Source organism: Sus scrofa, chromosome 10 (genome assembly GCF_000003025.6).
Source record: "Sus scrofa isolate TJ Tabasco breed Duroc chromosome 10, Sscrofa11.1, whole genome shotgun sequence".
In the NCBI taxonomy this organism is placed as follows: domain Eukaryota; kingdom Metazoa; phylum Chordata; class Mammalia; order Artiodactyla; family Suidae; genus Sus; species Sus scrofa.
In genome coordinates this window covers 40,543,579-40,615,667 of record NC_010452.4, presented here as the reverse complement: position 1 = coordinate 40,615,667, position 72,089 = coordinate 40,543,579, and the positions used below count along the sequence as shown (strand labels likewise).

The 72,089-nt window shown below is 44.6% G+C and overlaps 1 protein-coding gene across 1 annotated transcript; it reads right to left on the bottom strand.

Moving 5' to 3' along the window:
- LOC100517051 (lysozyme-like protein 1) lies at positions 36,147–50,004 on the bottom strand. The gene is made up of 4 exons (XM_021064287.1): positions 49,866–50,004; positions 49,291–49,449; positions 37,001–37,079; positions 36,147–36,216 (listed from the first exon to the last, which is right to left on the bottom strand). The coding sequence occupies exons 1-4, from the start codon at positions 50,002–50,004 to the stop codon at positions 36,147–36,149; spliced, it is 447 nt and encodes a 148-aa protein (XP_020919946.1).

Sequence of the window (72,089 nt, the reverse complement as noted above, 5' to 3'; positions counted from 1 at the left end):
CCCACTGAGCCAGGCCAGGGATCCAGCCTGCATCCTCCTGGATGCTAGTCAGACTGGTTAACCACTGAGCCATGACTGAAACTTCCATGATGTTTTTTCTTTCTATTTTAGAATTTTCTTTGCTCTGAGAGTGTTCTAAGGTGTCCAGCTGTCCCACTGGGCTACGAGTTGCTGGAGGAGAAAGTACGTCTTACTCTTTAGATGACTCCCTCCAAAGCTAGTGTAAACTCGGAATAATTGCCTGAGCTGGATGAACAAAAACCACGCTCCCATAGAAAAGGCATAACAGCTCTGGTCCCAAACATCTTCATAGGAAACGAGTCAGCCTGTTTGTCCTTCTCGCATCGTCTTGTCTTGTTCTTCTCTTTACACGCTCATGAGTGCCTTGCGTGTGTCAGGCACTGGTCCGATATGGAAAGCAGGTAGCCAAGGACATTGCATCTGCCTTTCTGAAGCTCACAGTCTGGCGGGAAAGGCAGATGAGACAACAGACCATTAAATAGCTGTGGGTGGGGGCAGGCAGGGGGCTGCGGATGCTGGTGGGAAAGACGCAGAGCATCCAGGCTGACGGAGCAGTGGTCTCCGAGCAAGAAGGGGCCCCAGGGGTGGGGAGTGAAGAACAGGCAGCTTCCTGGGGAAGTGGGGTCTGTGATTGCAGCCAAAGGGGCCAGCCTGCGCAAAGGCACGGGTGAAAGCAAAGAGTGCTTGCAAGACTGCACAGGTTGGGAAATATATAATTGTTACTGATATAAGAGACAGGCAGGGCACGAAGCCAGCGTTCACTCATCAGGGGCTTCCACTGTCAGGGAAAGGGGTTTGGATGTGAAACTGCACCCCCCCCCAACAAGATTCTCAGGAGGTCCAGGGCCCTGTGCCACCTGCCTGTGAGATCTCTTTGTCAATAGCATGGAGGAGACTGGTATCGCAAGGGTGCAAGGGGAGAACCAGGTTCAGGGGTGTATGAAGGTGGAGAGAAGCATTGACTTGGGGGAGAGCAAGGGGCTGGGATTCACAGATGGTGTGCTGGACTCTTAGATGATTTGCAGGACTCTCCCTTCTACAGTTGGGCAGTTACCACGCCACGACTGATGCAGGAAATAGAGCAGCCTGCTGGAAGCAGGGTGTGGTGTGTGTGTGTGTGTGTGTGTGTGTGTGTGTGTGTGTGTGTGTGTGTGAAAGAGAGACATGGGGGTGACAGACACATCATTTTTCTACCTTAGGGCAATGCACACCTACTAAGATAAGAAACGGGAAAAAGCGAGGGTTGCCTTAGTGAAATGAGACAAGGGTGATTGTGAAAGGGGAGACGGGAAAGAAGAATCAGAAAAATGCAGATGTGCTCGTGGGCAGTTTTAGGGACGAATGTCCGTGGAAGTCGAGAATCTGTAAATGGATCCCCTTTAACTGCCCTCCTGTGCCCCAGGGCTGCAGGCATCTGATTCCACTGTGACGGCCCTAGAGTCCTGTCATACCACGGCCAGTAGGTGGTGCCTCTTTTGCCTTTATTCTTTCAAGGAGAGCTCTTGAAAGATGTGGGTCCAAACCTTCTGGATGTATTGAACTTCCAGCTTTGGTGGGCAGGGGGAACTCTTTCCCAGAAATTTATTACAAATGCATTTCCTATTGAACGATCATATTTACACCATGGCTCTCTACGACTGTTCTATGAATATGTATTTTGTATCCATGGCCTCCCCGGAGCTCTGATTCAGCATCGGGGCAGGTGCTGCTTTGGTCCGTGGCCCAGGAGCCAAGGCAGGTCCCTGAGGATTTCATCCCTTCACTCTGGTCTCGGTGCCAGAAAAATATTTCCCAGATGAATTGACCCAGACATTTATACACGTTTAACCTGGCATATTTCAAATATATGTTCATCTGTTGCAATTTACAACCATTTCATTTCAAAGGAAAAGAAAGGCAAAATAATAAGTGTAAAATTATTAATAAAATACGGATACAAGCTTTTGTCGAAGGTTACTGGCTCATAGAAAATCCTCATTTTGTATATGATTTATGATAAATCATAAAAATATGATGTAGATGCTGTATAGACTGGATATGTTAACAGCATTTAAAAGCCATCCTGTAAGTTATTTTCCAATCTTTTATGCTTATAAAATTTTTTAATTAAAATTTTTTTTTTCTTTTTACAGCTGCACCTGTGGCATATGAAGGTTCCCAGGCTAGGGACTGAATCAGAGTTGAAGCTGAGGCCTACACCACAGCCACAGCAACATGGGATCTGAGCTGCAGTGTAACCTATGCCACAGCTGGATCCTTAACCCACTGAGCGAGGCCTGGGATCAAAACTGTCATCTCAGAGTGGAGTAGACTGAAAAAACAAGACTTACTCTCATTCTTGCTTTTCTCCCCTTCCAGTGAAAAGCTCTTCTCAGCAGCTGTCTCTACTATTCAAGTTCACCCCCTGACAGTCAAGAATGAGCTGAACTTGGTTTCAAGGTCAATTGATCCATCATTTCATTTTTGGCATGAAAGGCTCTTTTCTTTCTGGAAGAATCAAAGAGCTGGAAAGGATTCAGAGAGAGAGGGGAAGGGGTGGGAGTGAGCCACAGAGATGACAGTGGCCTAAGACCTAGGCGAGGAATGTGGGTGTTTTCATCAAACCCACACACTTTGGCTCCTAGGGTATTGCATTTTCTCCCAGCGGGGGAAATTTCTTGAGATGGAGCTATGTGGTTTGGCACATCTAACTTGTTACAAGTCTGAAATTAAGTGTACCCAGGATGTTTCCATTCCGTATTGGAATCCCAAGAAAATGTTGAACTAGGAAGGCCCAGTAACCTGTAGGCTTAAGCAAAGATTCAGACATAATTAGATTTTTGGCCTCATCTATTTTCCTTTGGACTATGTTGGGTTGGGAATATAGAAGCATCTTGCCACTTTTGTTTTTGAATCTTGACAATGTGAAGTCATAGTTTCTCCAGGGCCTTGGGTGGGATTTCTGCCACTTTGCTCATAGCTCCATCTCCCAGGGGGAGTGTACATTTCCTTTGTCTTTCTGCAGAAACTTTCCATGGGTTGGCGTGCAATCTAGTGGAAACAAAATCTCACACTTGGGAGTCAGAAGACAGGACTCTCAGGTGTGTCTCCAGCAAGCCAGCTGGCCTTGGCCAGGTCACTTCCCATCTCTGGTCCTCAACATCATCTGTAAAATGAGAGTTTGGACCTTCCGTGATCACTAAGGTCCCATTACTGTGGAAGGCTCTTGCGGAGGTCCTGTTGTGGCTCAGCAGTAACGAACTTGACTAGTGTCCATGAGGATTTGGGTTCAATCCCTAGCCTCACTCAGTGGGTTAAGGATCCAGTGCTACCATGAGCTGTGGCATAGGCCTGCAGCTGCAGCTCCGATTTGACCCCTAGCCTAGGAACTTCCATAGGCCACAGGTGCAGCCCTAAAAAAAAAAAAACAAAAAAAAAAAAAAAAAAAAAACAAAACTCTTGGAGGGAAGGAACTGGTGGAATATTCATGTTCAAAGATGAAGTCACGCTTTTTGCAATTTCGATATTCAGACACGCACGCCCTTGATATTGTAAATGCTGCTACCGTGCTTTTGTGCATGGCTCGGGCAGAGTAAGTCTGTGACTTGGGTGATTGAACTCTTAACCCTGGGTCTATTCATTTGCTGGGGCTGCCATCAAAAGTACCACCAGCTGAGTGACTTCAACAACAGAAACGTATTGTCACACAGCTCTGGAGACTGGAATTGTGAAGGTTACTGCCTTCTGAGGCTATGAGGGAGCGTTTCTTCCATGCCTCTCTCCCGGTGCCTAGCTGTTGGCTGGCCCTCTTTGTTGTTCGTTAGCTTGTAGAAGCATCCACCCCAGTGGTGTTCTCCCTGTGTTCGTGGGTGTGTCTTCCAATGCTCCCCCCACCTTTTCCATTTTAGGGCCGCACCCGTGGCATATGGAAGTTTCTAGGCTAGGGGTTGATTCGGAGCTGCAGCCACCAGCCTACACCACAGTGAGAGCAACGCAAGATCTGAGCCATGTCTTTGACCTACACCACAGCTCATGGACACGCTGGATTCCTCAACCCACTGAGCAAGGCCAGGAATTGAACCCACATCCTCATGGATACTAGTCGGGCTCTTAACTCACTGAGCCACAACGGGAACTCTGTCAATTTTCCCTTTTAATGAGGATGCTAGTCATATTGGATTGGGAACCCCTCCTACTCCAGTATGACTGCATCTTAATTAATATAGCTGCAGCAACCCTACTTCCAAATGTAGGATGTTAATATGAATTTAAGAGTTCCACTGTGGCGCAGTGGTTAACGAATCCGACTAGGAACCACCACGAGGTTGTGGGTTCGATCCCTGGCCTTGCTCAGTGGGTTAAGGATCCGGCATTGCCGTGAGCTGTGGTGTAGATCGCAGATGTGGCTTGGATCTGGTGTTGCTGTGGCTATGGTGTAGGCCGAAAATAAAAATATGAATTTTAGGAGGACACAATTGAACCCATGATACTTGGAAATGGTTGCTAAAAACCTGGAATTGGAGATGAGACAGAAGATTTAAGTTACTTGGACTGAGCTTTGGGAACGATTTTGCAATGGGCTCCAAAGTTGGCTCAGGGGTGTTGCTTTCATCCTTCAATCCCCCCATGTTCACACCTGCAAACACGAGTCAGAGTTTGCAGTCGCCTCTTTCCCCTCTCCAGCCAGCCATGCTCTCTGAAGAGGACAAAAGAAACTTAAGGAGTCAGCTCATCGGCTGACCCACCTACACACCATCCAATCCACCACAAACCAACAACCTCCATCTCAGCCTCAAGTGCATTGTCTCCAACGTGAAAATTGAAGATGCCTCTATAATTGCGTTTAACTATCAAGAAATAAAAGTGGGAGTTCTCATCGCGGCTCAGCGGAAATGAATCCAACTAGGAACCACGAGGTTTCCGGTTCGAACCCTGGCCTCGCTCAGTGGGTTAAGGATCCGGCATTGCCATGAGCTGTGGTGTAGGTCACAGACATGGCTCAGATCTGATGTTGCTGTGGCTGTGGCATAGGCTGGCATCTGTAGCTCTGATTCAACCCCTAGCCTGGGAACCTCCATATGTCACAGGTGCAGCCCTAAAAACCAAAAAAGAAAAAAGAAGATAAAAAAGAAAAAAAGAAGAAAGAAATAAAAATGACATCCCTTGCCTAGAATTCAAGGATGTAGAGCAAACCCCTGTTTTTGATGAGTTTAAAATCTAGTTGGGGTGACTGGAGTTGCACATTAAAAAAAAAAATGAACACACACACAAATTAACAATGCAGGAGTTCTCATTATGGCTCAGTGGGTTAAGAACCTGACTAGTATCCATGAGCATGTGGGTCCAATCCCTGGCCTCGATCAGTGGGTTAAGGATACATTGTTGCCGCAAAGTGGGGCGTAGTTTTCAGATCTGGTGTTGCTGTGGCAGGCAGGTGCAGCTCTCATTTGATCCTTAGCCTGGGAACTTCCACATGCCTCAGTGTGGCACTAAAAAGAAAAAAAGAAAAAGAACTAAAAAACATTAACGATGCAAATGCAGTGCAGTAGATCTTTAACTAAACACCTTTGCCGATTCCCCAACTCAAGGCTAAAACCATAGCGCGTGCTCTCTGCTCTGAAGTTTCTGTTTTTAGGTCCCAGTTCTGAGCTTTTCTCTACTTTGATCCAGTTCCACAGCAGCAGCTGCAACTGGCTTTGTTTAGGGGCATCATATTTTTCCAGTTATACTTTATTGATGTATTTGTAGGGAAAACCCACACCACTCTCCTAGGTGTGCACACATGCCCAATCCCTCCAGAGCTGGTATTTGATTCGTTTCTCCAATTTTTACAATATTATAAAAAATACATTAATGGCAGGTTTAAGGCACACTTTATGTCTTGTGTTGGATGTCAGGACTGCAGAGTTGACATATATGATTTTACTGACATATATGATTTTCCAAGAATATCTTCAAACTGCTGTTTGTTACTTCTTTTTTGCCTTTTTTTTTTTTTTGAGGGCTGCACCTGCAGCATATGGAAGTTCCCAGCCTGCAGCTGCTGGCCCACATCACAGCCACAGCAACACCAGATCCCTAACCCACTGAGCAAGGCCAGGAATTGAACCTGCATCCTCATGGATTCTAGTCAGATCCTTAACCCACTGAGCTATAACAGGAACTCCCAGGAAAGTACTTTCTGAAGTCAATTTAATCCCAGTGCCACCGTGAAACCCCATCTAGGCCAGAGCACGAGCTCCTGGGAGGAGGCTGTAGGAAATCCAGCCGAGGAGGAAGGCATGTGGCTCTGGGCATGTGTGGCCTGGTGAGGCCAAGGGCCTTGGGAGATACTCTCCCAGATTCATTTCCTTCTTTTGCTTTGGAAAGTCTTTCTCAGTGTAAGAGATGCTCCACAGCAGCCCGGGGTGAAAACTCTGGCCCCTATGCGCCCAGCTACTCTCTGTAACATCCATACGGGTCACTGCTAAACCCCTCTCGTTCAGCTCTGTGACCCACCCTGTAATTCTTTTTCTTTTTAATTTTTATGGCCATACCAGTGGCATATGGAAGTTCCCAGGCTAGGGGTCAAATTGGAGCTTCAGCTGCAACCTATGCTGCAGCTTGCGGCCACACCAGATCCTTAACCCACCAGCAAGGCTGGGAATTGAACCCATGTCCTCACAGAGACAATGTTGGGTCCTTAACCTGATGAGCCGCAATGGGATCTTCCACTGTGTGATTCTCACTGCCAAATTCCCTTTTTTTTTTGTTTTTTGTTTTTTTGGTCTTTTTGCCATTTCTAGGGCCACTCCCGCAGCATAGGGAGGTTCCCAGGCTAGGGGTCCAATTGGAGCTGTAGCCACTGGCCTATGCCAGAGCCACAGCAACATGGGATCTGAGCTACCTCTGTAACCTACACCACAGCTCACGGCAATGCCGGATCCTTAACCCACTGAGCAAGGCCAGGGATCGAACCCACAACCTCATGGTTAACCACTGAGCCATGACAGGAACTCCGCGCCAAATTCCTGATCTATGACACTCCACTGTCACACTCAGTGTAGCCTCTAAGATACAAGCTGGCACTGTGTGACGAGAGCCTCTGAGTTGGCCCAGACAGGCCAAATGGAATTCCCAAGGGGTGACCTGATGGCTCATAGTAATTCACATCTTCACCCAGTTGGATTTTTGCCTGAATTGGTTTCCTCCAAAAATGATTATGAAATGTAACAGCTCCTCTACCACCTGCCCAAGGCTTAGAGCTAATCCCCTTTGGATCCGAGGCTAAGCATTTTAAATATTCATATAGTTTTCACATAAACCAGTCTCAAAGGTGTTAAAACTTCCCGGGCGTTTCATTTTGCCCCAAGTGGCATCTTCCCCCACTGGGGCTGGTTGCCATGGCTCCAGACCCTTTGGATCCCTCACACGGTGGGAGTGTAGGGTTTAGCATTTATCTTTCTCAGAAGGAGTTCAAACTCTGATGCTCGGATCCGGGGACCTTTTGAAAATGGAAGTTAATCCACAGCTTGACACCACAGGAGGTAATTTCAGTTGTTTACAGCCACACTCAGAAAGTGCTGTGCTGTTTGCATTATTAATCCCTGGGAACAGTGTTTTTTTTTTTTTTTTTTTTGGGTACCTGATAGATTAAAGTTTATTTCCCAGTGTTGCAAGCCAATCTTGTTCTCCAATGATTCATAACCTCTGCTTGGTGGGCATGTAAGTCTCTTTATAATCAAATAAGCTTATTTTACTATTCTTTCTGGGGGAAGGAACAAGGAATAAATCATTTGTACCTGTAGCTTGAGGTCTGGCTTTCTGGAACTTTTGAAAATATCCTTTTTTTTTTTTTTAACCTATTAAGCTATATATTTCTGCTTGGCACCCCAGATTGAGGGGGCAGGGCCAGGGGGGCTGTTAGGACCCTGGTACTATTCAGCTATAAAAGCTGCTTAAGAGAAAAATGGATTTTTGCTTTCTCATGTGACTTTGGACCAGAGATGCCAACGTTTCCCAGCATATGGACCCTTTTAAAAGTAAAAATAAAAATGTGCACACAAGCTGTATTATATAGTTGTATTCTTAATAGACTTTGATAGGAAAATTCATGCGGATTGTGGGACCCTGGCCATGATTCTCTTGCTCTCTGGGGGCCTGGGTCTTTGGATAGGATATCTGAGGTGGGAGAGACGGAAATCCAGTTCCTGCTGGTTTACCTCCATCCATGTGGGTCCCTAGGAAAGCTTTCCAAGGAGGTCTGATCTGCCTCCGCCAAGGCCTGAAGGATACACACCCTCCAAAGAGCGGGTGAACTTGGCCCTGACTTGGCCTCCTTTCCCTGCCTGAGACTTCCCTTGAAAGCCCCTGGGTCCTGCAGCCTGTGGGTGGCATTGTCAGGGGTGGGGTGAATGCGATGCGCATGCCAGTGATTCATGTCCATGTGGGTGGCCCCTGAAGGCCTGGGCAGAGGATGCGCCATGGTTTTAAAGCTTCATAAATGAGCAGCAAGGGGCTCCCTGGAGGCCTCGCCGGAGTTTACTGTTTCACAGCCCTGCAAGCCAAGTCCAGCGATCCAAGGTGAAGCCGGGGTTAGGTTGCTCCAGCGATGGGGAAGTGATGGCTTTCTCAAATGTAGACCTCCCGGTGGTCTTCTGGAAGGTTCTTTGTACTCATTGGCACCGCCATGACAAAGGGAGGCCCTGGCCTCAGGCAGGTGAGGGAAGATGGAGGGTACCATCCTTCCGCTTTCTCATTCTGATTGCTTCCAGCCGCACCCTTTGGATGCTCCCTTCTTCCTGCAGCGGTTTCAGAGGTCATGGCAGCTTCCCTCTGCGGTTGGGCCCACCTACCCGGGGCCCGGAGGCCACCTCGCCCTAGAGGCCCAGCAGAGAGTGGATAAGTGGGAAGCGTGTTTGGCAATTTCCCCACAGCTCTGTCAATTCTCAGAGTTAGAAGTGGACCCTGTGCGGGGAGGGTGTGGGATGGAGGGGTGAGGGGGGCTGCTGCTCCGGGGCTAGGAGCCTGGCCATCCAGCTCTGGGGGTGGGGTGGGAGGCAGTCCAAGCTGAACAAAGACCCCAGGTGGGAAGTGTCATGGTCCGTGCACACAGGTTGGAAGAATTTCCAGATTCATCTTGGTGTGAAAATAAAAAAGAAGGGTCTGTTGAGAATAGAAACGCTGCTGGCCCAGTGGGATGACTTCCTGATCATCAGGAAGCGTTGACCCCGGAAGAAAGAAGAGTTTGAGATGAGAGATGCTGCAAGTGCAGTGGGATGACTTCCCGATGAGCAGGGAGAGCCGACCCCCAACGCGTGGTCGTGTCTGTATCTACAACGCAGGGAGAGGAGAGGTCTCGCGATAAAACTACTGCCCCGCTGATTGGTTGGGGAAAGAGGGGTCTTAGGATACACTTGCTGGTTTGGGGACCTGGACATCCCCTTTAGAGGCGGGTCGGCCCCATCCCTTTCCTAGTAGGGGTCAAGGAGGAGTAGGTCAGGTTGCTTAAGGTGGGGAGGGGGGGCGGATTACAATGAGATGATAAGGGTTTGTTGACTCTTGGCTTTGAGTCGATCTCCATGAAGGGGCCTTGAAGCCCAGCAGGAAGGAACAGATCCCGATGGGCCCTGCTTTCCAAAGTCCAGCCCGGAACGCACAGGGTGGTGATGGCAGCTCCCCAGCATCTCTCATTATGGAAAGCCAGCCCTCACTAACCCCAGCTTCCTGTTTTGAAGCAGCAACATAATGGACCCTCTGTAGTTGGTTTGTTTGACTAAGGAATATAATTCTGCTGTGTGGCTGGCTCCCAGAGAGGAAAGATAAAATTCAAACTGGAGGGAACTGTCAGGTTTTCTTTTTTCTTTCTTTTTTTTTTCCAGGCCACAGGAAGTGAGAATGAAAAACACACACCATGTTCAAGTTAGGTTTCAGCATAGTCGTTAGTTGATGATCAGAAAGGCTTTATGAGGGAGCTCCTGTTGTGGCTCAGTGGTAAGAATCCGACTAGGATCCGTGAGGAGGCGGGTTCGATCCCTGGCCTGGCTCAGTGGGTTAAGGATCTGGCGTTGCTGTGAGCGGTGGTGTTGCAGATGTGGCTCTGAACCCACATTGCTATGGCTGTGGTGTAGGCTGGCAACTGCAGCTCCTATTCGACTCCTCGCCTGGGAACTTCCAGATGCTGTGGATGTGCCCTAGAAAGCAAAAAAAAAAAAAAAAAAAAAAAAAAAAAAAGCCTTATGAGCACATGTGGACCCAAGATGGTGGGCACCCCTCTGAGCTCTGCCAGGTAAAGGGTGGCCGCCCATGAAAGGTGTTTTGGCTGACTCTGTACTTAAGAGCCGATTTTTCTGAGGCATCAGCTTCTGCAAGTCGGCTAGGAGCCAACTCTGGCTAAGTGGGAAATGGAACATTTGCAGAGAAAAAAAAAATAAATTAGCCTTGGCACCACACCTTGACTTTTTCTACCCAGGCTGCCGAAAAAGTTCCTGCCAATGGGCCAAAGATTACAGGGTGGAATGGAATCGGGGAAAAGAAAAGCCCTGGCAATGCAAAGATGACAGTTTGGCCCAAGACGCTCGGCTACATAATCACAACATCCCTATCAATATAGTAACAAAACCATTATCCCATTTATTTTTCGTGCTTGCTCTTAATATTATTTGGGATGTGAATTGGCTGGAAAGGGGGCTGGAGAACATTCAGTGACATGGGCCCTTGGTCTTAGACACTGAGAGCCATTCTTGCCTGGAGACAGAGGGAGGCAACAGGTGACTGGCCGAATCTTTATCAACTGCAATTCTTGTGTATTCAGGGACATGGAGCGTTGTGTTAGAGCAGCAATGTCCACACCAGCTCAGAAACTCTTGAGGGCAAAGGGCTCTCAGCTCCGAGTCCTGCAGGTGAATTCCCCTCAAGTCCTCGCACTCTAAAATTTTCAGGCTGTTTGAGAGTCAGGCATTAAGCAGAGATAGATAAAGGGCAACAATATATGAATAAGCTCTGCTGGCCTCCAGCATGAGTGCTGTCCAGCCTTGACCTTGGTCTCTGAAAGCAGGGATACAAACCCAGGACCACCTAGACCCATGTGTGTAACAAACTCCATTGTGCCGTGTGGATTTCTCATCCTTAGCGTGCAGACACATCAAGGTAAGCTTCTAGAAGCCAGTGCTAGCATCCTGCTCAGCCTTTCACTTGTTCATGACTCAGTGGCTGTTACATACCAGGCTCTAGAGAGTGAAACAAACCTGGTCCCTACCTTCAAGGAGCTTCTGGTCTCCAAATAAAGTTGGGGATGACATCACCAAGGCAACCGGTGATTGTGGTTGAGGAGGACAGTGAAGCTGACTCTTCAGAAGAGACAGGCCTGGGTTGAAGGGGTACTTCATGCCTCTGCCTTGATCATCCAAACCCTCAAGGAACCACCACGAGACAAAAAGAGGCAGAATAACACGAAGCAACACAGTGGAAGTCTTGACTAGTTTCTTACAGGGTTGTCAACACTGCCTGAGAGATGCGGGACTGATCTTTGGCCAGAGAACACTCTGGACCCATTAGGGTGGTGCTGGGGATGGCCCAACCTGTGGGCTGCAGAATTTGTAGCCACCCTCCTCATGGCATAGATGACATTGCAGTGTGTGGTGGGAGGAACAGCTAAGAAAAACAGGAAATACCTCCAAAAAGACCATTTGACAACCTTTAAAAATATTTTTTTTATAGTCACCCCTGTAGCATATGGAAGCTGCGGCATTCAGTCCTAGGCCAGGGATTGAATCTGAGCCACAGCTTCGACCTATGCCACAGCTACAGCAATGCTGGATCCTTTAACCCACTTTGTGGGGCTGGGGATCGAACCCTTGACTCTACAGTGATCAAAGTTGCTACAGATTCTTAACCCACTGTGCTACAGTGGGAACTCCAAAAATTTTTTTTCATGAAAAAATCTCAGAGGATAGCAAAGGAAAATTTAAATAAATAAATAATTTTTCCTTAAATAAGTAAATAATTTTTGCTTTTTAATTTTGTCTTAAGGACCTCAGAGTCATCTTAATTGAGAGGATGTGGTACAAATACTTTTAAATAAATAAATAATGTTTCTCCTTAAATAAATAAATAAATAAATAATTTTTGCTTTTCAATTTTCTCTTAAGGACCTCAGAGTCATCTTAATTGACAGGATGTGGTACAAATACTTTTTTTTAATCCCCAAATTGTAAAACCATAGAGAAGATTCAGTTAAATTCTGTTGTTTTATAGAAATTCGGGTCCCAAGAAATGTCTGCCTTGTCTCCAGTCACATGACTAGTTAGTGCACTAATTAAGGGTCACACCAGCACTAGAACTCATGCCTCTGAATGCAGTCCAGGGACCATACTTCTTCTTGGAAGATATGATTACTTGGTAGGTTTAATTTGTGATATAAAGAAAGAAAATGTTCTAATAACAGTAATACTTTAATTTCAGTTTTACATGTCCACATATGATTGTGTTTTTGGTGTCTACTCCTTTTTAAATTCCTTTGTTTTTTTAGGGAAGGGAGGGAGGGAGAGAGAGGAAGGGGGGGAAAGACACTTCTATTAAAAGCACTTGGAGTTCCCATTGTGGCTCAGCGTGCTAAGAACCCAGCAGAGTGAGGATTTGGGTTCCTTGACCTCTTGCGCAGTGGGTTAAGGATCCAGCGTTGCTGTGAGCTGTGCTGCAGGTCACAGATGTGTCTCAGATCTGGCGTGGCTGGTGCTGTGGCTGTGGTGTAGGCTGGCAGCTACAGCTCTGATTCGACTCCTAGTCTGGGAACTTCCATATGCTGCAGGTGTGGCTGTATAAAGAAAAAAAAAATAAAAATAAAGACACACTAGGAGGTCAAGAATCACCCTGGATTTTTTTCTTCATCACCCTCAACCTTCACCTATCAATCTGTGTGCAGTTACCAATAAACATGTTTAAATACTTGCTCTGTGCTGAGCGTTGTGGGAGCCACAGTGAAACCAGGCTGCTTTCAAGGAATGCACAACCTGTTGGAAATCAGACTCATTTGAAAAGAACGTCTCCAAAGCAGACTGTGATTTATGTCATCGGTGAGGTGGAAACTAAATGCGATGAGAGGTTCAAAGTGAGAAAAGGATCTTATTTGTGAAGATGAGGCTGGAGATGGAAGCACAAGAGGCTTCACAAAGGAGCCTGCCTTTGACCTGACCTTGAAGGATGGGTAGGATTTCAACAGTGGGTGATGAGGGAAGGGCATTGCCGTGGGGAGCCAGGGCTGGATGACACCACCTGTCGTTACAGACTTCCGAGGCCTAGGTCTGTCTCAAACTCCTCTTGTCATTGGCAGTCAATGCCGTGTGTTGATGGATTGCCTCTCTGCACAGGCTCCCTGTCATTCACCCCTGCCTGTGGCAGGTGCGGCTCATGGTGTGGTGAAGTCACTATAGACCAGGGCATGGGGCTCGAATTTATGTTCAGGAAGATTTTGCGGTGTGCGTTGCCTCTGCAATGTACCTAAATGTCTGACTCAGACATATTTACCTTTTTTCCTGCTCTCAAAACGCACAATTTCCAGTCTGCATCAGTTGTGGGTTTAGGTGATGAGGGTGTCTTATTTGTCTGATCAAAATCTACGTCCTGGAGGTTGTAGCTCCATCCTCTCCATGACTGGAGCTTCTTACTGCCCAACCTCTGTGTGTGGCTGCAGCCCCTTGGGTCTGCTTTCATTGGGGTGGGGCTGAGGTTTTTTACCCTGGCCCTTTTTTTTTTTTTTATGGCCGCACCTGTGCCATATGGAAGTTCTCAGGCTAGGGGGTTGAGTTCGTTACCCCTGAGCCACAATGGGAACTGTCCATTTTAATCATTTTTTATTAAAGTGTAGGTGATGTACAATATTATAGGTTTTAGGTATATAATGGTTAACAACTTTTAAAGTGTGTTGTTTTTTTTTTTTTTTTTTTTTTTTTTTTTTTTTTTTTTTGCAAATGGCAAGATTTTATTCTTTCTTATGTTTGAGTAGTATTCCATTGTATACATGGACCGCAACTTATTATAACTAGAGCTTCCAGTGCAATCAACCAGTATTTGTTAAACCCTGTGCTACGTGCCAAAGATATGGCAGGAAAAGAGACTCCCTTCTGCCATGAGGGGGACACAAGATGTGGAGGGGTGGCATTTCGATTCATAGGTGATTTAATCAAACCCCCTTGGAGGAGTTCCCATTGTGGCTCAGTGGGTTAAGGACCTGACATTGTCTCTGTGAGGATGCACATTCCATCCTTGGCCTCACTCAGTGGGTTAACGATTGACGTTGCTGCAAGCGGCAGCATAGGTTGCAGAGGTGGCTTGGATCTGGCGTAGCTGTGGCTGTGGTTGGGCCAGCAGTTCCAGCTCCACTTTGACCCCTAGCCTGGGAACTTCCATATGCCACAGGTGCAGCTGTAAAAAGAAACAAACAAACAAAAAAAAAACAACCCTTGGAGACAAGTAAGGAGATCCTTGACCTTCTGCTCACTGGGGTTTTACAATGGATTTTGTCTTTACCTGAGTAACTCCATGGCCTTACATGTGTTCAGGTTCTGCTCTGTCTTCGTGGGCTGCTGGCCGTCTGCTGTGAAGAAGCTTGGGGCGGGATCAGGAGAACTGCTCTGGTCCCTGAGTTAGCAACCACGCAGAGATCCCAGCTACTGTCTCCCTTTCTGTATCTGCAAGGATGGATCATAGCATTTTGTCTCTTTCCGCAGCACTGAGGCTCTATACCAACTGGTTCAATATATGGCTTCTTGGGTATTAGTTTCCTGGAGCTGCTCTAACGAATGACCACAAACTTGGCAGCTGCAAACAATAGGAGGTCATTCTTCCCCAGTCCTGAAAGGCAAAAGTCTAAAATCAAAATGTTGGCAAAGTTGGATCCCCCTGGAGCTTCTAAGAAATGATCCCTTCCAAGCCTCTGTAGTTTCTGGTGGCTGCTGGATGCCTTTAGTGACCTTGGCTTGAGACTGGAACTCTGCTCTCTGCCTCCATTTTCACATGGCTTTCTTCTCTGTGTCTCCATGGCTGCTCCTTTTTTTGTCTCTAATAAGGATGGTTGTCATTGCATTTCGGGTTCACCCTAATCCAGCTTAATCTCATCTCCAGATCCTAACCTTAATTACATTTGCAAAGATCCGTATTGACAATAAGATGAAATGCTGAGATTCTGAGGTTCTCTGAGGGCCAGATTTCGACTCACTACAATAATTTATAGTTCTTGGGTGAGCTTTAAGTTTACGTGGCAGTAGTCCCATCTGAAACGTGAACGGTTAGTATTTTGAAAATGCAAACAAATAGTTGCTATGATCTGAGGTCAGATCTTAGGTTTAAAGGAGTCAGGACCACCGCCCCACCCCCTCCCTTCTCTCTTTTGTTAACACCTTGAGGAGTTGGCTAAAGGTAGTGCTCTTTTTTCCGTTTCTCCCTCTGAAGGTCTCCTGCCCAATGATCTAAAAGAGGAATAAATGTGGTTCATACCCTTGGCAGTAGCCTTTCTCCCCCTGCAGAAGAGATTGCGGGTTCTTAGCCAGCAACTTCAGATTCCTTCTTGCCTCTCCCTGAATATTTAGGTAATGACGACATGTCGAAGGTGTACTGGAGTGAAGGAAGGAGGCTGCCCACGGTCAGAGCTGCTGAAACAAGGAGCAGCATCTCATGCAAGTGGGGTTAATTTGCTGTGGCCCCTGGTCGATGATGCCCTGTCATGGACAGCCACGCAGGATGGGCCAGAACCATTGTGGGTTTGTCATCAACGTACCTGGACCAGATGTGCAGTGTTTTACCTCGTGGTGTGACCTCAGGAATCAGAAATTGCCCCACTGTTGACAAATAAAATTGCATCCCCGTTATGTAGGTCCTTTCAAGGCTTTTCTAGTTCCTAATCTTCTTGTATAAAAGGTCAGAAGTCAGTCGAGTAGGTTGGACTAGTTCAGATGCACACAGATCATTCTGTTGGGAGGGGTTCAAAGGAGAGGAGACCAGACCAGCCGAGGAGTAAGGAGAGTTCGATTTTAAGTTCAGGTCAGCCGTGAAGTTTGTTCAAATAACCTACACTTTCTGAGACTCAGTTTCTCTGTTATTAGATCAGAACCTTAATATCTGCCCTGATTGTCCAACATGGCTTCTTTCTTGAGATTTATAAAACAACGTATTCACTGGAGTTCCCATCGTGGCTCAGTGGGAACAAATCTGGCTAGCATCCATGAGGATGCAGGTTTGATCCCTGGCCTTGCTCAGTGGGTTAAGGATGTGGTGTTGCTGTGGCTGTGGTGTAAGCCAGCGGCTACAACTCTGATTGACCCCTAGCCTGGGGACCTCCATATGCCGTGAGAGTGGCCATAAAAAGACAAAAAAACAAAAACAAAAACAAAAAGAATGTGGTCACTTTGCTGTACAACAGAAATTGACAGAACATTGTAAAGCAACTATAATAGAAAAAATAAAATCTTACAAAAACAAAATAAAGCACAATTATACAGCAAAAAAAAATAAGAATGTAAAAGTGATTGCATAAAACCTAGCATTATATTATTAAAAGCACACGGAGTTTAAGATGTTCTCAGGGTGAGGCATGTTGAGTCCCAGGTGCCCCTCCTGCCTGACCTGAGATATTAGCAATTGTTTCCTGCAATATTATTATTAATAATGAATTATTATTAATGATTAACAATTATTATTAACAACAAATGATGACGGCTCTTGAAGCTCCATTAATCTTCTGGACATCGTAGGGGGTTGTCAGTTCTGCTTAGTGTGGAGATGAGCAGATGGAAGATCAAACACATGATTCTAGAACCACGATTTTTTTCTTTCCGTGACAGTGCCTGGCTTTGTGTCCGTAAACACTCAATATTTAGCACTCTGGGACTGACAAAGTGTCCAGGATGACTTGGCCCCCTGATAGTTCGGGGGAGTCAGAATAAGCAGGTTTTGTTTCTCCTCCTTTAATCTGTGGAGTTCTGCTCCTGTTTGTTTGGGGTTGAATGTTTTAAGAACAAAAAAAGGAGGAGGAGGAGCAGGTGTTCTTTCCAGTGTCTATGGTCCTTTCATGCCCCACCTTCCTCCCCAGGGTGACCTTCCATTCATCCTGGACCAGCCACTGACCACCATAGATAGGGTCTGAACCTGGTCACTGAGTCTGAAGCTGTGTGCTGGGATCAAGGTCAGGGGGTGGTCTGTCTGGGTGACCACAGAGGAGAAGCCTTTTGTCCTCATCCTCAAAAGGCTTATTTTGGAGTTCCCGTCGTGGCGCAGTAGTTAACGAATCCGACTAGGAACCATGAGGTTGCAGGTTCAGTCCCTGCCCTTGCTCAGTGGGTTAACGATCTGGCGTTGCCGTGAGCTGTGGTGTAGGTTGCAGACGCGGCTCGGATCCAGCGTTGCTGTGGCTCTGGTGTAGGCTGGTGGCTGCAGCTCCGATTCGACCCCTAGCCTGGGAACCTCCATATGCCGCAGGAGCGGCCCAAGAAATAGCAAAAAAATAAAATAAAATAAAATAAAATAAAACTAAATTAAAAAAAGGCTTATTTTTATTAGAGGGCAGGAAGGCATTCTTAAGGGCCAAAGGGACAGCTCTATGTAACTGGAATGAAAATAAAGTATGGCGATGACTGCACCTCAACCGATTGTGCAAGATACACCACATTTCTTTACTGCCTTAAATTAAATCATTTTCCATCTCCAGTCACCTGACTGGCAAGATTGCCAGTCGTAATCATTTTTGTGATTTCCCCTTCCACTGTTTCCAAGCAGATAAGGACTCAGGGTCTTACATGCACCGGGCAAACCAGCTAAGATCATTTAGCTTTCTGACCAATAGATGCGCCCGAGACACTCAGCTTTCTGACCAATAGATGCACCTGAGACACTCAATTCTCTTTCCAAGGGGACCTCTCCGCTCTGGTGCCACTTCCTCCGGGCTAAGCCACACCCCTGCTTGGTCATCTCCCTCTCCCGCCCTCCCGACCAGGGTAATGATGGGTTGGGTGGTAAAGACAACTGCTTTGGTTCTCTCAATGTGGCCCCAGAGTGGACCATAAAACTTCTCCTCTGGGATAATCCAGCCTCTCCTACCTCAGAGGGGCTGGAGTGGGCCAGTTGAGCCCAGAATGCTAAACCCAAAGGCTTAGCCATAATTGATGCAAGAGGGAAGGCAAATTCTCTCTTCATTCTCTTTGGTGATGCGTTTACAGCAGCAAGAAGGATTGGATACCAAATAAATTCTCCACAATTCATCCATGAATGGCAATATTCATTGCTATATATTTAAAAATGTGTTTAAAACCAGGAACAGGGGGTTCCTGTTGTGGCACAGTGGTAACAAATCTGACTAGTATCCATGAGGATGTGGGTTCGATCCCTGGCCTCGCTCAGTGGGTTGAGGATTCGGTATTGCTGTGAGCTATGGTGTAGGTCGCAGACAAGCCTCAGATCCAGCATGGCTCTGACTGTGGTGTAGGCTGGCAGATACAGCTCTGATTTGACCCCGAGCCTGGGAATTTCCATATGCCTTGAGTGCAGCCCTAAAAAGCTAACAAACCACCCCCCTCCCCGGAAACAGATAATGTTGGTGAAGGAAATGTGGCTTTATTGAGAGATCAGCCTTGAAAGCCCTGGGCGTGACCTCATCTCTCAGAAAAATCTAAATTCTTCCTAATATTAAGATCATTTGGGATTTCCTATTGTGGCTCAGTGGAAATGAATCTAACTAATGTCCATGAGGATGCAGATTCAATCCCTCAGTGGGTTAAGGATCCAGCGTTGCCGTGAGCTGTGGTGTAGGTTGAAGACGTGGCTTGGATCTGGCGTGGCTATGGCTGTGGCTGTGGTGTAGGCCAGCAGCTACAGCTCCGATTAGACCCCTAGCCTGGGAACCTCCATGTACCTCAGGTGTGGCCTTAAAAAGACAAAACAGGAGTTCCCGTGGTGGTGCAGTGATTAATGAATCTGACTAGGAACCATGAGGTTGCGGGTTCGATCCCTGCCCTTGCTCAGCAGGTTAAGGATCTGGCATTGCCATGAGCTGTGGTGTAGGTTGCAGATGCGGCTCGGATCCCGCGTTTCTGTGGCTCTGGCGTAGGCCGGCGGCTACAGCTCGGATTAGACCCCTAGCCTGGGAACCTCCATATGCCGCAGGAGCGGCCCAAGAAATAGCAAAAAAAAAGACAAAAAAAAAAAAAAAAAAAAGAAAAGAAAAAAAAAGAAGGAAAGAAAAATAGGCAGACAGATAGATTAGGAGATTATTACCAAAAAAAAAAAAAAAAGACAAAACAAACAAAAAATCCCCCATCCATTAAGATATCGCTGGGAAATATAGTAACTGAAAGAAAACTCAGAACCCATGTTGCGTACAAGTTTTGCCTTTCTTTCTTTATCTGAATGCAAGGCTTTATTGATGCAGGCTGAGATTTGGGCATGTTATCTTTTCTGCCAAAGAGAACATCAGAAAGGCAGGAAATAAATGTTGAGTACTTAATGAGTGTTAGATACTATGTACCAGATACTGGCCCTACATTTGTTCATTTAAGCCTAAGATTATCACCATGAGGCAGTATTTCTTCCTTTACAGTTGAGTGAACTGTAGCTTAAATACATTTCCAGCATGCAACCAGTAAATGAATGACTCGAGGACCTGAATCAAAATCTAAGATTCTAAATTTAGTGTTCATTCTTCTTTTCTTTCTTTTTTTTTTTTTTTTTTTTTTGTATTTTTGCTATTTCTTGGGCCGCTCCTGTGGCATATGGAGGTTCCCAGGCTAGGGGTCTAATTCGAGCTGTAGCCGCTGGCCTACACCAGAGCCACAGCAACGTGGGATCCGAGCCTCATCTGCAACCTACACCACAGCTCACGGCAACGCCGGATTGTTAACCCACTGAGCTAGGGCAGGGACCAAACCCGCAACCTCATGGTTCCTAGTCGGATTCCTTAACCACTGCGCCACGACGGGAACTCCTCATTCCATTATCTCTTGTAGGAAGTTGAGGAAGAAGTTGGAGGGCTTTCTCCAATGTAGAGCTGGATGATTTTATACAAATTTGTAGGTGCCTAACATTGAAGTGACTATCAACTGCTAAAAACTGGATGGTATATTAATAGGTTGGAAAGGAAAAAGGAGAAAGAGAAAGAGGAATAAGGCAAAAATATAGAGAAACACAGACCCACGTGAAGGGTCCATGTTCCTTTCACCTCAGCTGGTCCCTGAAAACATTGGATAGAAATTGGTCTCTTGGGGAGTTCCTGCCATGGCACAGTGGGTTAAGAATCCGACTGCAGCAGCTCAGGTAGCTGCAGCAGTGCGGGTTCGATCCCCAGCCTGAATTGGTGGGTTAAAGGATCTGGCGTTGCTGCAGCATAGGTCGCGCAGCTGTGGCTTAGATTTAGTCTCTGGCCCAAGAACGTCCACATGCTGCTGGTGCAGCCATAACAAAAAACAAGGGGGGTCTCGTGAACGATACTGACTTTGGAAAGGTTGTCAGCAAATTCTTCCAACAGCCGCTTGCAGATGATGGCGTCTAGAGGCAGAAAAAATTCGAGTGCAAATTGTGTCTGAATGTTATGATGGGAAAGGAAGTGAGGGAGGGAAAGAGAGAGGGAGGAAGGAAGAAAGAAAAGAAAGAAACAGAATCTGGAACATATAGTCCTGTTTTCCTCTAACCGAGAAGGGTTCTCCATTGCAACCGTATTTTCCTTTGGTGAAGAAGAGGAAACAACGCTGATTGTGGAAATGACGGAATTCTTTGGGCTCCTCCTCTTGCTGCCTGCCATCACTGCCGAATCCTTTTTCTTTTACGCACACACACACACACACACACACCCCCAACTCACTAATCACCCCACCACATTGAGCGCTTACTCAAGGCCAAGTTCTGTGAAAGGCACAGCGTGAAGGGTTCAGTCCATGCCACTGAGAGCCAAATATGTGCTTATCGACTTGAACGAAGAGGAGACCCACGCCTTATAGGGCGGGAATCTGTAAATGCTTCGTTCTTAGCAGACCCTTCAAATGTTCTCCTTGACTCTGGGAGGATTTACAAAGCAGAGCGCCTTTAATATCTCTTTCAATCAGAAGTGAGGTCATTTGAGTATAAAATGACATTTCTCTCCAGTGGTGCTTAGGTAGCAAGATTGGTTCAGACTAAGTGCAAGCCAAGGGGCTCGGCAAACACCAGAAGAGACGGGGAGACCAAAATGTGGCTCGTGTTTGTTCCAGTAGAAGGTGCTGGAGAGCTTCTGCAGAGGCCGTCAAAGCAGCAGGTCCCCCACATGGCAGTGAACACGGGAATGTTGGAAGCCCTTCCCAAGCATTTTCCTGGCTCCCAGCATCACCGTTCATATTTGGTTAAGTGTACCAAGTAGAATGGTAGTTTCCAAAGTTTTAGGTCCTGACTGCTTTTTTGAGAAACATTATAATAATCCATGTCCCAAACCACCTTCCCTCCTGGTGCTAAAAACCCAACAACCAAACTGTCTCATCAAGGATGTTGTGTCAGTTCCACATCTGCTAAGCAATGTTTGGCGAGATTTCCGGGATGGTTCCTTTTGACATTATAGCAGACCTTTGATATAAAAGGATACGAAAAGATTGTGCTAAGGTGTGGCAGAAATGAACCTATCTACAGAAAAGAAACAAACTCATGAACTTGGAGAACAGACTTGTGGTTGCCGAGGGGGAGGGGGAGGGGGAGGGGGAGGGAATGGGATGGACTGGGAGTTTGGGGTTCGCAGATGCAAACTATTGCATTTGGAGTGGATAAGCAATGAGAGCCTGCTGTACAGCACAGGGAACTCTATCCAATCACTTGCAATGGAACATGATGGAGGATAATGTGAGAAAAAGAATGTATGTATATAAATAACTGGGTCACTTTGCTGTGCAGCAGAAATTGATGGAACATTATAAATCAACTATAATTTGAAAATCGAGGAGTTCCTGTTGTGGTGCAGTGGAAACGAATCTGACTAGCATCCATGAGACGCAGGTTTGATCCCTGGCCTTGCTCAGTGGGTTAAGAATCCAGCATTGCTGTGACCTGTAGTGTAGGTCGCAGATGCAGCTCCGATCTGGTGTCGCTGTCGCTGTGGCTGTGGTGTAGGCTGGCGGCTACAGCTCTAATTCGACCCCTAGCCTAGGAACCTTCATATGTTGCAGGTGTGGCCCTAAAAAGCAAAAACAAACAAACAAACAAAAAAACCACACAAAACAAAAAAACCCCTAAAAGCCTGAAAAAAACAAAATTGAAACAAAAACAGAAAAGGAAGGAAGGTAAAGAGAGTGGATGGGCGTCTTCTCCCAAACCTGCCAGATGTAGAATAGCCTTGTCTGCAGAGGCAGATACAAGGGTGGATGCAGGCTTCAGAGTCAAATGGATACACTCGCTCAAGTTCTGGTCCTGGCCCCAGTGTCTGTGAGACCTTCCCAGGCTCCCCAGAGTCTGCAGTCTCGGGGTTTCTCATTTCATAAAAGATAATAATAATTATTATTATTTTATAAAATTTCCAAATAGTGACCCTCAGTGTCTGCGATCTTTGGGGTTTCTCATTTAATAAAAGATAGTTATTATTATTTTCTCTTTACCAAATAGTGATTTGTTGGTGGCTGCAGAAATCTCTCCCTGCCCCAGGACTTTCTTGTGACTTCCACGGTCCAACCTCCAGTTATAGAAATGGCGCCATGGGACTTGCCACTGGCTTGATACCTTGATTTCTCCAGTTGCATTTCTGTCAGGGGAGGTCTGAGTAGGCTGATGGCCAATAAATTACATAATCTATTACCCACCCAAAGAAGAAAACAATTTACATGGCTGTGTTGGGCTTGAGGTTAGAAAACTGAAATTGGAGCAAGCCAAAGGAAATGTCCAGTACCCTCAGATTTCGCATGGAGTGTTTCAGCCACTGCTCGGTGGATGATCGGGACAGCATTGCAGGGGAGAAAACAAAGACGCCTTCATCGGCAAGGTGCTCTCAGGGATGACTAGCCTAGATCAACAGTCCGAGAAATAGGGATGCGTTAAATCAGAGAGAAAGCATTTATCTGTGAGCCCCGTGTTTGGTTTGGGATGCTTTTGAGCTTGAAAGCTGACACTGTCTGCGGCACTCCCTGCAAGCGTGGGAAACCACAGGCGGCCGAGCACCCAGGACCTGCAACTCTTTAGGTTTATTTTTTTCCACACACTGATAAGTTCTAGCTTTAATTCCTTTGCATTCTTACTCCACTGCCTTTTCCTTTTCTTTCTTTCTTTTTTTTTTAAATTACTGCCTCTGCTCTGGGTACCCATTAAACATAATACACAGGCTCACACAACATCGGCAATAACAACACAAACCATTGCTTGTACAGTTAATGGAAACCAAATGTCCCAGTAGCGTACGACTCGGCAGATCCTATGTTTTTCTTTTTCCTACTGATCAAGGACTCGCTCTCCTTGAGCTAATTTTCTTCCCTGTTCACTTCGCCCCGGGGCCTCATATGTCTGGAGTCTAAAGTGCTTTTGTCGACCGCACTTCGAGCCGTCCATCTCCTCCGGGGTGAACTTGTCAGCCCTGTTTCATTACTCACATAGCATTCCTCACAGATGGGGATCTTGACCTTCTGGAATTCCTGCTGGAGATGAAATACCGAACCCAGTGGTCCACAGGAGAAGTAGCAGAGAGCTTTGGTACAAGAAGCCAGGGGTCGAATGATTAACTCACGGGAAAAAGTGAGCCGATGGCCAAATGCAGGATGTCACTCATATTCTGATAGGTTTTTGGCAACTGGGGGTCACAAGCCCTAGGTGGGGAGTAGCTTTGCTCTTGGCAAGCGGAAATTTACAAATTTGGGCCTTTTCTGAAAAGCACACAAATGCTATTGATTCCTTTTTTTTTTTTTTTTTTTTTTTTTTTTAATAGCTGCACCCATGGCATATGGAAGTTCCCAGGTCAGGGATTGAATTCAAGCCGCAATCCTTTAACGAACTGTGCTGGGTGGGGGATTGAACCCGTGCCTCTGCAGTGACATAAGCCTCTGCAGCAGGATTCTCTCCTTTCTTTCTCTCTCTCTCTTCCTTCCTCCCTCTCTCCGGCCCTCTTTCTTTCCTTCCTTCCTTCTTTCTTTCATTCCTTTTTTGGCTTTTAGGGCTGCACTGGTAGCATATGGAAGTTCCCAAGTTAGGGGTCAAACTGGAGCTACAGGTGCTGGCCTACACCACAACTCACTAAGCAAGGTGAGGGATTGAACCTGCATCCTCACGGACACTAGTCAAGCTTGTTACCACTGAGTCACAACGGAAACTCCTGCAGCTGGATACTTAGCCCACTGCACCATGGTGGAAACTCCTATCGATTCCTTCTTAATGGAACTTTTTAGATGCTTTGTTCACACTTTAACCAGGCTTGCACTTGGCTCTCACCTGTAAAATCTCTTTTTGGCGGTCTTGACAGAGACTGGGTCAGAACCACCATCTCTTCTTTCTTCCTCTTCTCTTTTGGCCCAGTTTCAGGCCTTTCTAGTAGTTTAGACGATTGTGTGGCTGATCCTTAGTAAGAAGCCTCCTGGGACATGAGATATGTCCAACCATAAGGGACCTTGAAGTCACCAAGTAAAGTGACTGGTGGGAAACCAGGAATACAGTTGAGAAATTTCTGTCTTCACTCAGGGAGAAAATTTGTTCACATACTGATTGTTTTGTAGTTGTTTCTTTTCTTTTGAATTTTTTTTTTTTAAGTTAGGGTCAAACCTGCAGCATATGGATGTTCCTGAGCTAGGGGTCGAATCAGAGCTACAGTTGCCGGTCTACACCACAGCCACAGCAATGCCAGCTCTGAGCCATGTCTGCAACCTACACCACAGCTCATGGCAATGCTGGATCCTTTAACCCACTGAGCGAGGCCAGGGATTGAAACCATGTTCTCATGGATCCTAGTCAGGTTTGTTACCGCTAAGCCATGACAGGAACTCCTAAATTATTTTTTTACCATAATTTTTTATTAGAGTATAGTTGACTTACAGTGTGGTGTCAATTTCTGCTGTGCAGCACAGTGACCCAGTCATACAAATACACACACACACACACACATATATATATATATTCCTTTTCTCATACCATCTTCTACCATGTTCTACCCCAAGAGACTGGACATAGTTCCCTGTGCTGTGCAGTAGGATCCCCTTGCTTATCCATTACAACCCAAATGATTGTTGTAAAGCTTGTAGCATTATATAACTTGCACGTAGACAACATTATAATTCTACTTCTGCATACACTATGGTGTACTCACTACCAAAAATTTAGTTTCCATTGCTCCTGTCTGCTTAGATGATTGGGTTCAGCTCAGATCCAGGGACTGGCTCTAGGAATTTCAAGGGGAAAGCCTTCCTGAGGACCCAGGATGCATCTGGGAAGATGAGGAGTGTGTGTGTGTGTGTGTGTGTGTGTGTGTGTGTGTTTGATGTTCTTCTCCCAGTAAGGAGACCAGGGCACAAGACCCTAAGGAAGGAAGCCCCCGGCAGGGTCCCTTCAAGTCTCTTGCTTGGGGTTCATGGCCCTACCACACATCAAAATTAACCAGGGAGCAGAGAGGGGGGGATGGACTGGGAGTTTGGGGATAGGAGACACAAACTATTGCACTTGGAGTGGAGAAGCAATGAGATATCCTGCTGTAGAGCACAGGGATCTGTATCTAGTCACTTGTGATGGAACATGATGGAGGATAATGTGGGAAAAAGAATATATATATATATATATATATATATATATACACACACACACACACACACATATATATGAATGGGTCACTTTGTTGTATAGCAGAAATTGACAGAACATTGTAAATCAACTATAATAGAAAAACTAAAAATCATAAAAAATATAAAAAATAGAATTATCAGGGAGTTAAAAATACACCCATGTCAGGGCCACAACTTCAGAGAGCCTGATTTAGCATAAGGGAGCCAGGCCTTGGAATCAGTGTTTTAGGAACCCTCCTAGCAATGCTGTTGAGCGAGAGTCGAGGACCACAGCTCTGGTGCAGTCCCTAGGCCAGCCCAGGGGACTCTGGCTGTCCTTCCTCCTCTGGGGGCTCCTCTCCATCACACAAAGGCCATTTGAACTGGGTTCAAAGGGCCTCGTGGGGGTGGTTTTTTCTGCAGAGCATCCTCTATAGGGCCACAAGGACTTCCAAAGTCCACAGAAAGATCCTAGCTACTGACAGAGTCATCTTATCAGCAATCTCTCTACCGCCTGCACAGAACGTTATGGTGCCAGGTTTTTCTTCTTTTTTTCGGTTCCAAGTTCCTGGCAGCCACTAAAATATCTCAGAGGCAGAAGCCAGCTTTGATAGGTTGTCAGTGGAGTGGAAAACTGAAATGAAGAAAAAGGTATTGAAGTATAGTTGATTTACAAGGTTGTGTTCATTTCAGCTGTACGGCAAAGAGACTCAGTTTTGCATACACGTACATTCTTTTTTATGTTCTTTTCTATGGCGGTTTATCTTGGGCTATTGGATGGAGTTCCCTGTGCTATACAAGCAGGACTTTGTTGTTTATCCCTCCTATATAGAATACTTTGCATCTTCTAATCCCAAACCCCCCAATCCTTCCCTCCTCCACCCTCCTCCCCCTTGGCACCCACAAGTCTGTTCTTTATGTTTGTGAGTGACTTTCTGTTTCTAGATAGGTTCATTTAGATCATATTTTAGAGTCCGCCCATAAGTGATACCCTATGGTATTTGCATTTCTGTTTTCTGACTTACTTCACTCAGTATGAGAATCTCTAGTTGCATCCTTGTTGCTGTATATAGCATTATTTCACTCTTTTTATGGCTGAGTAGTACTTCATTGCATATATGTACCACATTTTCTTTATCCATTCCTCTGTTGATGGATATTTAGGTTGTTTCCATACCTTGGCTATTGTAAACAGTGCTGCTAGGAACATAGGGGTGCAAGTGTCTTTCGGAATTACAGGAAAACTGCAATTTTTAACAATTTTCAAAAGTCTCCCTTTCCCAGTCTGTCCTTTGGATGGCCTGCTGATTTGCACAGTGCACTCCACTGGCCTCCATCCCAGCTGCCCTCCCCTCCTCTGGCCCCTACAAGTTAATGAAGCACTGGAGTTCCCATTGTGGCTCAGTGGCAACAAACCCAACTAGTATCCATGAGGATGCAGGTTCGATCCCTGGTCTTACTAAGGGGGTTAAGGATCCAGCGTTGCTGTGATCAAAGATGTGGCTCAAATCCTGCATTGCTCTGCCTGTGGTATAGGCCAGCAGCTGGAGCTCTGATTTGACCCCTAGCCTGGGAACTTCATACGCCGTGCGAACAGCCCTAAGAAGACAAAAAAAAAAAAAAAAAAAAAGTTAACATAGCACTGCTGAGACTGTGGGTTTCTGCAAGTGCCTCTCTCTGGCCGCTTCAAAGCTCTCACCATCCTGTTTCAGTGTCCCCTGAGCCCCCAGACCTGACTTCACTGTGCAGCTCACAAGAGCAGCCTCGCCCACAGTGACCAGTGGCTGCAGACGCAGAGCCTGATTCACCCCGCCCCCCATCTCCTCTTCCAAAACCAGTCCTTCCTCTGGAAAGATAAGGCTCTCTTCTCAGTTCTTGCACCCCCTTCCTGATTCCCATTCCCTTTTATTCTTGACTAAGGCGGCCCTTTGTGAAGGGGGCTGTGGAGTTTTGCACAAATATTTAATCTTATCCAATCTGCCCTCTGCACTGCCTGTCAGTTCCCGGGGCTGAAACCGCTCTGTTTGCTTTAGCTCGTAACAGGATACTGTTTTGAAAACTGATGCAGAAGACCGATTACTTATGAATCCTGGCTCTATTTTGCATGACTGCTTTTCAAGGCAACTATAGATTTATTTTTTCTTCCTCACCAAGAATTAGGTTGCAGGGAGGGGAGGAGGTGTGGTGGCGGGTGGGTGGAAGCATAGAGATGACTTAACTTTTTAGCCTGTAGCTTGGAAATCTCAGCTGCATGGACCTCGTAAAACAAACTCAGCCTCAGTTTCATGGGTGATTTCTTTCAGGCAGGATCTCCCCCTTTCCCTCCAGGAAACGTCATTATTTCACACAAAATGTGGTTCACCCTAGTGAAATGTCTGCAGTCCCTGTTAGAAATCACCGGTTCAACTGTACTGGAGAAAAACAATGTAGAAATAGAATAATAGGAACCAATTTTTATTAACAGGCTGGCTCGTGTCCAGTGCTTCTGACTTTGTTGCTAATCTTTACCACGACTGTGTGTGACAGATATTCTTTTATTATTTTTTTTTCTTTCTTTTTTGGCTGCCCTGCAGCATATGGAGTTCCCAGGCCAGGGATCCAATTCAAGCTGCAGTTGCAACCTACGACACAGCTGTGGCAACACTGGATCCTTAACCCACTGTGCAGGGCTGGAGATAGAACCTGTGTCCAGCAGTCCAGAGACTCTGCTGCTGCCCATCCTGTTGCACCAAATCAGGAATTCCTATGACAGATATTCTTATTTCTATTTTACAGGAGGTGAAATGGCACAGCAACCATGTGGTTTGGGTTTTTCAGAACAGTACCGACTCTAAGTCTTTTCTCTCAATATCAGACCAAATGACAGATCCTAATTGTTTGGAACATGTGACATGGAGTTCCTGTCATGGCTCAGTGGAAACGAACCTGACTAGTATCCGTGAAGACACAGGTTTGATTCCCTGGCAGTGGGTTAAGGATCCGACATTGCCGTGAGCTGTGGTGTAGGTTGCAGACGCAGCTTGAATCCTGCATCGCTGTGGCTATGGTGTAGGCTGTCAGCTACAGCTCCAATTAGACCCCTAGCCTGGGACCCTCCATGTTCCGTGTGTGTGGCCCTAAGAAGACCAAAAAAAAAAAAAAAAAAAAAAAGAGAGGCCTGATATTTTATTTCTAATCTGCATTTAAGTCATCCCCAAAGTGATTAAGGGGTCCATGTTTCCATAAAATTATGGATTGAGAACTTTGGGTAAAGTGAGAAAAGAAAGAGCCCTTTGCAAAAATTGGCCTAGATTCCAGGCCAAAAATCACTCCTGGTTAACCCAAATATGTAATAATAGGGGAAAGAGGAAATGAGCTATGGGACAGCACAGCAGCTATATATTTTAGAAACTACATATTTTAGAAAATATTAATGGGGAAATCTTGTAGTATATTAAGTGAAAAGTGCAGGCTATAAAATTAAACCTTCCTAATTCCAACTTTAGAAAAAAAATAGGAAAAAAAATAGAAGAAAAAACAGAAGCATCAGTTATCATTGAGCAGGGAGGATATTTTTATGGTTTTGCAGAATGGTTTCTGTATTTTCCATAATGAATATGTATTCTTGTTAAAATCAGAGCCCATCTGATAAAGGTACCAAGACCTGGGAAGGGGAAGACTTTAACTTTAACCCTCAGTGTCTTATTTGGGCTGTTAGGTAAGCACAACCCATCAGTAAGGAGGCCCTATGGTAAAAAAATTGTTCAAGCTGCAGCCTCGTATAAGAAAACATATTCTTTGTCTTTCTTCACCCCTCCCATCTCTGGTGACCTAGTGCCTGACCTTCTGTCTCTCCCTTTTTCTTCTGTTATAGAAGGATCTGCTTCAACAGGTGTGCTTGTGTCTCTGCAATTTAGACAGTCTGCATGTGCCTCCTTTTCCTCATTCTCCTGTGCTGTAGAACTGACTGAATATGAGATGGAAAGAAAATGAGAGAAAGAGAGAGTCACCTGTCCAAGTCACAGCTGTGTAGCTGCCTTGAGGTCCCTAAAGGGAGCCTGCTGGGGTCCAAATGCTCTGCTATAGTTGGTGGTCCCTCTGGGTCCCAGGCAGGGACTTCTTTGCAAGCTGGTTGTGTAAAATTCCATTCAGGACATCCTTTTCCATCAAGAACTGCTAGCAGCTTGCTGTTCCTTGGACCAGCTGCCCTGGATGATGGTAACATCTGTAGTGCTTTCTCAGACCATGTGTACTCTTCAAATGGAGGTATCGCCTGGGAAATGCAAGGCCAGGAAACCCTAGCAGAACAACCCAGAGAGAGTGGGGTGTGTGGCCATTTGGTTTATGCTGGGAGAAATGATTTTCACGTTTTAGATTTTTTTTTTGTCCTTCTCACTCTTTAGGGCTGTACTCCGTGCGGCCTATGGAGGTTCACCAGCTAGGGGTCGAATCAGAGCTGTAGCTGCTAGCCTACACCACTGCCACAGCAACACAGGATCCGAGCCAAGTCTGCGACCTACACCACAGCTCATGGCAACACTGGATCCTTAACCCACTGAGCGAGACCAGGGACTGAACCTGTGTCCTTATGGATGTCAGGTTCGTTAACTGCTGAGCCACAATGGGAACTCCAGATTTTTTTTTTTAATTAAAAAAAGTAATTTTTTTCTAGTTGGAAAAAGTAGTACATGTGTATTGCTTCACATTTTAGAAATCCAGAGTATTTTTCTTCCATTTTGGGAGGACCCAGGAAATCTTTCTAGGCTTCCTAATGAAGTCTTTACTTTTAAAATACACCTTGAAGACATTAAATTTAGGGGGAAGGCATTTCTAACTCATTTCTCATAGATTTCTGGGGCTGGATAGAGTTTTTGTGCTATATTTTGGGTTGTGCAATCAGAAACCTCATTTAAAATGGAGATGGGAGCCAGAAGGGGACCTCTAGTGCGTCACCACTCCATTCAATTGCATCTGGGAGCAGAAGAAAGGAAGAGTTTCTATTTGCCTAGCAACAGCCAGCCAATGAGAGACCTTCACCGCTCAGCCAATGAAAAGCCACCACACTTCAAACTCCCAGTTTCCTCCAATAGGCTCTTTGTTTATAACAGCCTTTCCCATTCCCCTTCTCTTCTATGAAAGAGTGTTCCTCTCCTCTGTTCCCTGGAGGTGCTTGCAGTTCCAGCAGGCTGCATGTTCTAAAGTGCAAATCTTTGCTGTTCACAAATAAACCTGTCTTATTGGTAAAATAACTGTTGGACAGTTTTAGGTCATCAGGATACTCAAGAAGTAGGTGTGCTGAACACAGATGAGGGGCTGTGGCACCCCTTGTCCCTAAAGGAACTAGGACACTGTTCTTTTGCAGAGCTCTGAAGCTTCTTCCAAGGGTGGTACAGCCCCTGGATTCCTCACATGGCACTGTGGCCTTGGGGAGAGAGTCACCCTTCCCATGGCTCCATGGCTTCTGCATAAAGTGAAAATTACCTTACATACCATGTCCCAAGATGGTTGTGAAGAGCATTTGGAATACTAGATGGGAAGCTGATTTGAAAATAAACAAGTTCTAAGTACAAATGTTCCTTCTGTGATTCCCCATGTGTCTAGTTATACCAAAAATCAACATCGACATTTTCAGATCTCAGATATTACGTGCTTAGCACTGCAGAAAGGACTGTGGAAGATAGAGAAGTAAATGACATGGTGAAGACCCCAAGGAGCTCTCAAATCCTTGATGACCTCATTGTATAGAACACACATTAAATAGTACACAACCAGCCAGCCCTGAGGAATGACCATAGAGGAGAGACTGAGAGGAGGCTGGAGGAACAGAGAGGCCTCATGCCGGCTTGAATAGGCTCTAGGGAAGTGGAGCCTTCTTCCAGGCTTGGGGAAAACAGGAGCAAAGAACCCAAGGGCAAATGATATACTGGGTTCCGGGCGCATTAAGAAAAAATGATGGATCATGGAGTTCCCTTCGTGGTGCAGTGGTTAAGGAATCTGACTAGGAACCGTGAGGTTGTGGGTTCAATCCCTGGCCTCGCTCAGTGGGTTAGGATCCAGCGTTGCCATGAACTGTGGTGTAGGTCGCAAACGTGGCTTGGATCCCAAGTTGCGGTGGCTCTGGCGTAGGTCGGTGGCTACAGCTCCTATTCCACCCCTAGCCTGGGAACCTCCATATGCTGCGGAAGCGGTGCTAGAAAAAAGGCAAAAAGACAAAAAGAAAAAAGAAAAAATGAGGGATCAGACAGTAAGGTAGAGGAATAACAGGGAAGCAGCTGGAAAGCAAAAGGACAGGTTCTAGGGGAGGAGGTCCCCAGGGTCAGGCAGAGCTGAGTTCCCAAGAAAGAATATGCTCACCTTAGCAGCTCCTCAGCAGAATATCCCACTTGTGCTCAGTGCATCTGGTAAGGACCTGATAACACTATGAGGAGAATTGAAAATCTATTTCCAAAGGTCTTGGAAACTGTAAAAGGGAATACAAATCTTAGTTGTTTATTTTATTTTATTTTTTTTTTGTCTTTTTGCCATTTCTTTGGGCCGCTCCTGCGGCATATGGAGGTTCCCAGGCTAGGGGTCGAATCAGAGCTGTAGCCACTGGCCTATGCCAGAGCCACAGCAACGCGGGATCCGAGCCGCGTCTGCAACCTACACCACAGCTCACGGCAATGCCGAATCGTCAACCCACTGAGCAAGGGCAGGGACCGAACCCGAAACCCCATGGTTCCTAGTCGGATTCGTTAACCACTGCGCCACGATGGGAACTCCAGTTGTTTATTTTATTGTATTTTTGTAACTAAAGATAACTCAGGAGTAGGAGTAATAATTTCCTAATTTCAGAGGGCATTGATTGTGGAAAATTATCCAGGACAATATAGTGTGGTTTTTTTTTTTTGGTTTTGTTTTTTTTTATGGCCACACCGGTGGCATATGGAAGTTCCCAGGCTAGGGGTTGAATCAGAGCTGCAGCTGCCAGGCTACACCACTGACAAGGTCACACCAGATCTGAACCCCATCTGTGACCTGTGCTGCAACTTGCAGCAACACTGGATCTTTAACCCACTGAGCGAGGCCAGGGATGGAATCAACATTCTCCCCAACACTGTGTCAGGTTCTTAACCTGCTGAGTTGCAGCAGGAACTCCCAGGACAATGCAGTTTTAGCCTAAATTATTATTTATGGAAATGCTAAGTGAAACACTGGGGAGAGAAATGTTGGATTGTCTGCTTAGAACTTTTAGGAGTTTTGTAAAAAGATCTATCAATTGTAGAGCCAACCAGTTTCCCTTCACCTTGGGTTTCAAGAACTTTCTGGATTTGGAATTTTTTTTGTTAAAGACATTTCCCCGGGTATTTGGGGTTTTGTTTGTTTGTTTGTTTTTTCTTGTGCAACAATTTTTGTTATTCAAAGCAGCAATTATTGAGAACATGATCAGAAGTAAGGAGTAAGGCACACAAAATACAAATTTTATGCTATACAATTCAGGTACAGAAACTTGTAAGTGGAGAAAAATATTCTCTCATTATTTATTTATTTTTATAGTCTCTCATTTTCATTTAGTTATTTACTCTTTATTTTTTTACATATTTGCCCTTGCTTTCCACACCCTATTAACCGTCTTATTTCAGTCCCTGTACAAAACCAATTTAAAAATAAAAAATTAGGGGAGTTCCCGTCGTGGCTCAGTGGTTAATGAATCTGACTAGGAACTATGAGGTTGTGGATTCAATCCCTGGCCTTGCTCAGCGGGTTAAGGGTCCGGTGTTGCTGTGAGCTTTGGTGTGGGTCACAGATGTGGCTCGGATCCCGCATTGCTGTGGCTCTGGTGTAGGCTGGCAGCTATAGCTCCGATTTGACCCCTAGCCTGGGAACCTCCATATGCCGCAGGTGCGGCCCTAAAAAGACAAAAGACAAAAACTAAAAAAAATAAGAAATAAATAAAAATAAAAAATTAGGCAGTGATAGGGCTCCTGCTATTATACTTATGGAAATAACAGCTGATATGCAGACAATGATGAAGAAAGCAACAAACAACTAAAAAAAAAAAAAAAGCTTAAGCTAAAAAACTGGTAAAGAATACAAAAAGACAGACAAATGATGCCAAAAGCCCTATACCCAACCTAGCAATAATTATATTCTTGATTACGCCTGGAGAATTTTTTCTCTCCCCAGGGCTTTGAGTGGTTGGCACAGGGTCCCACGCCCATTTAGGTCAATAACATGGTACCACTGGGTTTAATGATGCAGGAGTTTGGCTGAGACTGGGGACTGCAAGGTAGATGAATGACAGGACAGTAAGAATGAAAACGTGTATGTATGGACTTCTACAAATGATGATTGCTGATTTAGCACAGCCTAATGGACTCTAAAAATTTCAGACTTCCTTCAGCCAGCTTAAAGAATAATTTTTCGATCCCTACGTCAGAATTTCAAAAACTTTTTCCCCATGTTTGTAATGCCTGTTAAATGGTCACAGGATTATGTTTGTTTAGACATACATAAAATGTTTATATTCTTTTGGCAAGTAGTAGTTCAGATATTTTAAAGCCTATATCTACAAGTGTATGCAAGATGAGCCAACAGTAAAACCCAGGCAGCTGGCAACTAGGGAGTGTTTATGGGTTTTTTAGGTGTTATCACCAAACCCATCAGTCTGACAGTGGGCACTTCTACGTGGGCAACTTATTTGCGGGCATAACCATTTTTCCAACAAACCTCAATGCAATGCATTCTCGAGGTCAGATTGCATTCGACTTGACCTAAAATTCCAACAAGAGAGCCCCACCACTCCTAACCCTAGTAAGACAGAAAACACACAAGATAAAACTCAGCAGAGCAGGAGTTCCCACTGTGGCACTGCAGAGGTATGGGTTCCATCCTGGCTCGTAGCACAGTGGGTTAGAGGATCCTGCATTGTTGAAGCTGTGAGGTCAAAGGTCAAAGCTGTGGCTCAGATTCCATCCCTGGCCCAGGAACTTTTCCATATGTTCGGGCGCAGCCATTAAAAACAAAACAAAACAAAACAAAACTCAGCAAAGCAGAACCACCCTGTAGATAAGCCATCCCTACAGAGGGCAGAAGGCATGCTGGGAATATCTTTTGGGATCTGAGCTACTCAGCCACTGTTCCAGGTAACAAAGCGTCCTTGCGATGGGTCAGTTTCTTGATCAAACTAATAAAATCTATGGTCTAAATCCGGAAACAGTTTTATCTTGGGATATGTGTGGGTTTAGTGTTCGACAGATTTAATTTAATGGATTTTGGAATAATGTGGGGAATTTGAGGATAAAAGCTGAAACTTTATCCCATTAGAACATCCATTATAAGTACCTAGAAGGAGTTCCTGTCGTGGCTCAGCAGTAACAAAACTGACTAGTATCCAGGAGGACACAGGTTCAATCCCTGGCTCTGCTCAGTGGATTATGTATCCAGCAATGCCATGAGCAGACGTGGCTCGGATCCCACATTGCTGTGGCTATAGTGTAGGCCAGCAGCTGTAGCTTCCATATGCCGTAGGTATGGCCCTAAAAAGACAAATAAACAAACAAAAAAACTGCCTTGAAGAAGCAAAACCTTCCCTCCTGGCAGAGATGAGCTGAGCAGACCAGAAGATCCAGGACCAGGAGAAGGACTTACTGCTCTAGGACAGAGGTCAGCAAATTATGGCCCTTTCTCTAGTGCTCTCTGCGGCCTGTAAAATATATATATATATATTTCCCATATATATTTTTTCTTTTTAGGGCTGCACCTGTGGCATATGGAAGTTCCCAAGCTAGGGGTCAAATTAGAGCTGCTTCTGCCAGCCTATGCCACAGCCATAGCAACGCCAGATCCTTAACCCACTGAGCGAGGCCAGGGTTTGAACCCACATCCTCATGGATACTAGTGGGTTCTTAACCTGCTGAGCCCCAGTGGGAACTCTGGGAGTCATGTTTTTATTTTTATTTTTATTTTGTTTTTTCAGGGTTGCACCCACGGCATATAGAGGTTCCCAGGCTAGGGGTCAAATTGGAGCTACAGCTGTCAGCTTACACCACAGCCCAAGGCAACGCTGGATCCTTAACCCACTGAGCAAGGCCAGGGATCGAACCTGCAACCTCATGGGTCCTAGTCGGATTTATTTCTGCTGCACCACGATGGGAACTCCATGGAGTCATGTTTTTAAATGAGCAGCCCTTTTCGGGCCTGGGAGCCAGGACTCCTTACAATAAAGAAGTAGAGTTTGTTTTTTCCAGGGTTAGAACATCCACTGTTTGACTTCTCAAGTCTTAACATGGTGTTATTCCAACATCACTGAAACTGAGTCAGGGTAGAGTCAAAACATTTCTAAGGAAGTATTTATTTGCTTAAAAATGTAGCTTCGTTTTCCCTCTCCAACTCTGAGAAGGAATGCTAGGAGGAAAGGAGACAGATGACACGACCATTCTTACAAATCCTAGGGAGCTACTGCCGAAGCATCCTTGGCGCAATTCCAGCTCAGGAAACCTCGCATCCCTTTTTCCACTCAGACAGGTCTTTGCCCTCACAATGGTTCTTCCAGCCTTGCCTAAGGGAGAGAGGGAAGCAGGAACAACCATCTCAATATTCTCAAGTTCAAGAGCCATAGACAACTAACCCAAATAACCAGTGGTGCACAGGGTTTGGTGTCATTTGCTTCAGAGACCAAAGGATTCCATCATCCTTGACTTCATAAAGACTTGCCTCTCCCTGGTTTCCTCTCAGTCCTCATGAGCCTCCGTGACAAGGAAACTTTTACAAGGATGGGTCCTTCAGTTCAATGTCCACATCTCTGAAAATTCGGGTTCCCCAAGCGAGTACTCTGATGAACAACATTCCCAAGAAACAGCGCTGCGGAGACGATGGTGAGCCCAGGCTAAGCCATGTCTCCCGCTCAACATGGATAAGTTTCCTGCCCATTTCTCATGGAGCTGACATGGTCATTGTCCTCTCCCAGCTAGAGCCCCCCCAAATCTTATCCAGATCAAGAGCAAACCTGAGCTGTTCCCTCTGGCACGGACTTCCCTGCTGCTCTTCTGTTCACAGGAGAAAGCATCTCCCTCTCCAATGTTTGGAAAACATTGACAAGAAAAGCAATGCAAATTATCCTGACTCCCTACTCCCCTCCCCTCCCCTCCCCTTCCCATAAGGAATCCTTCTCATACGCTCACTGCACGTCCACACACTGATGGAGGAGGCTGCAGGACAAGATCATGTGAAAGTCGCTGGACCAATGTGCTTGTCCCCATCTCCCCATCCCCCTGCAACGGTGATGAGTGGACTCACTGTAGGTCTTGCTCAGGTCAACCTAAGTCTCCCAGAGAGACTCTTACCAATAGTTCATTCCCTCTGTCTCTTTCACAATTTTCTTGGCACAGATAATTGCATCCGTGAGGTCGTCGGTGATCAAAGCTGTGAGAGAGGAGCAGAGGGTTAGCTGAGGCTCTGTTGTTGGTGTATGTGTGTGTGTGTGTGTGTGTGTGTGTGTGTGTGTGAAGCACATTAGGTTTCCTTCACTTTTCTTGCTACTTTTTGGAACAGGAGGGTCAGAAGAACTATGAGCCATATCCATGTTTTTGTTACGCATCTTCTCAAATCAAAGTGTTGTTTTTGTTTCTAGACCGTCCACATCTTAAAGTTTCAGACTCCTGATGTTTCTGAGGAATGGACCCGTCCTGAAGGGTTTTGGGAAATGTGTTATGGAAAACATAATAGGAAGATGTTTTTTATGTTCTAAAGAAACACACAAGTGAAACAGGACAGTCAGTGTTTTCTTTCCTTGTGTTAAATTGACATGTAAGATCTCGTTATAGGTAATTATTAAACTTTTGCCTATCATAACCTTCTGGTTTGTGCATTAATGTTTTTGGCTTTTGTTTTTGTTTTTGAGGACCGCAGGTGCAGCATATGGAAGTTCCCAGGCTAGGGGTCGAATCTGAGCTACAGCTGCCAGCCTACGACACAGCCTCAGCCACACCGAATCTGAGCCGTGTCTGTGACCTGCACCACAGCTCACAGCAATGCCAGATCATTAACCCACTGAATGAGGCCAGGAATGGAACCCGAACCCTCGTGGAATGGAGTTGGCTTCGTTACCATGGAGTCACAACCTAAACGCCTCCCCCTTTTTTTTTAACCTAGGGAGTTTTTCACATGTAGAAATTGTGAAGTTTTATATCAAATACATCTCTTTGCCTTTATTACTTTTTCTATGGAACAAATCTTTTGATTGAAAAGGTGTTAACTCATGTCACTTCGCCGGAAGTGGCCTCAAAATCCTTCTCAATGCAAATGAGATGGAAAAAGGCAAATAAATAAAACAAGTCCAACATCACTTCTGTTGGAGGTTGGGTTCTCCAGAAGCAGAAGCTGAGATGGGTTTGGGGTGCAAGGTATTTACTAGGGACCCATGCCTGTGGAAGAAAAGGGTGGAAGCAGGACTGAGTAGGTGGAGACCCTAGCTGTGAGACCAGCTCATGAACCTCACCCCCGCCCCCACGCAAGGCTGGAGCCTAGGGGTGAATGTTGCCCATTGGAGTTGCCCAGGTTGGATCCGCGAGAGACCCAGGTTTTTATACACCTGCCTTACTCAGTCTCCACAAGAGAAGAACTTTAAGGGAGGTGCCAACAGAGTGCAAATCACACAGGGGCATTGGGGACCAAATATGCGCCCCTCCACCCCTTCTGGGAAACCCCGGCAATGAATATCCATGCTCACCTCAACCACCAAAGACACAAAACCCCAAACCACCTGGCAGCATTTCTACACAGCCATTAAGCAAAGATTTTGTTGGAATGGGCTAACGCTTGATATTGACAAGGATGCAACAAAATAGGCAATCCTGAGTTCTTGCTGATGGGACTGTGTTGGCTTCGACTTTTCAGGGAAGCCATTTAGCAGCATGTGACAAGAACCTTCCGGTATGTCTTATCCTCTCACCTAACAATGTCTCTTTCTCATTCCAGCCTAAGGAAAGAGCCTTGAATCTACACAAAGATTTCTTTCCAAAGTGGTTTGCTGTAGCTCTGTTTGCAAGGGGAAATCTATTTCCAAATGGGAAAAAAATCGAACAGCCCCATAGTTACAGATGTTTGTAGTGATCAGAAGACCTCCACATAATGAACCGTGGAGCCATTTAAATCATATTTTCACATGATTTAATAATATTGGGACAGGCTCCCAATATTGTAAAATATCTGTCTAGACCTACCCTGTTCCATGTGGTAGCCGTTAGTTTCATGTGACCATTTAAATCTGAATGAACTGATATAGCTGGAACTTCAGTTCCTCCATTGCCCTCAGTACATTTCAGATGCTTTATAGCATCTAGTGGCTATTGGCTCCCGTGCTGGACAGCACAGAGAGAGAACATTTCCATCCACACAGAAAGTCCCCTTGGACAGAATGAGTTTAGAGGGAAAAAAAGATAGTCATAAATCCATTAGTATTTTAAGAAAGATTAGCTCTTACTTGCGGAGTCAACAATGGTTTTAAATGTTCACCGTATAGTTTTGAAATCTTTTATGATAGAAATGCATTATCTTGAAGGTCCTTGGTGGCCTAGAGGTTAAGGATCTGGCATTGTCACTGCTGTGGCTTGGGTTCGATCCCTGGCCCAGGAACTCCACCTGCCATGGGTGTAGCCAAAATAAAAAATTACCGAAAGAATGATAGTAGCCTAAAATATTGCTTTTTAAATGATTTTTTTTATTTTTTTATTTTATTGTTGTTGTTGTTGTTGTTGTTGCTATTTCTTGGGCCGCTCCAGTGGCATATGGAGGTTCCCAGGTTAGGGGTCGAATCAGAACTGTAGCCTCCGGCCTACGCCAGAGCCACAGCAACGCGGGATCTGAGCCGTGTCTGCAACCTACACCACAGCTCACGGCAACGCCGGATCGTCAACCCACTGAGCAAGGGCAGGGACCGAACCCGCAACCTCATGGTTCCTAGTCGGATTCGTTAACCACTGCGCCACGACGGGAACTCCCAAATATTGCTTTTTAACAGATCGTTATAATACCAAATTATTTATAAACTCAGTTGAAAGTGGAATTTTTCCTCAAGCGTGCTGGTTTAGCTGCTAATTTTGTTGCCTTCTCAAATAGGCTATTGAGGAGTTAGACCGGCAAGTACAGCTCCTATTAGACCCCTAGCCTGGGAACCTCCATATGCCACGGAGTGGTCCTAGAAAAGGCAAAAAGACAAAAAAAAAAAAAAAAAAAATAGGCCAATGAGATGAAAAATGTAGTGATGGATCTCTTTGCAGGTAATTCTAAAAGAGTGTTTAAAATTTTTTTCTTCCAGTTTCATTGAGATATCATTGACATACAGCATCATATATATTTAAGGTGTACAGCACGCATCATGAAATGACTGCAATAAGTTTAGTAAACATCATCACATGTAGCTACAAAACAAAATCCTATTGGCCAGGAGAAAATTAACAAGATATGTGATAGGAGTTCTCTGGTGGTACAGCATGTTAAGGATTAGGCGCCATCACTGCTGTGGTGCAGGTTCAATCCCCGGCCCAGGAACTCCCCAATGCCAAGGGCACGGCCAAAAGAAAAACAAAACAACACAAATGAGATCTATGATAGATGAGTGATAGCAAATTGAGGCAACAAATACAAATTCCCTAGCATTGGGTTTATGGTGAAATAAAGCTTTGTTAGAAAAAAAAAAGTCTTTTGCCTTATTTTTAAAAAGATAATTGTAATGACAACTATTATTATTTACAGATCTTTATTGAACATGTACCCTATGTCTGGCACGTGTGAAGTCTCTTCCTGCATTATTTCCCTCAGATTATATTATTATCATGATCACAGCAACTACTATCCCTACAGCCTAAGGTCACACCCCCAATATGAGAGTCTGCAGTCAAACCCAGGGCTAATTCTTCCAACGGAGTCTCAGCTCAGGTAACCGCTGATAGAACACAGTATGCGGAAGAAGTTGAGAACAATATAAATACTTCATTAACTTTTCACATAATTATTTATTAGGAGATTATCCAAATTTAGGTGCTTGGTATCTAATACATGTTCGAATTACCTAGAAACACTTTATTTTGTGTGCATAAATTCTTTTTTCTTTTTCTTTTTAGGGCCGCACATGGGGCATATGGTAGTTCCCAGGCTAGAGGTCAAATCAGAGCTGCAGTTGCAGGCCTATGCCACAGCCAGGGCAACACCTGATCAGAGCTGCATCTGTGACCTATGCCTCCAGTTGCAGCAACAACAGATCCTTAACCCAGTGAGTGAGGCCAAGGATGGAACTCATATCCTCACTGACATGATGTCAGGATGTCAGGTTCTTAACCTGCTGAAATGTGCATCAATTCTTGGTAAGTGCTGGGAAACTGGTTTTTGTCACTGACAGGGGTTGGGGCCTGTTTCCCAGGAGAATCGGATTCCCTGGGGTCCCTAGGGATGGAAGGACACAGATTATACACAGTGGGGAAGACACAGAGGGTATTCTGTCATACCCGCTTTAGCTCACCCAGTGAATCCCAACACGGAGCGTGAGTCTCACGTTTGGGGTGTGACAGGTGCCTCGATTGGAGATGTCTTGTACAGATTGGTGGGAGAATTAGATGCTGTGGGCCCAGGTCCTACAGAGTGTGTAAGGGGTTTGTCAATGTCACAATTTTTCCAGCATTTTGCTGCTTGAGATGTTTTAAAAAGTGTGAGTTGGGAGTTCCCCTCATGGATCTGTGGTAAAGAACAGGACTAATATCCATGAGGATGCAGGTTCAATCCCTGGCCTCACTCAATGTGCGAAGGCTCCAGCGTTGTCGTGAGCTGAGGTATAGGTCACAGATGAGGCTCGGATCTGGCATTGCTGTGGCTGTGGTGTAGGCTGGCAGCTACAGCTCTGATTTGACCCCTAGCCTGGGAACTTCCATATGCCACATGTGTGGCCCTAAAAAGCTAAAATATATATATTTTAAATTGCTAGTTGGACATAACTCTGAATGTCCTCAGGAAAATATGCTAAGAGAACTGGCGGCTGGGAATTAAAGAACCAGGTGCAGTGCTGAGATGTGAGAAACAGTGAGACCGCCACAGGGGGGCAGCAGAGGGGCAGGAATGAGTTCAGCGTCAAGGACCCGCGCCAAGGAAAGCTTCTGCTCAATTTACTTCAAACAGACAGTTCAGTCCAGTGAAACGCAGAGAAGGGAAGAAAGGGTGATGCTGACCATCAAAGCGTTATTCAAAGAAATCATTTATTCTCCCCTATACAGCGGCAGAAAACAGCAACCATCTGCACAAAAAGAACTAGTTCTTCTCAACTGGGTTCTACTGCCAAGTCTCTCTCCCCAGCCTCCTCTGACCACCCCCTTCCCCGAAACATCACTGCCATGCCTGCCACATGCATCTTATCGTCTCTGAAGTGACAACGACCAATGCAGATATCAGGCTGATATGAGAAACAGAGATTAACATGAGTGGGCTAGACTACCACAGGAGGCAGTAATTGTTTTCTTTTCTTTTTTTGGCTGCACCCACTGGCACATGGAAGTTCTCCGGGGCCACCGATGGAGACCCAGCCACAGCTGTGGCAGCAATGGATCCTTAACCCACTGCACCGGGCTGGGGATGGAACTCTTACCTCCACAGAGACCTGAGCCTTAACCTGCTGTGCCACAGCGGGAACTCCAGCTATTGTTTTCTTTTTTTTTTTTTTTCTTTTTTGTCTTTTTACCATTTCTTGGGCCGCTTCCGCGGCCTATGGAGGTTCCCAGGCTAGGGGTTGAATTGGAGCTGTAGCTGCCGGCCTATGCCAGAGCCACAGCAACTCAGGATCTGAGCCTCGTCTGTGACCTACACCACAGCTCATGGCAATGCTGGATCTTTAACCCACTGAGCAAGGCCAGGGATGGAACCTGCAACCTCATGGTTCCTAGTCGGATTCGTTAACCACTGCGCCAGGACGGAAACTCCTAGTTATTGTTTTCTTAAACATCTCTTATCTTAATGAGGGACTGTGTTATTGAAGGAAAATAAAGATTGCTGTTTTATTATTATACGGATGTGTGTATATATAGATGTGTGTGTGTGTGTATGTTATGTCCAAATAGTTTGGGGAAGTTTGGCAGCAATCTTAGGGATAGGATTTGGCCTGGGAATAAGAAGAGGATAAGGGAGAGTGGGAGGGTGTGGGATGGACCAGGGAGTTTGGGGTTAGTAGATGCAAACTATTGCATTTGGAATGGATAAGCAACGAGGTCCTGCTGTACAGCACAGGGAACTATATCCAATCACTGGTGATGGGACATGACAGAGGATATTATGAGAAAAAGACTGTGTATATATGTATAACCGGGTCACTTTTCTGTATAGCAGAAATTGACCCAACATTGTAAAGCAACCATAATAAAAAAATTAAAAAAAAAAAAGACAGGAGGACAGAGTCCCAGTGGAGCGGCCCGTGGTGCGTACACATAGGAGACGTCACATACCTTGCAAACACTCTCTAATGCTAGCTGGGTCCCAGATTTCCATGACGAATGTCCCCACTTCTGCAATGCAAGGGACAGAATGACACTGTCTCTAATTACAGCCTCTCTGGCCTGAGGCTGAGGGAGGCCAGTCATGGAGGGGTGATTAGGATTTAAAACCAACATCCTGGTTTCTATTTTAAAGCTGTCCCTAAAAATCCCATGCCCTTTGTGATGAGAAAACAGATACGAGTGTCCCTTCACTCTAACCATGCACCATCTGACATTTTGTTTTAGTATTCAAATTTTTTATTATAGTTGATTTAAAATGTTCTGTCAATTTTTGCTGTACAGCAGTGACCCAGTTATACAAATACGTACATTCTTTTTCTCACATTATCCTCCATCCTGCTCCATCTCAAGTGATTAGATATAGTTCCCTGTGCTGTACAGCAGGATCTCATTGCTCATCCATTCCAAACATCTGACATTTTAATTTCCTAGAATCCATGGTTGTCTCTCAGATATGCATTTGTCCCAGACTTCCTCTTCTTCTTCTTCTTTTTTTTTTTTTTGGGCTGCGTCCATGTCCGTGGCATATGGAAGTTCCTGAGCCAGGGACTGAACCCGTGCCATAGCAGCATCCTGAAGCGCTGCAGTGACAATGCTGGATCCTTAACCTGCTGCACCCCAAGAAAACTCCCGTCCCAGACTTCCTTAATTGCAACTACTTCTGACAAACTGCATGCAACGTCAGGCATGGCGGTAGTGAGGTAACAGAATCTCTCTCCTCCTCTAAACAACTGGACGACAAGACAGAACGCGAGAACATTATTTTCAGATCTTGGACAACAGGAAGGGGAGAATCCTTGAGAGATGGACACCGAATGAGGTGAAGCTTGTGGTTGCCGTGACTATTTGCCTCGAGGCCCTTTCTAGCCCCGGAAGGTAGAACCCAGGCTGGAGGTGGCCATTTGTGCGGAGGAGACAAGAGGTCAGAGGTCAAGACAGTTGGATGTTGTGGAGGGAATCCCTGAAAAGAAGGGGTTACCGGGAAGGAGGTTGCCAGAACTCTCCAGGGAGGTGCCAGGGAGTCTGAAGGCCAAACTGGGCAACCCCGTGAGACTAGTCAGAGAGCAGTTGCTGGAGACCTGACCATGAGACCAGGGCTCATGTGGGGCTGGAGACATGTGGTGTCTACTAGCCAGAGGAGAGAGACTCGGCTGAACCCTGGGATGTTCAAGAGACCTTAAAAGCTAAATGCCTTGATAGTAAGGCCAAACTAGCCCTACCGTAAAGACTCCTTGAGAACTTCCTTGACCAGAATCCACTGCTGGTCAAGATGAAATTCTGTAATCTTTAAAAGAAGATAGCATAATTTAGACCCTCAGCAATGCAACATACACGATGTCTAATAGCTAATAAAAAAGGCGTCACAGGAGTTCCCGTCATGCTCAGCAGTAACAAACCTGACTAGTATCCATGAGGATGCAGGTTCAATCCCTGGCCTCGCCCAGTGGGCTAGGGATCTGGCGTTCCCATGAGATGTGGTGCAGGTCGCAGACGCAGCTCGGATCCCGAGTGGCTGTGGCTGTGGCTGTGGCTGGCAGCTGCAGCTCTGATTGGACTCCTGGCCTGGGAACTTCTATATGCTGCAGGTGTGGCACCCCACCTCCACAAAAAAACAAAAGTATATGTATATATAGATATATATATAAAACAAAAGTATATATGTATGTATATACATATTACATAGTGTTTTATATATTTATATATATAAAACAAAAAACACATATATAAGAAAAAGTATACATGTATACTTTTATACATGTATATATGTATGTATATACATATTACATAGTGTTTTGTATATTTATATATATAAAACAAAAGTACGTATATAACATATTACATAGTGTTTTATATATAACATATTACATAGTGTTTTATATATATAACATATTACATAGTGTTTTATATATTTATATATATAACAAAAGTATATATATATGTAACAAAGGTACATATATATGTGTGTGTGTATATATATACACACACATATATAACATATTACATAGTTTTATATATTTATATATATATAACAAAAGTATATATATATAACAAAGGTACATGTATATACCATATATGTGTATATAACATATTACATAGTGTTTTGTACCACATAAGACAGAGCTGATGTAGGCACGGATGGGTGACCATCTTATAACCAGGCGGCATAAAATTACAGTACGGATAAATAAGGTACAGTAAATGCATTTTCTCTTCCTTATGATTTTCTTAAAGGACTTAAGAGTACAGTACATAAATATGTGTTAACCATCTGTTTATGCTGTTGGTAAGGCTTCTAGTCCACCGTAGGCTATCAATAGTTACATTTTGGGCAAGGCAAAAGTTACAAGCAAATTTTTAACTATTGGGGGGAAGGTCAGTGCCCTCAGCCCCCACATTGTTCAAGGGTCCACTCTATGATATGTGAAGTGGTACAATGTTATTTGAAGGTAGAATGTGATGCATATAGTAAACCCTAGAGTGACCACTAAAAATAAAACAGAAATATAGCTAATAAGTCAATGGTGGCAATAAGAGGATACTGAAAAATATTCAATTCATCCGAAAGAAGGTGGGGCAAATTAACCAAGAAGAGACGGGTAGATGACATACATAGAAAACAAATAACAAGATGGTGGGTTTTGAAGTAAACATATCAGCAATTACATTAACTATAAATGATCTAAATCAAGGTTCAAAAAACTATGGCCCACAGGCCTACCCTCTATTTTTGTACATGAAGTTTTTTAGAACACAGTCATGCCCATTCATTTACATTTTTTTTCTTTTTTTTTTTTTGTCTTATAGGGCTGCACCCATGGCATATGGAGGTTCCCAGGCTAGGGGTCTAATCAGAGCTGTGGCTCCCAACCTACACCACAGCTCACGGCAATGCCGGATCCTTAACCCACTGAGCGAGGCCAGGGACCAAACCCAAAACCTCACAGTTCCTAGTTGGATTCGTTTCCACCACACCAGGACAGGAACTCCCCTCATTTACATATTGTTTGTGATTGCATCTGTGCTATATGAAGAGTTGAATAGTTACCAAAGAGACAATCTGAGGCTTATAAAGCCTGAAATATTCATTACCTGTCCTTTTAAGAAAAAGTTCCCTGGTCTAAATATTCCTTTTGAAAAGCAGATATTGTTGGATGAATATAAAAGTGACACCCAATTGTATGTGGTCTATAAGAAATTCACTCTAAAGATAAACATACCAAAGATATTGATTTTTTTTTCGGTTGATGGTTTTATTTCCCTGCATAATCTCCGCTTTCAACACATTACTTTTTTTTTTTTTTTTTTTTTTAGGGCTGAAGTTCCCAGGCCAGGGGTCAAATCAGAGATATACTTGCCAGCCTACACCACAGCCACAGCGATGTGGGATCCGAGCCACATCTGTGACCTACACCACAGCTCACAGCGAAGCCAGACCCCTGACCCAATGAGCGAGCCCAGAGATCGAACCCACATCCTCATGGATACTAGTCAGATTTGTTTCTGCTGCGCGGCAATGGAAACTCCCGCAACTTTTATCTGGCTTTTGTTGTTGGTCTCATTTTTTCATGTCAGCGACACTCTTGTGAAGCCTAGTGATCCTTAGGTTCTCTGCATTTATTTAAGAGAGGGACACTGAAAAAATGAGGTGGTGATTTTTAACTATGCACCTCAGAGTAGGGAAATCTATGTAGCTGGTTCACCAAGAGGCTCCATTCATAATCTTTAGTTATTCCTTTTTCATCTGGTTGGATTCCCCAGGACAGGATTTGCTCTTCTGGAGAGTCAAGGCTGGCTGCCATCATTCTAGGATTGGAGTGGAGGAAGGTGGCTAGGACTATAGAAACTTAACTCAACCTTCAGTGTGGAGTTCTCCCTCTCAAAAATGTGTGAGATCCCTCAGTTGAGACTGTGTCCGCTTATCCTGTCTATCCTGACAAGGCCAGGGAGGCGCAGTCCATAGATGCATGGAATCAGGAAGGGAATCAGCAGCTCTTTAATTGGATTTCCAATGGATCATCCTTGTTTTCAACCTGCCTTCACTCCAGTTTCCAGAAGTAGCTGAGGCTGCTGACTTCTAAGCCCTTTGGGGATTCTGTGGTTGTTTCTCAGCTCTCCCACGGTCAGTTTAGGATTCAGATTTCTCTAATTGCTAAATTCGTCACCACTTGTCCTGCTTTCCAGCTTCTAACAATACACACATGTCCAACCGCCATGTTTAGCTGGACGACTCCACTGGGAAGCTCTTAGGGAATGCTAATGAGATTGACCAGGAAAGGGAGGGGCAAAGGGAAGAGACTGAATGTTTTAGCCAGGGAGATAAGAATTGAAGATGAGGAATAGCTATAATCATTTTCAAAATGTATTAAGTTGCTCTGTATAAAACTGAGAAAATTTGCTGCGAATAAATGCAGGAAGGAAAACTAGGATTAATGGAAGAAAGCTAATAGGAGGTCTATTTTGGCCCAACAAAATAATATTCTACATTAAGGGTTGACGGACAACTCAGGAGGTAGTGAGCATTCTACAGTAATGTAGGGTTAGTGTGATTTATTAGGTAAATTAACATAATATTTAATTATTCATAATTCACATGTAGGTACTGATTATCTTGTGTGTGTCCAAGAGAAATCAAATCTTTATTTCCTGCTTCTAAGGATTTGCCATTGACTATTTAATGACTCCCTGTCTTCACCCTTGCTCCTTATTCCTCCACTCAAACATTTAATGGTTAATTTTTGAACTTCAGCAATGACTATAGACCCTTCTAGGCCCTGAGGGCACATCAGTGATTGAAATGGATAGAACTCCTGCCCTCATGGAGTTTACATTCTAGAGGGAGAGCAGACAAAACAATTATTTACTTGGCTCTGTCCTTCTGTGGTTGAGTGGCTCTTGCATATTCTTCTCTATCCCACCAGCCATGACCATCCATTCCAATTGGGATAAAAATCTTTCTCTTCAACAATTGCAGTGGCACTTAAACCACCTCTTCTTTAATCTCTCTCACATCCTGCTGGCAGATTTGTTTTCCTGAATCATCAGCTGACCTATTCTGATTTCCTAGTGCAGGCAGAAATCTGCACTCGCTTCTTAGCCTGACTCCCAAGTTCCTTCACAGTCAGGTTGTAACTAACCTGGCCAATGACATGTCCTGTTATTTTTCAGGCACTTTTTTGCTTTTTTGGTCTCCTTACCTGGAATGGCACTTCCCTACCTTTGCATTCTAAACCTTACCTATCTTCTGTCTTCCGAATATCATGGTGTCCACAGAACTTCCCATGACTTTTTTCATAATATCTCTTTCTTCTGAAGCCCACACCTGTTTACAGTCACTTATCTAATTTTGTTTTCTTCCCTAACACCAAAATTCATGTCTGACATGTTCTGCTATGCTCAATTCCAGCTACACATATATTGCTTAGGAGATTGAAATATAAGACATGGATGTGAATTCTAGCATCATTTCTCTTGTTTAAGTGTGATGTGAAGTGTATTTATTTGTCTCATTTTGTGTAAAGGATAGCTCTCTCCTTCTCAATGAACATATTTTTTTGTGTGTGTTTTTTAGGGCCGCACCTGCGGCGTATGGAGGTTTCCAGGCTAGGGGTCGAATAGGAGCTACAGCTGCTGGCCCACACCACAGCTACAGCAATGCCATATTGGAGCCACATCTTCGACCTACACCACGGCTCACGGCAATGCTGGATCCTTAACCCACTGAGCGAGGCCAGGGATTGAACCCGAAACCTCATGGTTCCTAGTCTGATTTGTTTCCACTGTGCCATGATGGGAACGCCTCAATGAACATATTTAATGTCTCTGCATGAAAGGGTAGCAAGGTCATTTGTTCAGTCCCCTGGGTTTCTGGAGTGGGCTTCATAAAAACCACCCTAGAAGGAAGAAGTCATATTTGGATATGTATGCTATAGGGTAGTGAGTGTTAACCTCCAGGAACTGTTGCATAATTTATAATAATTTATTTACAGACCTACTTGCACACTTCGACTCCAAATTTTGTTTAAAGCAGAGGATGGGTGGATATTCCATAATCCCCTTTCCTATCTTTGTCCCTGAGGAGGTATTTGTGGAAGTCAAAAGCATACCTGAGCAGGCTACGTGGCAGTGGTTTTTCTCTTGCAGCTTCTCACGTCTGCACCATGTGTAACTGTTGATCTGAAAAATGCCATAGTCTGTGCTGCCATCCTCCAGGTTGGTCTGAGCTGTGGTGTTGTAGTGGCTCTCATAGTAGGCCATGCAGATCCCTAGAGGGGAGAGAATACATGTTTTATACACGTTACAGCCATCTCTGCTCCCCACAAACCTTGTGGAGGATCAGGGCAGGTGGTTCATCCAGGGTGGCACACCTAGTCAGTGGGTGAGTCTGGACCACACTAAACATGAGGTCCACCCCTATAGTGCCCACAAGAGTGACATTGTTTTCCCCTCCCCTTGCTGGTACCATTCACACAGGATTCCAGGAGTGGGGATGGGAGATGCAGGAGGCAGGAAAGGTGTCTCCAAGAGCAGCAGCTGAGGACATGTGTCTAGCTTGCCCCCATCTCTGATGGAGCAGAGCCTGGACAAGCTGGGGACAAACTGAAGAGGCTGTGGATAGGGCCTTTGACATCTCAGGGGAGAGGTCCAGGGCAGAAAGAGAACAGGAAGGGAGAAATCTCACAGTTTCCAAGACTAAAGCCCCGGTAATTATCCAGGCCAGCCCTCGAAAATATTTTTGCCAGTTTACAGCGAGTGTAGATTTTAGGCTCAATGACTGTGATCAGGCAGCCCATCAGGGCCAATATTCCAGTAGCCTTCATCCCCAGGCCTGTTGGAAGCAGAACCTGTCAAAGAGGAGAGACCAGGTCAGACAACCTTGTCCTGATTCCCAAGACCAAGTTTGTCACCAAAGAGATCTTTAAAATCTGCCAGCAGAGATGTTTCCTGTCACCTTTAATCATTCAGAACCAGCATCAGGGAAAGACAAAATACAGGGAGTATACAGTACATGGAATGAGTGAGTGTAGCTCTCTCGCCTTAACACTTTCTACATGGTTACTTTCAAGTAAAGGCTACCTTCCTGGGACTGGGCATGCAAAGAAATTAACCCTCATTTCCTGATGGAAACCACAGAGGGTGCTGCAATTCTAGGATTCCCATTGTTAAGACTACCAATGGAAAAATAGAATACAAAGAGGTATGTATTCCCTCTACTCACGGACACAGACATCTCAATTCCACTCAGAGATGAAACATACATGGTTCTGCTTGGACAACTTTAAGATTTATTGTTGGGGTGGCGTCTATGGAAGGGAGAAGATTTAGCACCTTATCTTCCTTCTATTCCCTTTTCTTGATACTTTTCCACATGTGGGAAGGTTGCTTCAAAAATATCAGTGTGATAATGGCAAATGAAATGTTTTTCTGGATTTGTCCGTCACTGTTTCATGAGACCTCCTAAAAGTCTGGTGTCAACTGACAAGCAAAAGGGGATGGATGGCAATGGGTCAAAAGAGGAGAAAAGTGTCGGTAGTGGGGGTAGACAGGGCAGAGAGAGGACCCCCCCCCCCAATTATTTAAAGTGAGAGGAGGCTCAAGATGCCCATGTCTTGTTGGTTACTGGTTTTCCAGAAGCACTTCCTCTCTGGAGGTCATCTGTCTTCCTCACATAGAACAACCTTACTGGAATAAGGGTGGGGTGAAATTTTCAATAACCCTTCTTGACAGTGAACCTGATGTTCATACACATTTTCATCCGGATCATTTTCTTCCCCTGCCTAGAAATTTCTAGAGTTATTAGTTCGTCCTTGTGGAGTGAGGTTTCCCAACTGAGAGGTGAGCTAAGGACGGAACTGAGTATTCAGCCAGGCTAGAGGGGAGAATCAATACAGGGGCTTTAAAAATGCAGCTCTCTCTCCTTTTAAAAAATGGTACCTACATGTAAGATGGGGTATCTGGAACACATCCTGGTGAATAGTAAGAGTCAGCCAACTAGGTCTGTGTTTGTAAGTGAAGTTTTATTGGGCCACAGCCACACCTATTCAGTAATACATTGTGTATGGCTGCTTTTCGCAGAGTTGAGTGGTTGTGTTAGAGAACTTATACAGCTCTATTATCTGGCCCTTTCTAGCGAAAGTGCCTGATGTATAGCAGTGAGCTATGACCTAGCATCTAACCAGGCACCAAGAGGGAGACCAACGAGGCTTGTGACAGAGCTTACAAATTCAGTTGGTTTCCATCCCTTCTCTTAGAATCATACTGGTCCCAAACGAATCAAAATAAAACAAAACCCACAGCATCAGTAGCCCCAAGTACAATGTTCTGCCTCCTGCAAGCGGGGGGGTTGCCATGGCTGTTCTTTGGTACAGGTGGCTTCATGAGACTAACTTAGGTCTTATTAAAGAGGCAGATTCCTGGTACCTGCCCCAGAGACATCCCTCAGGTGATTCAGGGGGAGAAGGGCTGCTTTACTTACTCAGGCAGTGATTGGCAGCTCACACAAGCTTCCTGCATCCAATGATTCTTACAGAGCCATTCCTGATTCTTACAAAGTCACAAGTAATCTTTGCCTCGACCAAGGACCTTTCTTTGGAGTTTTAGAGAAAGAATTCTTAACTCCTTTGTCTCCAAGTGTCGAGAGATTCTAGAATTCTATTTCTTGGGACATAGGTGAGAACTACATTCTGGGCCTTTCTGCTTCTCCTTTTTCTTAATTTCAACAGCTCTCCACACTACTCAACTCCACTGGGGCCTCCTCACCAGGTGAGAGCTCTTCTCTAAAGCAGCAGTCTCCAAACTTTATCACAAATCCCATGAATGGACCATGATGGAAAAAAATACGAGAAAAATAATGTGTCTCTATGTATGACTGGGTCACTCTGCTGTACAGCAGAAATTGACCCAACACTGTAAATCAATGTATGCTAATGAAAATAAAATAAAATAAATAAAAAGAAAATTAAGTGTGTATCCCCAGCAGGTATATATTAAATTATAATCTCGTTCCTGTTCTTCTGTACTAATATGTTACATAAATCATAAACATATACAAAAGAAAATTTGAAAAAAGGATGAGACAGAGGTCAAATTAACTTTTAAAAGTTGTATTAACAGCACCAAATGTTTTGCTAACAATTGAATGGCTATTATTGATAAAATATTTTTAGTGGTATCAAAATGCTTGAAGGGATTCATTAGCTTTGAAAACTTTGCTTTAACACTTTATAAATCAATAATTAAAGGGGGTAATTTCAAGATCCATTCAGTTCTATACTCAGATTTTTTTTTTTTTTGTCTTTTTAGGGCTAAAACCCTGGCATATGGAGGTTCCCAGGCTAGGGGTTGAATCAGAGCCACAGCTACTGGCCTACACCGCAGCCACAGCAGTGCCAGATCTGAGTCACATCTCCAACTTATACCACAGCTCCCGGCAACATGGATCCTTAACCCACTGAATGAGGCCAGGGCTTGAACCTGTGTCTTCATGGGTCCTAGTCACATTTGTTTCTGCTGAGCCACAATGGGAACTCCCATACTCAGATTTAATGGACATTTGAAATTAATTCTGATTGTAACATGGAAATGCCAAGCTTGCTGACACATTCTCCTGGGGAAGGATGTCTGGTTGTCTCCAGTTTGAATGGTTATGAATAAAGTTCTGGAAGCACGGGTTAACTTCTTTTTATGTAACCCTAAGTTTTCAACTCACTTGGATAAATACCTAGGAGTGGGCCTGTTGGTTTGCTGGTTAATTCTGTGGTTGAAACTATGAGACTGTTTTCCAAAATGACTATACAATTTTGATGTTGTTCCAACAGTGAGAAATGAGAATTTTTACTGCTCTCCGTGGGCACCATCATTTGATTTTGTCTGTTGGATTGATTTTAGCTATTTAATAGGTGTAAAGTTGTATTTCATTTTGGTTTTAATTTACATTTCCCTAGTGACAAAAGATGTTGACTATTTTTTTTTTTCTCTCTAAATTTTAGGGCTGCACCTGCAGCGTATGGAAGTTCTGGACCATGGGTGGAATTGGAGCTGCTGCTGCCAGCCTACACCACAACCAAAGCAACATGGGATCCAAGCCACATCTGTGACCCACACCACAGCTCAGGGCAATGCGGGATCTTTAACCCACTGAGCAAGGCCAGGGATGGAACCCGCATCGTCATGGATACTAGTTGGATTTATAACCTGCTGAGCCACAATGGGGTTTGACCCTTTTTTTATATACAAGTTACCATCTTTCTGTTGGATTCATTTCTGATGCACCACAACAGGAACTCCCTAAATGTTCTTTTTTATATTCTTTTCCATTATGGTTTGTCTCAGGACATTGACTAGAGTTCCCTGTGCTATACAGTAGGACTTTGCTGTTTATCTACCAAGCAGGATCCTGAGGCCTTCCCAGAGAGGACCCCTAACTCGTGTTCTCCACCTGCCTTTTGATCTATAGAAAAACTTTAGTCAAAGAACCAATTTAATCAGAGAAGTAAAAAAAAAAAAAAAAAAAAAAAATACAGAGAAAAGAAGAAAACAGTAATAATAATTCAGCCATTCAACAAAGTCAAGGACCTTCAGTTCTTCAAGGACTATAGATAATATTCTGAGCAATGTCCTTGGAGCTGTTTGCAGGTGCTGAAGCCCCCACCCAGTGGAAGAAGTCTGCCCACAAGCATGTAGACCCCAGACCAGCTGGAACCAGAATGTTGATGCCTTTGACTCCCAATGACCTCACCACCCACCAATCAGGAAAATATCCATGAGCTGACCACACCCTGCTCCTCAAACACTGACTCCACACTGCCCCCTGGGGGAGGGCCATGGTCCTTGAGCACTAGGCTGCTGTGTTCCCCTCTTTGCCTGGCCATTAAAGCTACTTTTTCTGTTTCCTCCAACTCTGTCTCCAGGTTTCTATTTGGTGTACAGAGGCAGCCAAGATTTTGGCAACATATATAATAGCTTGAACAAGGAGAATCTGAGGTCAGTGGAACTACCCTCTATGGGCCTGGGGTCATGGATACATGACTCAATGAATTTGTTAAAACCCATAGAACTGTGCACCACAAAAGTGCACAAAGTTCATTCTTTGTGGAGCACGGTTTTTAATTTAAAGACAGACAATGTTATAAAGCAACTGTAATGGAAAAAATAAAAACCTTTAAAAAAACAAAAAACAAAAATAAAATAAAAAATCAACCAAGATGTTAGGGCTTCCCAGGACAGAATGCAGACTGTCAAAAAGAAACCTAACTGTATTCCAAATGTATGACATAGTCTCATTGAAGGGAGTGGAAAAAGAGTCACCACCGATCTAGGTAATTTTGGAAAACAGTGTTTTGGCTGAATATCTAAGTCAAAGAAGAAAAAAGCTGCATATCAACACTGTAGTTAGTACACTAGTTTCTCAAGGGGGTAGAAGTTTAGAAATTCTTACTTTACATGTAAGCAAGCGTTAACAAAATGAGTAAATAAACTATGGGTAATGGAAGTCGGTTCCCTACTCTTAGAAGAAGAATTTATAAATAAGCAAAAGAAGAAGGCTGGAATAAACCTGGATTAGAGTCAGAGATTATCTAGCTAGCTAGCTAGCTAGGTAGCTAGCTATCCATCTATCTACCTATCTATCCATCCATCTTTTTTTTTTTTTTTTTTGGTCGTCTCTGGGGCTGCACTCGCAGCATATGGAGGTTCCCAGGCTAGGGTTCCAATTAGAGCTATAGCCGCCAGCCTACACCACATCCACAGCAACTTGGGATCCGAGCCGTGTCTGTGACCTACATCACAGCTCACGGCAATGCCGGATCGTTAATCCACTGAGCGAGGCCAGGGACCGAACCCGAAACCTCATGGTTCCTAGTCAGACTCATTAACCATTGAGCCACAACGGGAACTCCACCATCCATCTTCTGATAGATATGCACATGTATACACACATATGCCCACATTCATGTCTAAACACCTACCTACATTTTTCCTTATCTTCAGTGTATCTATTAGATATGCATATATGTATATCTCCTCTATTTGACAAGTAGATAAATAAATATGTGTATGCATGTATACATGGGTTAGTATATGTACATTTGTTCCTTTGCTCTGCCTTTTTTAAAAAACAAATTTTTATTATCGTTGATTTACAATGTTCTGTCCATTTCTGCTGTATAGCAAAGTGACCTAGTTATACATGCATATATACATATATATATACACACATTCTCTTTCTCACATTATCCTCCATCATGTTCCATCACAAGTGATTGAATAGAGTTCCCTGTGCTGTACAGCAGGCTCTGATTGCTTATCCACTCCAAATGCAATAGTCTGCACTCCCTGGGGTCCAGTGGTTAGGATTTGGTGCTCTTCCTCAGTCTTTTGAGAGGACCTGGAAAACGTTAACTCCCAGGAACAAGCACACACACATAGGACCCAGATCTTGCTTCTAGCTCTATTCTCCAGGAAAGGAAACCAGGACTCCTGGGAAAGTTGGCTTCTTTCAACTGGGTTTCTTTCCCTGGGCTGGAGAGGGGAAAATGCAAAATGTGCCTGCTAAAAATTAAGGGAGGGCTTAAAAGGAGAGAGAAAGTAGGAGAGACAGAGGGAGAGACAGACAGAGAGAGAGAGAAGGAGAGAGAGAGGGGTTAATATATCAAAGAGACAGAGGAGCCAAACTGAAAGAACTTCCAACGGCCGGAGCTGGGACAACTTGAGCAGCCAAATAACTATAGGATTACATTATATCTCAGAGGATAAGATAAATATCTATAGAGCATACTGATATAAATACATGATTGAATAAATAAACACATGGGGAGAAGGGACACATCTTACTTACAGAAGAATTCTAAATAATCTATGTAGATAATCCCCCCTCTAGGAAGTGGAGCTGGGTCCTCCTGCTTTTGAGGAGCGGCTGGATATATTGACTTACTTCCAACAGATGGAGTATGGGGGTGGGTGGAGAAGTGACTTTACAGTGGAAAAACCTGGTGGGCTCCACCTTAGCCAGGGATGAAAGTTGACCTCATCAGTGATGCATCACCTTCTGTTGCACCTGACGTGATGTGACGAGAAGGGCACTTACCTCTGTGGCTTTCTTCCCCATCATCCACGTTCCAGTCTGATGATGAGAATATAAGCCACACCCCTGATGAAGGACATTCTACAAAGTACCTGACCAGCACCATCAAAGTCATGAAGACTCAGACCGAGGAACTGTCGCCGACCAGGAGAGATGGAGATTTGGTGATTAAACTAATGCGGTGTCCTGGATTGGATCTGGGAATAGAGAAAGGACCCTAGCAGTAAAACTGATGAAATCTGAATGGTGCCTGTGGTTAATGCCTTGTACTGATGCTGCGTTTTGACAAAGGTGCCCTGGTGATGTCAGATGTTAGTGTGTGCTTGTTTGTTTCAGGGATAGACTCTAGATTTGACCAAATTCTCAAAGAAATCTGGAAATTCCAAAATGTTAGGAAGGGCTACTATGGAGCCTGCTCAGCCACGGGTAGCTAGCTCTTTCCTGCAGCCCTCGGCCCTACCTGGAGGCTCCTGTGTGGATAGGACGTGAAGCCTCTGTGCCTCTTTCATGCCACTCAAATCTTGCCCACAGCCACAGCAACGCCAGATCCAAGCTGCTTCTGTGACTTACGCCAGAGCTTATGGCAGCACCGGATTCTTAACCCACTGAGCAGGGCCGGGGATTGAACTGTATCCTCGTGGATACTCGTCAGATTCATTACCGCTGAACCACAATGGGAACTCCCAATTCCTTGACATTTGCCTAATGCATCATGAAAGGGCTTCAGTGTTCAAAATCCTCCCAAATCCTTCAGGCTGGGTTTAGGACCAGGGGATGACATTGATCACTCCATGAAATACACTTCAGCTAAATTTTGTGGCAGTCAGTCACTCTAACCCTGGGAGGACCTGTGTGTGTGAATGTTTAGTCCTCCCCATCAAATTCCTGCTCCCCTCCCCCGACCCCCGCAAATGCCCACCTATTGGTAGCTAGTTTCTCTGCCATCTTCTTTGCAAACTTTCCCCATTTCCACTCTCAGATTTCAGTGTGTCCTGTTATCACCACTTCTCACTTTTTTTTAAAGTCCAAGATAAACGCAGAAAGAACTTGCACTGTGGCTGAACTCCTCTTCCCTTCTTGAAAGGAAAATGTCTGTGTGGCATGACTTTTTCCAGCATGTCATCCAACTCTGCACTCTCAGGACAAGAAAAATCAGAAGGCTCCCTGGCTGACAACTGCTGGCCGCTGTCAATGGCAAAATGATCCTTTCTGGGAGCCAGATGACTGGGGTATGGAGGCCCCAACCAAACTAGCTCTAGCCTTGAATGTGTCCTCCAAAAGGAGGGCCCCACCTCCCCTGGACTCCTGGTTATGTTGCCACTTGTAAGGGGGGGGGGAAGAAGTTTTATGGGAATAATCCTAAAGATCTCAATTCCTTGCTGTCATTTATTTATTGTATCTGAGGTCTGCAGTAACTTGTAAGCATGTGCTTAAAATTCCAGCTAACGTTTATCTTCATTGTCATGCTGGCGGGCTCCCATGGTGAGACCGGAATTGTCTGGTGACCTTTCTAATGTGTGTGTGTATATATATATATATATATATATATATATTGCTTTTGGGGGCTGCACCCGCAGCATATGGAAGGTCCCAGGCTAGGGGTTGAACCAGAGTTGCAGCTCCTGGCTTAGCCACAGCCACAGCCACACCAGAACTGAGCTGCACCTATGACCTACACCACAGCTCATGGCAATGCTGGATCCTTAACCCACTGAGTGAGGCCAGGGATTGAACCCGCATCCTCATGAATACTAGTCAGATTCGTTTCCACTGTGCCACAGTGGGAACTCCATCTAATGTATAATTTAGATCCAGGCAACTTTGCAATAACAAATATAGATTCTTGAAGTTTACACATGAGAAACAAACTATTTATAAACAAATAATAAAGCCATTCAACATGAAGAAAAATTTTCCAACCAGAAAGACACTCTAGAATGGCCACAGAATAGAACCTTCTTTTACTGATTAGAAAGATGAGGCCTTGGAGTTCCCCTTCTGTCTCAGCAGGTTGAGAACCTGACATAGTGTCGGTGAGAATGCAGGTTCAATCCCTGGTCATGCTCAGTGGGTTAAGGATACAGCATTTTTGGCAAGCTGAGGTGTAGGTCCCAGATGTGGCTCGGGTCTGTTGTTGCCCATGGCTGTGGGGTCGGCCTGCAACTCCAGCTCTGATTAGACCCCTAACCCAGGAACTTCTGGACATAGAAAAAATACAAGAAAGATGAGGCCTGAAGCATTTCCTTGCTGCATTTTATTGCACAGCACAAAGTTTTCGTTCCAAGTAAGCATTCAGTAAGTGTTTGTTGAATAATACTTGTGTGTTTCTTGCCGTAAGGAAAGGTCTCTCCGTGCCTGGCACCTAGTCAGAGCTTAATACATATTGAGTTAATAGGACATATCTACAGAAGTTCAGAGTAAAAACCAATCACAATAAGTTACCATTTAATCATGGGATGCAGCTCTCCACAAACCAGCTCATATCATCATTGACAATAGAAGTCATCACTCACCTTTTTTAAAATTTTTATTTTACTTGTTTTTTTTTTTTTAAATTGTAGTTGACTTACAATGTTGTGTTAGTTTCAGGTGTACAGCAAAGTGACACAGTTGTAGAGATGCATATATCCATCCTTTTTCAGATTCTTTCCCCTTATAGGTTATTACAGAATATTGAGTATAGTTCCCTGTTCTGTACAAGTAGGTCCTTGTTGGTTGTCTATTTTATATGGAGTAGTGTGTATCTGTTAATCCCAAACTCCTAATTTATCCCGCCCCCATCCACTTTCCCTTTGGTAACCATGAGTTTGTTTTCTACGTCTGTGAGTCTATTTCTGTTTTGTAAATACGTTCATTTGTACCACCTTCTTAGAGTCTCTATAAAAGTGATATCTATGGTATTTGTCTTTCTTTGTCTGGCTTATTTCACTTAGTGTGATAACTTCTATGTCCATCCATGTCGCTGCAAATGTCATGATTCCATCCTTTTTTATGGCTGAGTAATATTCCATTGTGTATATACACCATATCTTCTTTATCCACTCAACTGTCAAGACATTTAGGTTGCTTCCGCGTCTTGGTAAATAGTGCTGCTATGAACATAGAAGTACATGTATCTTTTTGAATCATGGTTTTCTTTGGACATATGCTCAGGGGTGGGATTGTAGGATCATATGGTAGCTCTATTTTTAGTTTTTCCTAATCAAGAAAGAAACAATAAAAAATAAACAGAAGATCAAAATAAGACAGATTGATGCCCAAAAAGCACACGAAAAGATGCTCAACATCACTAATTTCTTTTTTCTTTTTATGGCCGCACCTGCAGCACATGGAAGTCCCCAGGTTAGGGGTCAAATTGGAGCTGCAGCTGCTGGCCTTCGCCACAGCCACAGCAACACCAGATCCAAACCACATCTTTGACCTATGCAACACTAGATCCTTAACCCAATGAGCAAGGCCAGGGATCAAACCGAGCCCTCATGGATTCTAGTCGGGTTCACTACCGCTAAGCCACAGCGGGAACTCCCTCTCCTTTCCGAACATAGCAATCATCCAGCAGACTTCTAAGCAAGAACTACTTACTTGGAGTTGCCATTGTGGGGGCGCAGAAGCGAATTCGACTAGGGACCATGAGGCTGCGGGTTCGATCCCTGGCCTCACTCAGTGGATTAAGGATCCAGCATGGCTGTGGCTGTGGTGCAGGCCAGCAGCTGTAACTCTGGATTAGACCCCTAGCCTGGGAACCTCCATATGCCACAGGTGCAGCCCCAAAAGGCAAAAAAAAAAAAAAAAAAAAAAAAAAAAAAAAAAAAAAAAAAAAAAAAAAGACTTATTATTGCGGTTGCCCAATATCCTTTATACAGTTAATGGGGGAGTATACTTCTGTTCACAGTGGTTGATCTAGATTGAGGCCGTTCTGTATCCCTTAGAAATTGTCATTTCTTTCACCATCTCTTAGAACCCTCTGCCCCCACCTCCACCCCTGAGTGCTCGGAAGGCTGGCGCCCATCTCTCCTCACCTCCTGTTATTAAGCAGTAGTATCTGCTTATCTACTTATTATTAAGCATGGTATCTGCCTGATACCATACGGTACTTCCACCTAACCAGCTGCTCGCTTTCTGGATACTTCCGTATGACATGACCTGGGAGTTTACACTTTGCCATCCACATCTTTTGATGGAAAGATAACGCTGCTTGCATATCTGGATAGGTTTTCATGGAAGAGTTTGTACCACTAATGAGGTTACATGAGAAAAATGGAGGATCCAAGATTGCATGGAAATTCCACTCGCTAACCCAGATGTGGTAATAATACTCGATATGAACTCAAGCAAGCTTTCCATGGATGTTAAAAATCATGGGCACTTCCAGGAGCTGATTATCTCTAATTTCATTTGGGGATTTGGGGAAACTCTTGATCTTTTATGTTTTTCCTTTGAGTGGTAACATGGTTTGTGGAATATTTGAACCTCCTGTCTTTGGTTTATGTACACACTCCATGCATTTTCCTGGATGTTAATATCCCCACTAGCTAATGGGAAAGGTAGGCAATAGGAGAAGCCTGAATTGGCCCATTTTGTTGTTAAGACAGCACTTGTAAAATATTTCAAAGAAGGAGATACTAAAATGGTTGGCAAAAAATGAGGTTAAGCTTTCTTTACATTTAAACTACTTACGCCTTTTCTGTATCCTGCTAGAAAGAAGAATCACATTTAATTTGGCCAAGGGAGATCTGGTCCTTTATGGTTTTTGGTTTTGGTTTTTTTTTTTTTTTTTGGCACAAAGAGGTTCCTGGGCTCAAACCTGATCCCTGGGCGATCAGAGCTGCAGCAGTGATAAAGCTGGACCCTTAACCCCCTGAGCCACCAGGGAACTCCTAGTCCTTTACGTTTTAAAGACATTCTCCTTGTAACTAACTTCACGTAATAGATAAGTATGGTCTTTTAGGTATTAAAAATTATTACAACTTTAATTTTTTTTTTTTTTGTCTTTTTGCCTTTTCTAGGGCCACTCCGTGGCATACGGAGGTTCCCAGGCTAGGGGTCGAATCGGAGCCATAGCCGCCGGCCTATGCCAGAGCCACAGCAACACGGAATCCGAGCCGCGTCTGCAACCTACACCACAGCTCATGGCAATGCTAGATCCTTAACCCACTGAGCAAGGCCAGGGATTGAACCTGCAAACTCATGGTTCCTAGTCAGATTCGTTAACCACTGCGCCATGACGGGAACTTCAAAAATTATTACAACTTTATTTTTTTCTTTTTTTTTTTAAAAAATACTGTATAACAGTTTTGCAAACACTTCTGTGTTTTGATGACATAGGTTTGTTTTTCTTCCCCCCAAAATTGTCTGGAAATATTACTGTAATTATGCCTACACACATGCAGTATAAAGCAAAGGCCGAAGATATTTGGATGTCAAGAATTTTGCAGTATTTGGAAAGACCACGCCTTTTAAAATGTAAGATGTGGGAGTTCCCGTCGTGGTGCAGTGGTTAACGAATCCGACTAGGAACCATGAGGTTGCGGTTCGGTCCCTGCCCTTGCTCAGTGGGTTGACGATCCGGCGTTGCCGTGAGCTGTGGTGTAGGTTGCAGACGCGGCTCAGATCCCACGTTGCTGTGGCTCTGGTGTGGGCCGGTGGCTGCAGCTCCGATTCAACCCCTAGCCTGGGAACCTCCATATGCCGCGGGAGCGGCCCAAAGGGATAGCAAAAAGACAAAATAAAATAAAATAAAATAAAATAAAATGTAAGATGTTTGGGGGAATTCCTGTTACGGCTCCGTGGAAACGAACCCGACTGGTATCCATGAGGATGCTGATTCGATCCCTGGCCTCACTCCGTGGTTAAGGATCCAGCATTGCTATGAGCTGTGGTCTAAGTCCCAGATGCGGCTCAGATCCTGCGTTGCCACAGCTGTGCAATGGCTGGCAGCTGCAGCGCCAATTCAACCCCTAGCCTGGGAACGTCCATATGCCATGGGTCTGGCCCTAAGAAACAAACAAACAAACATAAGTAAGATGTTTGGAAAGGCAGCAGCTACTTGGCTTAGGAAAATCCAAGGACTAAATTTGTACTTAGACATCACGCCGCCCACCTTCTGCTGCCCTGGGTCCCGGGGAAGAAACGGAGGGTGCAGGTGTGGTGCGGAGAGCAGAGAGCGGGGCTGGCACCAGTCTCTGTTTCCATAACCTCAGGGTGAGGTGAGTAAGCTGAGTAAGCAAGCCTCTAAATCTGCCTCAGAATGTGAGATGGAAAATCTAAGGCTGGCTTCATCCCTGCTGCCGCTGAGGAAAAGATGCGCAGAGTGCAGAATCATTGCTCGGAGGGAATATACCTTGTCTTGGAGACCAAGTCCAACAGTGGCTTGATTTGGGGTCTAAAATAATTTCACAAAATCATATGCGAGGAAGATGATTTGAATGTAGATCTTTGGTCCATCTTCGTGTGTATCGCGGGCCCATGCATGAAACTTTGTACATTTTGGATGTGATATATGTCTTTTCTGGACATGCATTATTAAAGACCTGGAACATGATACAAATGTCTTGTTTTTCAGATACGACTAATCATCACAAAAAGATCTGAGTTTACAGTGATTCTCTAACACACAAATTTCTATTTGGGGTGAGTGTGCTATTCATATTAATGTAGCCTGGTTTCATTTGAGGTCCAAACATCACACCCACACCCACACATACACTATTACATATATGGCAGTATTGGATGTATTACTTAATCTGCTTGGAGACAAATGGCTTGGTGTCGGGACCTCTACTGAGAAACAATGTGGATATTTTTTTGCAATAGTTTGCACCAGCCCTTGTCTCAGTAGGGAAAAAAATCCTATTAAGCTTTCTTTTATGACCACCGGCGGGGTTTCTTGGAGAGAAGCGATCTGAAGAGATTTTGAGGGCTGGGAATCCAAGCGTCTAAGTAATGGCCTGGAGCTTTGTCAGAACTCACTGCCTCATAAAACTGCTATCTACATCAATCTCTGTTTATTTTTCTCCTGCTTTTTAATTTGCTTAATGGACTTGGGCTGAAGCCTTTCCTCAACGTCGGAGCAAAGGCAAGTCTCATAAAGCCCAGAGGACTTAGCCGGCAGAGTTCAGCACGTTCCGGTGACTTTCATCTTTGTTGCAGCAGAAATAATGACTGCGGGGCACACTGGGCTCAAGCCCGAGGATCTGGAGCCTGGGAAGCAGTAACCCGCGAGAGTCACGCTTCCCTGCCCTCCTCGCCCCTTCTCGGCAGCTCTGCCCCCTCTCTTCCCACCTCCCCTGCCTGGCTTGTCTGGGGTCCTGGTCTCTAGCAGCTGGCTTTCCTCTTCCCCTCCTCCCTTCCCCTCCCCATTCCTCCTTCTCCCCTCCCCTTCCTTCTTCTCCCCCCCCACCCCGCTCATTCCCCTCCCCCTTCTTCCTCCTCCTCCTCTCCTCATCCTTGTCACCCCTTCTCCTCCTCCCTCTTTCTCCTTCTTTTCTCTGCCTCCTTCCCCTCCTTCTTCTCCCTCCCTCCCCTCCCTGCTCTCGCCTAATTTCCCTCCCCTCCCCATCCTTCTTCTCCCTTCCCTCCCTCTTCTTCTGTCTCCCCCTCCTCTTCTCCCCCCTGCTCCTCATTTCTCTCCCCCTTTCCTTCCCCCTCCTGTCTCCCTCCCTTCCCCCATCTTATTCCCTTCCCCCTCCTCCTTCCTTTCTCCCTCCCCCTCCCCCCTCCATCTCCCCCCCCTTTCCCCTTTGGCATCTTCTTCTTCATCTTCTCTCTCACTCCCTCTCCTTCTCTTCTATTTTTGATTCTGTTTACCTCCACTCTTATCTCATTTACACACACACACACACACACCTTCAAGGGGTAATCAGTTTCGCACACCCTGACTATGCTTCTGCAAAAGAAGTTACTTACAGATGCGATGCAAACTATGGCATTTGGCGTGGATAAGCAATATTATCCTGCTGTATAGCACAGGCAACTCTATCTAGTCACGTGTGATGGAACACGATGGAGGATAATGTGAGAAAAAGAATGTATGCATATGTATAACTGGGTCATTTTGCTGTACAGCCGAAATTGGCACAACATTGCAAATCAACCATAGTGGAAAAAAATCTAAAAATCTTAAAAAATAAAGAAGTTAAAGATGCATGATGCACTGTGGAAGCCTTATAGGAGAGGCCTTAATTCAGGGGACAGAATGAGAGGCATTTGGGACCAAGTACGAGATGGGCTGGATGGCAATCCCAGCTCCTTTCCTTACTTCTTGTGCCATCTGAGACTCGGTGCCTCGGTTTTGTCATCCATAAGATGAAGAGAGTAATAGAACCCCCTTTACAGAGTGGTGGTGAGGGTCAGGGGAGTCCGTGGGCTGTACCTGGACATTTTCTGGCATCAGCATGTGCTTAGGGAAGACCAGCCATTATCTTCAGAACTGCCAAGATGGCTGAGGAGTTCCCTGTGGCTCAGTGGGTTCAGGATCTGGCATTGTCACTGCTGTTGCTTGGGTCGCAGGTTTGATCCCAGACCCTGGAATGTCCATGTGCTGTGGGCGTGGCCAAAAAGAAAATAAAAAAAAGACTGCTTAAGGGGCAGCTTTGAAGAGGACAGGAGGCTTTCAGACAGATAGGACCTATTTGTTCCAAAGAATCAGGCTCCTTGAAATGGTTAAGGTTCTGTGTCAACTTGACTGGGCTGCAGGCCAGTCAACTTGACTTGACTGGGCCAAATATTTGGTGAGATATTCTGGGTGTGTCTGCAAGGATGTTTCTGGATATGATTAGCATTTAAATCAGTAACTGACTAAAGCAGATGGCCCGCCCCTGTGTGGGTGGGCCTCATCCAATCAGTTGAAGACTGAATAGAACAAAAGACTGAGTTAGAGAAAACCTCCGCCTCACTACCTTGAGCTGGGACATTGGTCTTTTCCCGCCTTCAGATGTGAACTGAAACATCAGTTCTTGGCTTTCAAGCCTGCCAGCCTTCGGACCAGAACTTTGGTTCTTCTGGTTCTCCAGTTTGTGAACTTTGAAGCCTCCCCAACCACATAGGCCAGTTCCTTAGACTAGACGTCTACACATATCTGACTGCTTGTGTTTGTCTGGGAAACACTGGCAAACATAACCAGTGTTTGTCTGGCATACTCTTTCTATCCAGGGTCTCTCTGTGTGGGTAGACACAGGGTAAGGATGTACCATGCCTACCTTCAGTCCTGGGTTTTGACCACACTGAGGTTAAATGTTGCTGACTTCACAACCTCTATGGAAAACAGTATGGAGTTTCCTCAGAAAACTCTATCCAGCTACCATATGATCCAGCAATCCTACTCCTGGGCATATATCTTATATCCTGCTACTTTGCTGAATTTGTTAATCAGTTCAAGTGGTTTTTGGATTGAGTCCTTAGGGTTTTCTATGTATAGTATCATGTCATCTGCATACAGTGAGAGTTTTATCTCTTCTCTTCCTATTTGGAGGCCTTTTATTTCTTTTGTTTGTCTAATTGCTGTGGCTAGGACTTCCAAAATTATGTTGAATAGCAGTGGTGAGAGTGGGCATCCCTGTCTTCTTCCAGATTTGAGTGAGAAGGCTTTTGATTTTTCTCCATTGAGTATTATATTTGCTGTGGGTTTGTCATAGACAGCTTTGATTAAGTGAAGGAATATTCCCTCTATACCCACTTTGGTGAGAGTTTTTATCATCAGTGGAGGTTGGACTTTGTCAAATGCTTTTTCTGCATCTATTGAGATGATCATATGGTTTTTGACTTTTCTTTTGTTAATGTTGTGTATGATGTTGATTAATTTGCATATGTTGAACCATCCTTGTGAACCTGGGATGAATCCCACCTGGTCATGGTGTACGATCTTTTTGATATATTGTTGGATTCAGTTGGCTAGAATTTTGTTGAGAATTTTTGCATCTATATTCATCAAAAATATTGGCTGATAGTTTTCTTTTTTGGTGGTATCTTTGTCTGGTTTTGGAATTAGGGAGATGGTGGAGTCATAGAATGTCTTTGGGAGTGTTCCTTCTTCTTAAACTTTTTGAAAAAGTCTAAGGAGGATGGGCACCAGATCCTCTTTATATGTTTGGTAGAATTCACCTGTGAAGCCATCTGGTCCTGGGCTTTTATTTGTAGGGAGTGTTTTTATGATGTATTCAATTTCATTTCTAGTGATCTGTCTATTCAGTTGGTCTATTTCTTCTTGATTCAGTTTTGGCAGGCTGTAAGATTCTAGAAAGTTGTCCATTTCTTCCAGATTGTCAAATTTGTTGGCATATAGTTGTTCATGGTATTCTCTCATGGTTTTTTGTAGTTCTGCTGTATCCATTATGATTTCTCCTTTTTCATTTCTAATTTTGTTTATTTGGGTTCTTTCTCTCCTCTTCTTAGTGAGTCTAGCCAGAGGTTTGTCAATTTTGTTTACCTTTTCAAAGAACCAGCTCTTGGTTTTATTAGTTTTCTCTATTGTTTTTTGAATCTCTATTTTATTGATTTCCTCTTTGACCTTTATGATTTCCTTCCTTCTGTTGACTTTAGGGTTTTTGTTTGTTTGTTTGTTTGTTTGTTTGTTTTTCTAATTCATTTAGGTGGTGGGTTAAGTTGTCAATTTGAGATTTTTCTTCTTTTTTGAGGAAGGCCTGTATTGCTATGAATTTCTCTCTGAGCACTGCTTTTGTGGCATCCCATAGATTTTGAGAAGTTGTGCCTTCATTATCGTTTGTCTTGAGGTATTTTTAAATTTCCTTCTTGATTTCCTTATTGACCCATTGGTTTTTTAGTAGCATGTTGTTTAGTCTCCATGTAGTAGGTTTTTTCTCATTTCTTTTCCTGTGGTTGATTTCTAGTTTCATACTATTGTGGTCAGAGAAGATACTTGAAATAATTTCTATTCTCCTAAATTTGTTGAGCTTAGCTTTGTGCCCCAATATGTAATCAAGTCTTGAGAATGTTCTGTGAGTACTTGAGAAGAATGTATATTCTGATTTGTTTTGGATGTAGTGTCCTGAAGATGTCAATTAAGTCTAACTTTTCTATTGTTTCCTTTAGGATTTCTGTTGCTTTATTGGTTTTCTGTCTAGAGCATCTGTTCGTTGATATGAGTGGGGTGTTAAAGTCTCCTACTGTGATTGTATTCCCCTCAATTTCTCCCTTTATGTCTATTAATATTTGTTGTATATATCTCGGTGCTCCTATATTTGGGGCGTATATGTTTATGATAGTAATATCCTCTTCTTGAATGGATCCTTTGATCATTAAATAGTGTCCTTCATTGTCTTTCTTTATGGCCTTTGTTTTAAAGTCTATTTCATCTGATATGAGTACTGCAACTCCTGTTTTCCTGTCATGTCCATTGGCATGAAATATTTTTTCCCACTCCCTCACTTTCAATCTATATGTGTCCTTTGTCCTAAGGTGAGTTTCTTGTAGGAGCAGATTGAAGTTCTTTGTTTTTTTATCCACTCAGCCACTCTGTCTCTTTTGATTGGAGCATTCAGTCCATTGACATTTAAGGAGATAATTGATAGATGATTATTTATTGCCATTTTAAACTTCGTTTTCCAGTTGATCCTATGATTCTCCATTTGTTCTTTCTTTTTTTGGTTGGTTGGTCTCCAATTATTTTCTGCTTGAGTATTTTTCTTTTCATTTTTTTGTGAATGTAATGTTTGGTTTTGATTTGTGCTTGCCCTGTTTTTTAAGTATGTTAACCCCTTCCTATAATTGTGTGTTTTAGCCTGATAGTCCTGTAGGTTCAAAAACTTCATTACCATACTAAAATTAAAAAAAAGAAAATTAAAAAAGAATCTATTTATTCCCTTACTTCACTTGCCCACATTTTATGATTTCGATGTCTCTTTTTTTCTTTTTAATTTTATTTTGTTTTAAACATATTCATGATTAGATCTGTATGCTGGCTTATTTGAGTGACAGCTCTCTGATTGTGGTTTCCTCCATCCTAGTTCTTCCTCTCTCTCTCTCTCTCTCTCTTTTTTTTTTAAATTTAGAGTAGCCCTTTCAGTATTTCTTTTAGAATTGGTTTTGCATTGCTGTATTCTTTTAGCTTTTTTTTTGTTTTTGTTGGAGAAATTTTTTATTTCCCCTTCTATTTTAAATGATATTCTTGCTGGATAGAGTATTCTGGGTTGCATATTTTTTCCTTTCAGCACTTTAAATATCTCTTGCCATTCCCTCCTGGCCCTAGAGTTTCTGTAGAGAAATCAGCTGATAGCCTTATGGGGGCTCCCTTATATGTGACACTTTGGTTTTCTCTTGCTGCCTTTAGGATGCTCTCTTTGTCATTAACTTTTGCCATTTTTAATATAATGTGTCTTGGTGTGGGTCTGTTTGGGTTCAACTGGTTTGGGACCCTCTGTGCTTCCTGAATCTTGAAATCAGTATCCTTTAGATTTGGGAAGTTTCCAGCGATAATTTCTTCAAGTATATTTTCCATCCCCTTATCTTTTTCTTCTCCTTCTGGAATTCCTTTTATGCATAGATTGGCCCACTTTATATTATCCCATAGGTCTCATATTGCTTTCATGTTTTTTCATTTGGTTTTCTGTCTGCTGTCCTGTTTGGGTGATTTCCATTATTCTATCTTCTGCATCACTAATTTGTTCTTCTGCATTATTCATTCTGGTTTTTAGTGCCCTTAGCCAGTTTGTATCTCTGCAAATGAATTTTTCAGTTTTTCTTGGCTCCTCCTTATATTTTCTAGTTCCTTTCTGAGGGAGTCTGCATTACTGTTCATATCGTCTTTTAATTCCTTCAGCATTTTCACTATCTCCCTTTTGAACTCCAAGTCTGTCAGACTGCAAAGCTCTGTTTCACTGTTGACTGCTTTAGGTAGGTTCCCCTGTTGGTTTAACTGGAAATGGTTTCTGAGCTTCTTCATCTTGCTTGTTATTTTCTATTTCCTGGTGGAGGTTTACTCCCCGTGGCTGGGCAGGGTTTGCCCTGGCACTACTGTGGAGTGTTTCCTGAGGGCTGGCGGTGTTGGCCAGTCTTCTTTGAGGCAGCAGGGCATTTCACGAGTGTTGGCGGGGCTAGCAGGGTCACTCTGAAGCAAAGGAGGACTCTCCGAGGGCAGGTGGGACTGGCAGGTCCACACCGCGATGGAGGCAGAGGTCCCGTGGCCGGACAGGGCTTGCCCTGGCATTTCTGGGCTGCAGAGCTCTTCCAGGGGTCAGGCAGTGCTGGGCAGCTGCTCTGTGGGAGTGCAGCATCTCCTGAGAGTGGGCGCAGCTAGCTGGGCCACTGGGAGACAAAGGAGAGCTTCCCCAGGGCAGCTGGAACTGGCAGGACCACACCACGATGGAGGCAGACTTCCCGCGGCCAGGCGGGGCTTACCCTGGCATTTCTGGGCCTCTGGGCCATGGAGCTCTTCCAAGGGGTGGGCGGTGCTGGGCGCTGCTCTGTGGGAGTGTAGCCTCTCCAGAGGGCGGGCAGGCCAGGCGGGGGAAAGCCACGGAAGTGGTTGGCTTCCAGCAAGTGGTGAGGCCAGCCCTCTGGCATGGTAGGTGGCCTCAGGTCAGGTGCACACAGGGTAGGGTAGGGGGGATGCACTGGGAAGCACTGCTCTCTGCTAGCTGGTGGGCAAGCATGCTCACTGGGATGCAAGGAGTATTCTGTGGCAGCCCACCCCTCCTCCTCTCCCCTCCCCAACACTGGTGCCTTGTCTCTCCTGTGGGTCCAGATCTTCTCCCAGGTTCCCTCTGTTGTGGCTTTCCACTCCCCAGCCCTTAGCGTATTGCTCCCTCCAACCACGGTGCACTACTTCTTAGCCCCCCAGGCTGTCTCTGCACTGCCAATCCCACCAACCACTTCTTAGTCCCCCAGGCTGTCTCCACACCACCAACCCCAGCCTGCTCCCAGGGACTAACCTCTGGAGCCTAGGTCTCGGTGCCCAGCCGCACCCGAGTGTATCAGTTTTTGGTGACTGTGCCAGTAGTTCAGATGATCTGTTTGGCTCTCACTCTGCTTTTCAGATCTCAGACCTACTGCTGCACTCTTCTCGGCATCTGGAGATCCCTCCAACTCTGTTCATCTTTCCATTGATTAGTTGACTTTCCAGGGTGTGGGTTCCCTTTCTCCTTCACAATTCCCTTTTGGGAGGGCCCATCTGGTCCTGATTCCCCTTCTCTCACTCTCCTCTTTTCTCCTGTTTTACCCAGTTATGTCATGAGATTCTTGCCGTTATTGGAAGTTTAAGTTCTTCCACCAGCATTTAGTTGCTGTTCTGTGTGAGTCGTTTAACATGTAGATGTGTTTTTTTGTTGTTGTGTTTGTGGGAAAGGGTGAGCGCGTCCCCCTACTCTTCCACCATCCTGCCTCCCTCTGTGGGACCTATCATTTTAAAGAAAAACTCAGACCTACTGTAACGTCCCCACCAGAAACACATGAAAGACTTACTTTTTTTTTTAATGCCACACCCATGGCATATGGAAGTTCCCAGGCTAGGGGTCTAAATGGAGCTTCAGCTGCTGGACTACAACACAGCCACAGCCATGCAAGATCCGAGCCTTGTTTGCAACCTACACCACAGTTCACGGCAATGCTGGATCCCTGACACACAGAGTGAACCCAGAGGTCAAACCTTCATCCTCATGGATGCTAGTCAGATTCATTTCCATTGCACCACAGCAGGAACTCCCAAAAGGCTTACTTCTGTGTCATTTCCTTATCTTCCTTTGGAATGCAAATTCTTAAAAAAATATTTGCTGTTCTTATGTCAATTTTTTCTTCTAAGTGGGTAGATCTTGACCCATTTCCAGGAGCACTGTTTTTCCTAGAAGCATAACGTCTCATATCTCAGGTGTTTCCCTCCAAATGTTTTACAGCAAGACACATTTCTGGAGGAACTCATTATGTTGAAACATAAGTTAAGCGAGGAGTTGATGGATGTCACATCATTAATTTCATCTCTGTTGCTCTTTCACGCTATCTAGTGAGGAGGCTCAGAATACTGACCACCACTTGTGATAAATGCTGGCATAAAAAGTGACAGGATCTTATCTGCTGTCCTGAGTCAGAGGTCCCCCCTGGAGATAGATAATCATAATTTATAAGAATCTCAAGACAGTGTCCTTATCCGGCTTTAGATTCTTTTAAAAATTTTTTTAGAGCACACCAGTGACGTATGGAAGTTCCCAGGCTAGGGGTCAAATCAGAGCTGTAGCTGCTGGCCTATGCCACAGCCACAGCAACACAGGATCTGAGCCACGTCTGTGACCTACACCACAGCTCATGGCAATGCTGGCTCTTTAACCCACTGAGCAAGGCCAGGGATCAAACCCACATCCTCATGGATACTAGTTGGGTTGGTTACTGTTGAGTCATGATGGGAACTCCCTGTCTTTAGAGTCTTATAAATGGAGCTGGTCCCAGGTAGAATCATCTCTCCGGCAGCTTTCTCACTACCCAGTTCCATCCCCCCGATGGAAGTATCCAGCATCCTAACAACCAAAGGACAAGATTGCCTTTGCTGCAGCATCCCACCCAGGTCCTCAAGCCTTAGCACAACCGCATCCTTTGAATCTTGGCCTTTGCCTACACAGTGTTGATATTGGATGGTCCTCTGTCCTTTCCTGAAGGCTTATTTCTGGTCCCAGTATTCAAGGAACCGGGTCTCGGTTCCTGTCAAAGTATCTGCATTTTAGACAAGATCGGGTGCATTCAGGGTGGTATGGCCATAGACTCAAAGTATCTGCATTTTAAAGTGAATCTTCTATGACTGAACCTGAAAGAGAAGACTCCCCATAGGGAGAATCACAGACTTCAAGCAGGAGCAGCACCAAAGAGACAACTTTATTTATTTATGGGTAT

Excerpts from the sequence above, each read along its gene's own strand:
- LOC100517051 (XM_021064287.1), bottom strand. The coding sequence starts at position 50,004 with ATGAAGGCTACTGGAATATTGGCCCTGATGGGCTGCCTGATCACAGTC. Across the intron at positions 49,450-49,865 it reads GGGCTTTAGTCTTGGAAACT|GGATCTGCATGGCCTACTAT; the intron begins GTGAGATTTCTC and ends TCTCCCCTCTAG. Across the intron at positions 36,217-37,000 it reads ACAGAGGGAATGAACTATTG|GCAAGGCTGGAAGAACCATT; the intron begins GTAAGAGTCTCT and ends TCTCTCCCTTAG.